The sequence below is a fragment of the Manihot esculenta genome, chromosome 2 (assembly GCF_001659605.2).
Source record: "Manihot esculenta cultivar AM560-2 chromosome 2, M.esculenta_v8, whole genome shotgun sequence".
Taxonomy (NCBI): Eukaryota; Viridiplantae; Streptophyta; class Magnoliopsida; order Malpighiales; family Euphorbiaceae; genus Manihot; species Manihot esculenta.
This window is the reverse complement of record NC_035162.2, coordinates 28,641,588-28,708,052: the sequence shown is the minus strand read 5'-3', so window position 1 is coordinate 28,708,052 and position 66,465 is coordinate 28,641,588. Positions and strand designations below refer to the sequence as shown.

The following is a 66,465-nucleotide window of genomic DNA, read 5'->3' as shown; positions in this document are numbered from 1 at the left end:
CGATCTTAAGCTCATTGTATGTTCTAAGTAAGTTTTAAGTTGTTTTATGGGGTAGAATGCATGTTTAGCTGATAGTAAGGTTTTTGATTTAATGATATGATTTGAGCAATGTATGTTGGTTTGTGTTGTTGTTGTGTGTTGTAGTTGGGGTTTAAGTTAGTTTGAGGCCCCTAGGAACCATTGTATGTATTTTTGCATGATTTGGATGAGTTATATGCATGTTGGAAGAGTTAGGAGGCAAATGTGCATAAAGAGAGCCAAGTTTTTGCCCTTTGGCAGAAACCAGGTTCGGCAGCCGAAGGAGCTTTCGGCCGCCGAACGTGGCTGGGGAGGCAGGCCTTTCGGCTGCCGAAGTTGCCCCCGAAAAGAGACTTTCGTCTCTGTCTGGGACTTTTGGCCGCCGAAGGTGCCGCCGAACATGCATGAGTTTCGCCTCTGTCTAGGAGTTTCGGCCGCCGAAGGTGCCGCCGAACCTGCCTGACTTTCGGCCGCCGAAGGTGCCGCCGAAAGTGCCCTGTCCAGCCATTTCTTGCATGTTTTCCTATGATTATTCCATGATGTTTTAGAGGGTTTTTGGGGAGTATATTAGAGTTATGTTTATATATGTTTGGTCCCTCATTGGAGTCCACCTGTGTAGGTTCGGACCCGAGGAACCGAGGACCCCAGCAGTGAGCCAGCTGCTACAGAGTTTGTCAGAGCTAGCCAGAGGTGAGTGGAATAAACCTTAAGTTTGAAAATAAATGAAATATAAATTTTGAGCATGATCCATGCATCATGAATGCCATGAGATATAGTAGGTTGTTTGCATTAGTATTCACGAATATGTTGCATTGCATTTATGATGTTGATGTGGATTGGTCATTGGATGATCCTTTAGTCCTCATATGATATGATGATGTTATGGCATGATATGGTATGGAAGTCCAGGTTGTACCCATTCTACGTCCCTGGCACGATGTAAGAGGAAGTCCAGGTTGTACCCATTCTACGTCCCTGGCACAGTTGGACTATATGATATGTTATGTTAAGAGAAAGACCGGTTGTACCCATTCTACGTCCCGGCACAGTTGGACTATGTAGAGGACTATTGGTGACAATACCATCCGAGATGTGATTTGTTGTGATATGTTGCATTTCATGAAAGCATGAAATTTTATTATATGATTTCACTATTCTGCTCACTGGGCTTTGTAGCTCACCCCTCTCCCCTAACCCCAGCTGTGCAGGTACAGGGTAGACCAGGAGGTTAGCCAGAGTTTTGAAGTATGTCTATGTAATAGTTAGATTGTGGACATGACAATTATACTATGATGTAAAATTAAGAAATTACAGTATGTTATGTAATGAGGTATATTGAGGTTATAGATGTGCTTGACCCTATGAGTATTGTAATCCCTTGTTGGTGCATGATCTTAGATATTTGATGATACAAATGTAAGCCAACTCATCTCATGTTATAGTGCTCATTGGGGCATTGTTGAGATCCCACAGAGGGGTCATGATTATGGTTATATAATGTATGTTCAGGTTGAGTTGGATGTATGAAAGAAAAGTTTAAATTTTTATGCATGTTGTTGATCATGTATGGGATTATACAGGTTAACAGGTTTATGTCAGGCTTGCTACGGGTCCCGGCGGCCTTAAGCCGATCTGGATCCTAGCGCCGGTAGCGGTCCGATTTTCGGGTCGTTACAGAATGGTATCAGAGTCCTAGGTTCATAGGATCGGACCTAGAGTGTCGGGCTCATAGATGTTCTAGAAGGTCAAGCACAATAGGAAGATCATGTCCACTAGGATAGGATGTGGAGTCCTGTCTTGTTGATGATGTGAAATGCCATGATTATATACATGTGCATTGATGCTATGATATGAATGTGATGTATGTGATGAGGGTTCATGTGTGCCCACATGAACCATATGATGCTAATGTTCGTATGATGTGTACTGTTTTCAGAAAACAGGATGAGAGGAACTCATCGATCTGTACGATTGACTGGAGTGCCACCTGAGGATGAGGGCACAAGCGCCCGTCCTCCCACATTGCCTAGGGCAATGTCTTGTAGAGCCAACAGAGAAAGAGTGTCAAGGGACCCTAGAAGGTCTTTTGATGCTAGCAGAAGGGGGACTGATAGAGGAGGAAGTTCTTCAGATGTGAGGGAGGTTATGGAAGAGGAGCAGAGGAGGGATGGGAACCTGGATGTGAGCATGGAGGAAGAGGGGACAGGGGAGTCTCAGGGAGGCGCTCAGGCCTCGGGGTATGGTTTTCCACCCCATTATCCACCCTTCCCACAGGGTTCTGGGTATCCGATGGGAGGTACATCGGATTACTCCAGCTTTAACCCCTACCCTACCTACATGCCCTATCCACCTTTCTATCCACCCTACACACAGTACCCAGCTTATCCACCCTCACCCTTCTATCCAAACCCGGCAAACCCCACCTCGGGGAATGCTGCACCTCCACCTCCACCACCTACAGAACCAACAGTCCCAGTTACTCAACCTCCTAGACCTAGCTCAGCAGATGGGAGCAAGGTAAATATGACAGATTACCTCAAGCTGGATGCTCCCAAATACAAGTCAGGGGATGACCCCTTTGAGTATCTGAGAGTAGTGAAGACAATAACTGATGAGCTAGGGGCAAGTGACAGCAGGGCCATTCAGATGGCAGGGTTCACTTTAAAGTGCAAGAAGGCACGGGAATGGTTCAAGTGTTATGTGGACCCGAGACTAGACGGTATGACATGGGAGGAATTTGCGAATGAGTTCGCTGGATGGGCTTTTCTAGACAGTTCCAGAGAACTGAAGATGATTGAGTTTGAGCAACTGAGGCAGTCAGAGCATATGGGTGTAGAGGAGTTCACGGATAAATTCTTGGAGCTATTGCCTTTTTCAGGGCAAGCTCTAGATACAGATACGAAGAAAGCCAAGAGGTATGTTATGAAGCTGCATTCCAGGTACTCCTCGTTGATTCAGTCAGCTGAGAGAGAAAGTTTCCACACTGTGGTGGATATGGCTCGAAGAATGGAGGCAAGTGCTATAGTTGAGGGGTCAGTGAAGCAGTCAGTGACCCAGTCTTTAGGGGTTAAGACCCCAGGCAGAGGAGGACCAGGGTTCTCTTCTCAGAGCTCAGGTAAGAAGAGGTGGGATAATACCACCAGGAAGCCGAAGAAGAATAAGTTTTGGAACAAGTTGAAATCCGGTCTGGGATTTGGCGGTGGCTCGAGCTCAGGCTCAGATGGTACAGAATGCCAGAGATGTGGAAGACCGCACAGGGGAGTGTGTCGAGCTAGGACTAACACATGTTTCAGATGTGGACAGGAGGGACACATAGCTCGGGAGTGTCCTAGAGCGCCTTTTATGGGCCAGCCCCAGCAGACAGCTTCTGGTAGTGTGGCACAGCCAGCAGCTCCAGCCACAACTCAGGGCAGTGGCAGAGGTAGAGGGAGAGGGGCAGCCTCTTCTTCTGGTTCTCGAGGTGAAGGTCCATCAGCTCCAGCCAGGATCTTCACCATGACACAGCAGGAGGCTAACACATCCAACACCGTGGTGTCAGGTAATCTCGTCATTGGGTGTTCTGATGTGTATGCATTAATGGACCCGAGTGCATCTCATTCATTTATTGCTCCGAGAGCTATTGAGAGGTTGGGTCTGATAGTCTCTTGGTTAGAGTGTCCCCTATGGGTCAGTGGACCCAAGTGTGACCCGTCAGTGGCAGTGTCAGTCTGCCAATACAGTCCAGTTTTTGTTGAGGGAAGATGCCTCTCCGCCGACCTTATGGTTCTAGATTTGACAGACTTTGACGTCATTCTAGGGATGGATTGGCTATCTACCCATGGTGCTACCTTGGACTGCAGGGACAAGGTAGTCAGGTTCAGAGATCAGAACGGGTCAGAGGTCGTCTTCAGAGGAGACAAGAGGGGCACACCTAGAGGTTTGATATCAGCTCTTCAGGCTCGTAGGTTGCTTAGGAAGGGATGTCAGGGGTACTTAGCTCATGTGAGAGAGCTAGACAGTCAGGTCAGGGAGCCGGCCTCGGTGCCAGTTGTCAGAGAGTTTCAGGATGTTTTTCCGGATGAGCTTCCAGGTTTACCACCTGCTAGGGAGATAGAGTTCGAGATAGAGTTGGTGCCTGGAACTAGACCGATCTCTATCCCTCCCTACAGGATGGCCCTAACCGAGTTGAAGGAGTTGAAAGAGCAATTGCAGGAGCTGGTAGAAAGGGGCTTCATCCGACAGAGTACCTCACCTTGGGGTGCTCCGGTCTTGTTTGTGAGGAAGAAGGATGGATCCCTTAGACTTTGTATCGACTACAGGCAGTTGAACAAAGTCACTACCAAGAATAGGTACCCTCTGCCAAGGATCGATGATCTATTCGACCAGCTAGCAGGAGCGGGTTGTTTCTCCAAAATAGATCTAAGATCGGGCTACCATCAGCTAAGGATAAGGGATGAGGATGTGCCGAAGACAGCTTTCAGGACCAGATATGGGCATTTTGAGTTCCTTGTAATGCCGTTCGGGTTAACAAACGCCCCTGCAGCATTCATGGATCTCATGAACAGAGTGTTTAGCCAGTACCTGGATCACTTCGTTATTGTCTTCATAGATGATATCTTGGTGTATTCCAGGAATGCAGAGGAGCATGCCCATCATTTGCGGTTGGTCTTGCAGACTTTGAGGGAACATGGCTTGTATGCCAAGTTCTCTAAATGTGAGTTCTGGCTGAGGAGCATTTCGTTCTTGGGGCATGTAGTGTCAGAGAATGGGATTGAGGTGGACCCCAAGAAGACAGAAACTGTGGCTAACTGGCCTAGACCCACTTCAGTGACAGAGATTAGAAGTTTCTTGGGTTTGGCAGGTTACTACAGGAGGTTCGTTCAGGACTTCTCAAAGATAGCAGCTCCTCTGACCAGACTAACCAGGAAGAATCAGAAGTTTCTGTGGACCGACCAGTGGGAGGAGAGTTTTGAAGAGCTTAAGAAGAGGTTGACTTCAGCACCAGTTTTAGCTTTGCCATCTAGTGATGAGGACTTTACGATCTTTTGTGATGCATGCCGTGTGGGACTGGGTTGTGTACTGATGCAGAAAGAGAGGGTGATCGCTTATGCTTCTAGGCAGCTGAAGAAGCACGAGTTGAATTACCCCACACATGACCTGGAGATGGCAGCAGTAATCTTTGCACTCAAGATGTGGAGGCACTACCTCTATGGGGTAAAATGTGAGATCTTCACAGATCATAAAAGCCTGCAGTACATCTTGAGTCAGAGGGATCTGAATCTGAGGCAGAGGAGATGGGTAGAGCTGCTGAGTGACTATGATTGCAAGATTCAGTACCATCCGGGTAAGGCGAATGTCGTGGCAGACGCCCTAAGCCGGAAGTCACTAGGCAGTTTATCCCACATATCGGCAGAGAGGAGGCCAGTGGTGAAGGAGTTCTACAAGCTTATTGAGGAAGGTCTACAGATGGAGTTATCTGGTACAGGTGCCTTGGTGGCCCAGATGAGAGTGGCACCCGTGTTTCTGGAGCAGGTGGCTCAGAAACAGCATGAGGACCCGGAGTTAATGAAGATTGCCAGGACTGTTCAGTCAGGCAATGATAGTGAGTTCAGATTCGACAGCAAGGGGATCCTCCGCTATGGGAGCAGACTATGTGTACCAGATGACATAGGGCTAAAAGGAGACATTATGACAGAGGCTCATAATGCAAGATACAGCATTCATCCCGGAGCCACCAAGATGTATCAAGATCTAAAGAAGGTTTATTGGTGGCCAGCTATGAAGAAAGAAGTGGCACAGTTTGTGTCCGCCTGCGAAGTATGTCAGAGGGTGAAGCTGGAACATCAGAAGACAGCTGGAATGCTTAACCCGCTACCTATTCCAGAATGGAAATGGGAAAATATAGCTATGGACTTCGTAGTGGGGTTACCGGCGACGTCCAACAGATTGGACTCCATATGGGTGATTGTGGACAGACTCACCAAATCTGCTCACTTCATTCCTGTCAGGAGTGGCTACTCTGTGGACAAGTTGGCGCAGGTATATGTGGACGAGATTGTCAGGCTGCATGGGGTTACTGTTTCGATAGTGTCAGATAGAAGGCCCCAGTTCACCTCCAGATTTTGGCGGAGTCTGCAGAATGCCATGGGTACTAGGTTGGATTTCAGTACTACCTTCCACCCCCAGACTGATGGACAGTCAGAAAGGACCATCCAGACTATCGAAGATATGCTCAGAATGTGTGTGCTGGACTTTGGCGGTTCTTGGAGGCAGCATCTACCTTTGGTGGAGTTTGCCTACAACAACAGTCATCATGCTAGCATCGGGATGGCTCCATATGAAGCTTTGTACGGAAGGAAGTGCAGATCACCTGTTTGCTGGGAGGAAGTTGGAGAAAAGGCCTTGGCAGGGCCTGAGCTAGTAGAGATCACCAGCAGGGTGGTACCCATAATCAGAGAGAGAATCAAGACTGCTGCCAGCAGACAGAAGAGCTATGCAGACGTCCGCAAAAGACAGTTAGAGTTTCAGGAGGGGGATCTGGTATTGCTCAAGGTGTCTCCAATGAAAGGAGTGGTTCGCTTTGGGAAGAAAGGTAAACTAGCCCCACGATACATCGGACCCTTTGAAATCTTGCAAAGGATTGGGAATGTGTCATACAAGCTGGATCTACCTGCTTCAATGGAGAGAATCCATCCGGTTTTCCATGTTTCAATGTTGAGGAAGTTTGTGTCAGATCCGAGCAAGGTTCTTAGTGAGCCTGAAGTGGAGGTCCAAGAGGATCTCACCTATGTTGAACAGCCAGTATGGATCATAGACACCCAGATCAGAAAGTTAAGAAACAAGGAAATCCCGATGGTGAAAGTCCTGTGGAACCACCACAATTTGGAGGAATGCACTTGGGAGACACGGGAGTCTATGCTCCAGCAGTACCCTTATCTCTTTTAAGGTTAGATCTCTATGTGTTTATGTGCTATGTATGTATGTTATGTTTTATGCCATGCTATGTGTGCTAGTTGAGGTACATTCGGGGACGAATGTTCTTAAGGGGGGGAGAATGTAATACCCGGCTAGACTCCGGTATCGGAATTCCTACCGTCCGGTGGAATCTCGGATGTCGGAAGCCTCTAGTAGGGTAGAAACATGTTTTCATAAAATGTTTTATAGTATTTCATGGTTTTAAGTATGAAAATTAAATGAGTTTTTGCATGAAAAGTCTTTGGAGGAAAACCCAGGTTCGGCCGCCGAAAGTCAAGTTCGGCCGCCGAACATGCATGCGTTTTGGAGGCACGTTAGGCCCCCGAAAGCATGAGTGAGGGAAGTCCAGGTTCGGCCGCCGAAAGTCAAGTTCGGCCGCCGAACATGGCATGCATACGGAGGCACTTTCGGCCCCCGAAGTGTGGCCTGGCCAGCCACTATAAAAGGGTCACTTAGCCGAAATGGGCGAGCTTTCTCCCATTTTCGGCCATAGCTAGCTTCCGACCTCCCTCTCCCCAGATCTTGTGTTCTTTCTCCAAATCTCGTCCATTTTTCTTGAGTTTTCACCTCTCATTGCAAGTTTTGAGCATTTAAGACAAGTTTTGGAGCTTTGGGAACTCAGGAGCTCATTTGCTTGGATCTCCGAGTTTAGGTCGTCTCTCTCTCGATCTTCAAGAGGTAAGAGTCGATCTTAAGCTCATTGTATGTTCTAAGTAAGTTTTAAGTTGTTTTATGGGGTAGAATGCATGTTTAGCTCATAGTTAGGTTTTTGAGTTAATGATATGATTTGAGCAATGTATGTTGGTTTGTGTTGTTGTTGTGTGTTGTAGTTGGGGTTTAAGTTAGTTTGAGGCCCCTAGGAACCATTGTATGTATTTTTGCATGATTTGGATGAGTTATATGCATGTTGGAAGAGTTAGGAGGCAAATGTGCATAAAGAGAGCCAAGTTTTTGCCCTTTGGCAGAAACCAGGTTCGGCAGCCGAAGGAGCTTTCGGCCGCCGAACGTGGCTGGGGAGGCAGGCCTTTCGGCTGCCGAAGTTGCCCCCGAAAAGAGACTTTCGTCTCTGTCTGGGACTTTCGGCCGCCGAAGGTGCCTCCGAACATGCATGAGTTTCGCCTCTGTCTGGGAGTTTCGGCCGCCGAAGGTGCCGCCGAACCTGCCTGACTTTCGGCTCTGGAGGGACTTTCGGCCGCCGAAGGTGCCGCCGAAAGTGCCCTGTCCAGCCATTTCTTGCATGTTTTCCTATGATTATTCCATGATGTTTTAGAGGGTTTTTGGGGAGTATATTAGAGTTATGTTTATGTATGTTTGGTCCCTCATTGGAGTCCACCTGTGTAGGTTCGGACCCGAGGACCCCAGCAGTGAGCCAACTGCTACAGAGTTTGTCAGAGCTAGCCAGAGGTGAGTGGAATAAACCTTAAGTTTTAAAATAAATGAAATATAAATTTTGAGCATGATCCATGCATCATGAATGCCATGAGATATAGTAGGTTGTTTGCATTAGTATTCACGAATATGTTGCATTGCATTTATGATGTTGATGTGGATTGGTCATTGGATGATCCTTTAGTCCTCATATGATATGATGATGTTATGGCATGATATGGTATGGAAGTCCAGGTTGTACCCATTCTACGTCCCTGGCACGATGTAAGAGGAAGTCCAGGTTGTACCCATTCTACGTCCCTGGCACAGTTGGACTGTATGATATGTTATGTTAAGAGAAAGACCGGTTGTACCCATTCTACGTCCCGGCACAGTTAGACTATGTAGAGGACTATTGGTGACAATACCATCCGAGATGTGATTTGTTGTGATATGTTGCATTTCATGAAAGCATGAAATTTTATTATATGATTTCACTATTCTGCTCACTGGGCTTTGTAGCTCACCCCTCTCCCCTAACCCCAGCTGTGCAGGTACAGGGTAGACCAGAAGGTTAGCCAGAGTTTTGAAGTATGTCTATGTAATAGTTACATTGTGGACATGACAATTGTACTATGATGTAAAATTAAGAAATTACAGTATGTTATGTAATGAGGTATATTGAGGTTATAGATGTGCCTGACCCTATGAGTATTGTAATCCCTTGTTGATGCATGATCTTAGATATTTGATGATACAGATGTAAGCCAACTCATCTCATGTTATAGTGCTCATTGGGGCATTGTTGAGATCCCACAGAGGGGTCATGATTATGGTTATGTAATGTATGTTCAGGTTGAGTTGGATGTATGAAAGAAAAGTTTAAATTTTTATGCATGTTGTTAATCATGTATGGGATTATACAGGTTTACAGGTTTATGTCAGGCTTGCTACGGGTCCCGGCGGCCTTAAGCCGATCTGGATCCTAGCGCCGGTAGCGGTCCGATTTTCGGGTCGTTACACATTCTACGCCCCTGGCATAGTCGGAATGTTATGTTATGTTATGCTATGGTAAGAGAAAGACCAGTGAGGCCCATTCTACGCCCCTGGCATGATTGGACTATGTTGAGGACTATTGGTGACAAGTCCATCCTTGATGTGATTTGTTTGTGCTGTGTTGCATTTCATGAAAGCATGAAATATAAATTGAATATGTTATTATTTTGCTCACTGGGCTTTATAGCTCACCCCTCTCCCTTAACCCCTAGGTTTGCAGGTACAGGGTAGACTAGGAGGTCAGCAGGAGTAGAGTTATGTTATTATAATAGCTAGATGTAGACATGATTATGATGTAATATAAAAGTATAGTATAGAAATGTAATGTAATGTAATGTAATAATGCTTATGGAAGTTTAGAGATTATGCTTGACAATAGTATGAATGTTAATCCCTTTCTAGTACATGATCTTAAATGTTTAATGATGATTATTGTAAACCAAGCTTAATGTATGTTATAATTTGTGCATGCACAGGTTAAGCTTAGTGAATGAATGAAAGTATGAATGAAGGAATGAATGATTAAATGAGAAAGTTTTAAAATTTTTATGTAATTGTTGATCATGTATGGGATTAAATAGGTATATAAGATGAATGTTTGGCTTGCTACGGGTCCCGGCGGCCTTAAGCCGATCTGGATCCTAGCGCCGGTAGCGGTCCGATTTCTGGGTCGTTACATCTATAGTATCAGACAGGGGACCTAATTTACCTCAAGGTTTTGGCAAAGTCTGCATAATGCTATGGGCATAAGGTTAGATGTTAGCACTGCTTTTCATCAATAGACTGATGGACAATCAGAAAAGAACATCCAAACTATAGAGGACATGTTAAGGATGTGTGTGCTAGACTTTGGAGGTTGTTGGAGGCAACACCTACCACTGGTGGAGTTTGCCTACAATAACAATTACCATGCTAGCATTGGGATGGCCCTTTATGAAGCTTTATATGGGAGGAAGAGCAGGTCGGTTTTCTATTAGGAAGAAGTAGGAGAAAGGGTTTTAGCAGGGCTAGAATTGGTAGAGATCACCAACATGGTGGTCTCCATCACCAAAGAAAGAATCAGAACAGATGTGAGCAGGCAAAAGAGCTATGCAAACATCCGTAGAAAACAATTTGTCTTTTAGCAAGGACATATGGTATTGCTTAAGGTGTCTCCTATAAAAAGGGTTATTCAGTTTGGAAAGAAATGTAAACTAGCTCCAAGGTACATCGGACCCTTTGAATTCTTGCAAAAAATTAGGAATGTATCTTAAAAGTTAGATTCACATGCTTCCATGGAGAGAATCCATCCGATTTTCCATGTTTCTATACTATAAAAATTCATGCCAGATCCGGGCAAGGTTCTTAGTGAGTTTGATGTAGAGATCCTAGGAGATCTCACCTATATTGAGCAACCAGTACAAATCATAGACACGCAGATCCTAAAGCTGAGAAACAAAGAAATCATGAAGGTAGAAGTTTTATAAAATCACCATAATTTGGAAGAGTTTACCTGAGAGACTAGAGAATTGATACTTAGGCAGTACCCTCATCTCTTTTGAAGTAAGTTATAGATAGTTGTCTGTGTTTTCTTGATGCATATGCTATATTTTCTTGTATGGTTGAACATTCGAGGATGAATGTTCTTAAGGGGGTAAGAATGTAATACCCGGCTAAACTCCAGTGTCAGAATTTCAAATTTCCGACGAAATCTCCATTGGATTTTGAAATCTCAAAACTAGAAACTTTAGAAGGGTAAAATGGATTTTTATAAAGTGAATTGGAAACATTTTATGATGTGTTAAAAAAAAGAGTTTTAGAAAAGATTTAAGGTTCGGCCGCCAAACCTTCAAGTTCGGTCCTTGAAGGTGGCTTCTCTAGCCACTTATAAAAGGGGCTTTGCCTGAAAAGGAGAGAACTTTTTCTTCATTTCGAGCATAGGTGAGTCCCCTGCCCTTCTTCTTCACAAATCGAGTTTGATTTTTCAAGTTCTAGCTTTTGGAATCATTTTTCGAGTTCTAGTTTTTATGATCTTCAGAGCTCATCCCTCCTTTCCCAAAATCTCTTCTTTGTTGATGTGTTGGTGTTTCTGATAGAGCATATTTTAGTCCATATTATCATGATCTTATTGATGTTTATTTACACCTTTTCTACCTAATTTTGTGGTTTTAATCATGTTTTGCAGATATTAGGTGTAAAGAGACAATCTGGAGAAAATGCTCTTAAAACTGCCAAAAAGTGCCAAATATGAAAAGTGCCAAAAAAGGAAAGTTTTCAAATATGGAAAGTGCTAAATAAGGAAAGTTTTCTGATAAGGAAAGTGCCAGAAAAGGAAAGCGCAATCAACAGATTCTTTGAAATTCAAATTACAGATTCTTCTTTCCTTATTCAGAAGGTGAAGCCAATTATGGAAAGTATCAAATAAGGAAAGTTTTCAGAAAAGGAAAGTCCTCAAATAAGGGAAGTGCAGAAGCAAAAGCAAATAAGGAAAGCTCAGTCAGAAGATTATTTGAAATTCAAATAGCAGATCTTTCTTTCCTCATTCAAAGATATGCACACACTGCAGCAGTCAAATCTTCCTATTTAGGCAGCAAGATCTCATGAAGACGCACTTGCCTCTTCTGCGTTCAGCATTCAAAATTCAAACAAAGGCTCCACCTAAAAAGGAAAGACTGGACAGATTCACTTTCCCTTCTGCATTCAATGACTGCGCTCCACTTCCTCTTCTGCAATCCGCGAGCATCCTTCCTCTTCTGAAGCCTGATCCGCGCGCCTCCTTCCTTCCGGAGAATTTGCAACGCAGTTCTTTTCTTTTTAGCACTTTGGGCAGCCTCTTCACTAATTAGGAAGCAAGTATGACCTAGGGCAGCACTTTCAACTATAAAAAGACACAGAAGTAGCCTCCACACAACCTTTAAGCCCCCTTGGGAGACACCTACGAAATTCACATCTCTTCTTCTACCTTTCTTCTTTTCTTTTATTTTTGGTTTTGTTTCAGCCATGAAAGGCTGAAATCTTTTATTCTAGTTGAAGATTAGGTGATACTTTAGTTGTTATATGGATTGGGAGACTTGATCAAACATTGTTAAACTTTTGGTTGTTCAATATTCATGCAATTTCATGCTTGATTTCAATATTGCTTTGTTCTTTAGATCTACGTTGATTCTTGATTGCAAAGTAATAATATGTTAGTTTGGATGATTTAAGTCCGTAATTGCTTGAGTTATTCAAACATAAGAATACTTGGTGTAAAAACCAAGGAAATTGTATGATCTAGCAACATCTCATGCGTTTGAGTAGTTAGGATTGGATCTCTCTCTTTCTTCATGCAATTAACAATTGTTAGATGCCTAAGGCCCAAGGACGTTCCTTGGCAATTTGTTCATTAGTAATTAATTAGAGGACATTCCCTAATTGGTTTAATCATAAGGAGAGACATGGTGGTGAGAAGCGTCTTCCATCTCCATAACTAATCTATTGAATCAATTAAAAGAAACTAAGTGTCAATGATCAATCCCAACAACTAAAGTGGATCCAATACTTCAACTAGAGCTTTCTCATTATTGGTTACTCTTTATTTAATTATTTGCTTTCCATTATTGTTCTCATTATTACTTTACTACAATCAATCCCAAACTCCCCCTGTTATTTTATTGACAGTTTTGATCCCAATTTCAGTTTATCTCGTTTTATCCCGCTTCCAGTTTTTATCTCATTTTTAGTTTATTATCGTTTCAGTTTATTTTCTTGGTCATAAAAAGAGAAATAGGTGAGTTCTCAATTCTCTGTGGATTCGATCCTTTCACCACTATCTGCAGTTGCAAATTGTTGATAACCAGAAAGGTTATTTTTGACCGGCTTCGACAACCGCGAGTCAGTTTCCTTAAAGAGGATCGAAATTAGGAGACCGTAGAGGTCAGTAGTAAGACAACTGCTTCAGAGCTAGGCTTGCATCAGACAGAGGTGAGTAGACCTAAACTAAACTATTACTTTAAAGAAATCAAATGTTTTAAGCATGCTCATGCATCATGAATGCCATATATATATGATTAGATTTTTTTTTGCATTAGAATTCACGAATATGATGCATTACACAATTTATTCTTGTTGTGGATGGATGTTGGATGAACCACTATCCCTCGAGCATGTTATGATATGTTATGACGGACACAAAAGTCCAGGTTGAGACCCATTCTATACCCCTGGCACTATGAATATATTATGTTATATTTAAGAGGAAGTCCTGAGGAGCACCCATTATGAGTTGGGCACTACTGGAATTTATAGAGAGTTATTGGCGACAAGTCCATCTTGATGTGAATTGTTTGTGTTGTGACGCATTCATACGATCATATATTTTATTAAACGACTTTTGTTTATGTTTATGCTCACTAAGCTATTGTAGCTTATCCCTTTTCCCTAATGCTAGACTTGCAGGACCAGAGTTAGCTCGGTAGATCAATAGTGTTGTATGGTATAGTTCTATTATAATAGTATAACTGTGGACATGTAATTCATTTCGTGGATTAGAATTGTGCTTTGTCCGAGTTTTCTTTTATAATCCCTTGTTTATGATCTTTTTATGTAAAAGTTTTAAAGTATAAGCTATGTTTGAACCAAGCTTAAGGCATGTAATATTAATCATACTAGAGAATTTGATGAGGGCTCTAGTATGGGTTTTATGTTTTTTAGTTATGATACATGCACATGTTGAGTTTTAGTTAATGAAATGGAAATATTTTATATACTTGTGTGATCATGTATAGGATTATATCAGGTGTAATAGGATTTATAGTAGGCTTACTACGGGCTCCAGCGACCTTAAGTCAATCTGAACCCTAGCGCCGATAACAGTCCGATTTTCGGGTCATTACAATATCGGTTCTCCTTTATTAATACTTCACTTAACAACTTATTAACCTCCTCCTTGATCACTTTTTGTCTCTCCAAAGCAAATTTCTTTTTCTTTTGCTGCATCGATTTTATTGTTTTGTTGATAGACAGCTTATAGGTGATAAGAGTCAGATCCACCCCTGTCATATCTTCTAGAGACCAGGCAAAAGTGGTCACTTTGCACCTTAGTAATTCTATTAAATGATTTTTTATTTCACTAGATAACACAGTTTGAATCGTATCTTTTGATATTTACCTATATGGACCTCTTCTACAGGGTTTGCTGCTTCTGGTTTTATGTGAGAATCAAGCTTCTCTAGCAAGTCAATGGGCATCGTCACTTTCTCGAAGCTTTTTGTAGAGTGTTTGTAACATTCTTGGACCGACTTCTGGTTGCCTCGGACTACCGCTAATCTCCCTGGAGCTGTTAATTTAAGACACATAGCACCCATGTTAATAATTATACCATGGCAGTTTAGAACCGGGCGATTGAGTATCACATTGTATGCAAGTGGGATATCTACCACCGCAAACTCCATATACAGCTTCTACTTATGTTTCTCATCCCCAAGGACAATGGGGAGGTTGATGGTACCTAGCACTACTACAGTTTTATCTCCTAACTCTCTAATAGATAGGAGACTTTAACAAGGTTATTCTTATCCAAGCCCAACTTATTAAAAACATTTAGGGTGAGGAGATTAACAAAACTACCTGTATCCACCAAGAATCGTCCTACCTCATACCTATTTAGGCTGATGTTGACAACCAGTGGGTTATTTTGAAAAAATCCTATTGCCTTGTCTACAGGTTCGAACCTTACTTCCTATTTGGCCCATGGTTTCTGCTCGACTAACAGAATGTCTTCTGCGACACGCTTATTTTTGCCTTATCATTGCTGGGTCCTCCTACAATTACATGTATAACCCCCTACAAGTTCACTGTCAGGGAAAGATTCGGGAGTTATTACCTCAGGTTAGGTCCTCCCCTCTTCTCTATTCTTTCTGGCAAAATTTTAAAGTGTGTCGTCCCTTATTAAACTCTCGGTCTCATCTTTCAACTGCTGGCACCCCTCCGTTGTATGTCTATGGTCCTCGTGAAAGCGGCAGTACTTAGTTCTGTCTCATCTTTTGGCTCCTTCTGGATTGAGCTTAGTAGGTCACCTGACCTCTTTGTCGTTCTTCCTAATCCACATTAAAATATATTTTCGTGAATCATTCAATGGAGTATAATTGTTATACTTACTGTGGTCATCCCTCATTCGGGAGACTGGATAACTTCGAGGGTCTCTTTCGTATCCTTGCCTCTCTAGCTTTTAGTTTTATTTTTGACTCGTCCTTTTGTCCTCTCTCAATGCTTAGTCTTTGTCATCCAGCCTGATGTATTTCTGGGTTTTGTCCATTAGTTACTGATATGTGGTGATCGGGTTTTTGATTAAAGAATCCATAAACTTGATGTTATACGTCCCTTTTTTTAATGCTTCACATGCTAATTTATGATTTAATTCCTCCACCTATATTGCTTTTGCATTAAACCGTGAGATAAAACTCCTTAAAGACTTTTCCTCTCCTTGGCGGATCTTCCACAAGTCAGAGAAGAGCTTTTTAGAAGGAATACAAGTAATAAACATGGACTTAAATAACATATCGAATTGTGTAAAATTCTAAATTAAACCTGGGTTCAATAGTTGGTATCATTTATGAGACAAACCTATGAGTGTTGATGGAAACACTCGGCACAACACGAAGTGGTTGATATCTTGAACTTGTATGGTCGTTCTAAAGATCGGTAGGTAACTCATGGGATCTGTTGTCCTATCATATTTTTCCAAACTTGGGACTTTGAACTTAGTAGAAAATATCTCTGCCAAGATCTCTCTTGAAAGAGGCGAGGCATCATGTAGGCCAAAGTCCTCTTCCTACTTCTTTTGGTACCTTTAGACGGCCCGTACTAGCTTCCGGTCGACATCCTTCGGAGCCTCATCTAATAATTCTTCTCCCTCAAACTCGACCTTCCCTTTGGACCACGCTTGAATCGCCTCTGTCCAAGTCTTTGGGGTATCAATGGAACCTTCCTCCCTTCCTTTAGGAGCCATAAAAAATGCCTCCTCCCAAGTTTTGTATTGCTCGAGAGTAACCTGCAACTTTTTGATGTATTGGAGCATTTGCTCATTGCTCAGATTGTTGACATCTACTTCCTTTACCATAGAGGGTGTATTTTGTCCACTGCCAGGAGTGAAAGAAATAATAATGCTCTCATTGGTAGCAACAACCTTAGTAGCAGCTTATGAATTACCGGCTATTTCAAAAAAAAAAAAAAAAAGAGAGATTTTTTTTAAGGTAAAGGTAATAAGAGATCAGTTCTAATCCAAATGAACAGAGAGAATTTAATGGATTTTCCAACAATGGAACCAAATGATGTGGCCGAAATAGAGCTGCATTGTGATTGATCTCATTGTTCAGATTATTGAGATATGTTTTGTTTACCATGGAGGGTGTATTTTGTCCACTGCCAGGAGTGGAAGAAATAATAATGCCCTCATTGGTAGCAACAACCTTAGCAGCAGCTCGTGAATTGCCGGCCATTCAGCTACTGAACCAAATGATGTGCCCAAAATAGAGTTGTATTATGATTGATCAATCCTGCAAGAAAGAGAATGTGAGTTGGTTAGCGTCCATGACAGCCACTCTGACGCTCAAGTCAGTAAACTGAAGAATAGGGCGAATATAAGGAATTGCTTTAGAACTCAAGAGTAGTTGTGTAAGAATTGCGTACCTTTATCTTTGTGGTTGTTAGTTTTTATACTGTAAAAAGATGTAATTAATTATAATATTTTTTGAAAATCTGACAATAATGTGGTCGGCTTATTGATAAGGAATCTCGCTGACTAATGAGTCGGATATCCCGCCATTACATGCGTAATTGGGATCTACTAGATTATACCTGCTAACAGTAACTTTATGTAAAGATTCGACCTTGCCAAGAGTGCAAGTCTTCATAGAGAACTGAGTGGAACAATGTCCAATTCTTTCTTTCCACGGGTAGAACCACGTATCGGCTTATTAGACTTTTGTCATGTTGCCATGTCTTATAGTTATAACTCATAATTTTGAACGACTGTTTTGTTACATTAATATATTTTCTGTTCACACAAAATTATTTTTCCAAATATGAAATAAATAAAACTTTAAACAAATTAAATAAAAAAATATTAACAAAATCAAAAGAAAGTCACCAAATAATTTTTTGAAAATAAAATACAATGATCACATTTATAGTTGTACGGTTTTAAGTATTAAATTCCATTAAATCCGTAAATTTTTCTTTTGGGAAAAAAGTTCTACATGGAGGACGAAGTAAGTTTACACTAACTTAAGTACATCAAACTAGCATACTATTGTCGCATAAAAATTATATTTCCATGGATTAAATAAATAATATGTTTAAAAAATTAAATTGAAAGATATTAACAAAATCAAAAGAAAGTCACCTAATATTAATTGAAAAAAAGATTAAATTCTTACTTATACGGTTTTAAAAATTAAAATTTGATCAAACCCATAATTGTTCTACATGTTCGGCCAAAAAAAATGTTCTTTATGGATGACGAAGTAAGTTTCCACTAGTTTAAGTACATAAAACCAAAGCATACCATTGAGTTGGGATTTGGAAGTAATAATAATTGCTAACATGGCTAACAATATAATTCTAGTAAATTTAATAGACTTAGACGAGAAGTAGTCCATTGGTAATTTTGCGCAAGTTAAATTCCTAAGAAGTTCGAGAATATGAGTGACGAAAGTATTCTAATATAAACATTATAAAATTGTTCATAATTGAGGATATCTTATTAAGTTTAATATATTCGAGCATATTATCATTTTTTTTTCACATGTTAGTGTGAGATATTAATGGAAGTGAAACAGTGAGTTTCACATTATAGAATATGTGATGACTAGATAGGTACTATATATATTTATGTAATAAATAGATAAAAATACGTAGTGTTTAGATGATTTATACATGAAATTTACTTATTTCAATACGAAGTCATTTATATCATAATTATATATAGGGGTGAGCAGTATTTGGTTCAAATCGAAAAAACCGATCGAACTGAATTAATTTGAAAATTCAGTTCGCTTTTTTATTCATTTTAGTTTGGTTTAGTTTTTAGTTTAAAAAATTTCAGTTCGGTTTTGATAAGAAAAAATCGAATCGAACTGATTAGTGATAATAATATATTATTTTCAATAATATAGAGAGATTAGATCATATTAAAATTAAAATATTCCAATTAAATTTTAAAATACTAAAAATAAAGTGTAAAAAAAATTATTAAAAATTCAAACCGAATTAGAGCGGTTCAGTTCGGTTTGATTTTTTATCAAAATCAATTCGAGTCGATTTTTATAAATACTGAAATTTTAATTTTTAAATTATTTAGTTCAGTTTTAAATTAAACCAACCGAATTCTCACTTCTAATTATATATATAATCGTGTAATCTCATATGATTTAATTATTTAATATATATATAGATGATTTGAGTTTAATACCAATTAAATACTCGTGTATTTATATATAAATATATTAATATGTTACCTGAAATAAATTATATAATAAAATAAATATTCATTTTTATTATTTTTTATAAAGAAAGTTATTGACTAAAACAAGTAAACTTAATCAGAAGTGAGTTTCCAAGGGTAAGTTATAGAATCCAAAGCAATAAGATTTAACATTTACATGATTTTAATTTAGGTCGGGACTTTGTAACAAATAAATTTTAATGCACAAAAATTAATTATTATCATGGTTATAAAAAATGGATTTCCATTATTACTAATCGTATAGTTATGGCATTGTTATATAATCCTCAACTATAACTTTGAGAACCATGAATGGATAGGGCATCCCAAAAAGGGAGTTTCTGTAAATATCCAAAGGAAATGACTTTCTTATTGACAATTAGTACTAAACATAGAAAATCACACAATAAAAATTTGTGATAAAAGGCTAATTATACTCTATCAAAAATTTTAACCAATATCATTTAGTTAAGACGATATAAGAGAAAAAAATAGGTCGAAAAGACGAACAGTTTTATTAAAATTCTTCAAAAATTGAAAAAGTGAGATTCTAATAGTCAATTTATAATAAAAACAAAATCCTAATATACAAAATTATAAAAATATCCACAATATCCAAAAAAATAATTAAATTGCAAAATTGACCCTTAAACGATGAATTTTCATATCAAATTTTATAACAGGCCTCTGATCCTCGTCACACTTTTAAAAGTCATGTGTTTCAAAATTTTCTTTTCAAAAAATTATCGTAGATCTCTATCGGATGTCGAAAGTAAAAATTAGAGTCGATTCAAGTTTACCATAAAATCCAAAACTAAATTTACAAGGTTTCGAAAATAATTAATCTGAAACTAAATTCAAAGTGGGTAGTTAAAAAACTTAATTTATATGTGTGATATAAATTGGTAAGTCTTGAAATAAAGAATTTAGGAAAATTAATGGTATGAATATTAAATTTGGCCATTTAAGTGTTAAATGGAACTATTTAATGTTAGATAAAAAATAAAAAAGGGATAAAACCTAAAAAGGACCTAATGGTATGTTTCCTATATCTTTAAGAAAGGTGGCCATAACCTATTTGAAATTAGTTATAGATGTAAGAGAAATGTGACATTTGAGCTTGGTTCTCAAACTTGAAAAGGTAAGGCTTTGAAAGAAAATTTTTTGAATTAATCGATTTGACCCATTTTTATTGGGCTTGTCTTATACATTGATCCATGGGCTTATGCAAATCGATGGAGGCCCATCTCTTAAGTACATTAATCTCTTATAGTTTGTATAGCTTGAAAGTTATTTAGCTTACTAGGCTTAAAATTAAAGCCATGTCTCCATGAGATGGAGATAAATGGTGAACTCCACTTGATAAATGCTTTCCACATTCATAAAGTGGGAACCTTACCATATTCCACTAACTTTGTGGAAGATGATTTCAGGGTAAAAAATCTCTAAATGTCTTTTTCTTCTCATATAACTTGTCTTCTTCTTCCTTTGTGGAAAAATGTCTTTTTCTTTTCTTCATGATTCCACCATGGCCGAAACTTATGCATGGTAATGGAAGTTGATATTTCATATTTTCCTCTTATTCTGCCTTTTTTATTTATTTATTTCAATAGTTCTAAGTGACATTAGAATTTATCACCCTTAAACTTATACTTAGAAAAATTGATTCCTTAAACTTAATTAACCTAACCCTTTTATTTAGAGAAACTTCACTTTATGTGCATGCATAGCTGAATTGAAGGGAAAGGAAGAGGAATGGAGGAATCGAAGGCAAAAAAGTCTTAGACACTGAGTTCATGTGGACAATCTAGAGGACTCATGCTTAGGAAGCATTCCAAATAAGGAAATGGTTTCTATACTTCACGAGTTAAGCCTAAACCTTTAGTTTAAATTTGTGGTCGAATTGTTAAATTACCAAAATAGAAAATGCTCCAATAAAAATCAAACCTTTCTTGCTTAGAGTTTACTGCTTAGAATAAGAACGAGCCCCCAACATATGTTTCTTATATTATTTCTTAGTATATTAGATAGAAAATTCATTTGAGGAAAGATGCATGCTAATCTTATATGCCCATTTTATCAAACAAGTATCCAATTCATGTGAATCCAGTAAGACTAAATATGTGAGGTTTCTACTTCACTTAAGGTGAGATGTTTACTAAGTTGCCAAATTACATATTCCTATATTAATTTTATGCCATGGTCCAATTTTCACTGAAAAAAAGTGTATGCAAATATATATAGTTTCTAGGTTGATTCGACACATAATAAAAAAAGGTCTCATTGGATTTCTAAACATAAATATAAAGTCCATTTTTTATGGTTAACTTTTCCTAAGGATTTTACTACTTAGACATATTCATCCCAAAGTGAGATACAACCCTTAATCCTGCTATTTATGTTTCTAACATAAATAATTCTTTTTAAGAATTATCAAGTGATTCGCCTAATTTACTAAGCTCATATTTAATGCATATTAAGTTGAGGACAACTTGTAAAGACATCTAAAGAATTAGGTAGGAGAAAATATTTGCAATCCCAATAAGTCCTATAACTAAAAAAAAAAAAAGGAGAAAAAAATTAATTAGAAATATTTAAACTAACTAAAATAACTAAAAGAAAAGGAAATCTTATTGCAAAGCCCAATAGATGAATGCCCTTGTAAAGGGCCTTCAAGATTAGGCTTTCACTACAAGATTTTACAAAATCACCAACGGAAATTTCCGTTGGTGAGCGTTGAAGATCCATTAGTGATCTTTTTCACTAACGGATCTGTGACAGATTAAATCCGTCAGGAAAATCCTCGTTGGTAAATAATTTACTAACGGAAATTTGTACCCGTTAGTGACAGTGACGGATCACCAACGGAATTTTCTGTTGGTGACAGTGACGGATCACCAACGGACATTTCCGTTGGTGACAGTGACGGATGTTTGGTTACTAATCCATTAGTGAATAAAAATGACACAATTGCACACCCCTGTACCCCTACCCCTGTAATTGTACATATACATCCATCTGTACCCTGTACATTCATATACATCCACATCCATCTGTACCCTGTACACTCATATACATCCATCTGTACCATGTACATTCATATACATCCATTTGTATATTCATATAATAATAATACTATAAACGGACAAAACTAAATTACTCATTAAAATATATTAAAAACGTCAAGAATTTGTACTACAATTATATTTTGAAATAAAAATTATCAACTGGTCATAACAAAATATACATATTAAACTAAACTAGCTAGCTCATCATTTGTATCATCATCACTATCTGTATGATGATCACCAATGACAGGGGCATCATCACGCCGCTGCTGTGGAGACGAAGCTGGAGGTACCGTAGGACCAGATGTCTGAGTGGATGTCCCAATACCCTGTTGTGCCATCATCCTATGCATAATCGTCTGTAACTCGTCCAGCCTTGTGGTAATTCGATTATTCTCTGTCTCTAGCCGATCAATTTTATTTTGCATCCTGTTCATTGTTTCAATTGTAGGAGGATCCACTGGGGGTGCAGACGTGTATGATGCAGAACAATGAGATGGCTCATGAAAATATGCTGAGGCCTGGGACCCTAACCCATAAACTCGACTCTTTTTCTGTCCGCCAACCGCTTCGTAGTACAGTTGGGCCTCATTTATGGGCGTCGGCTCATTGCTTCCCTCCTGTTGATGTGTAGCAGCCTCCTTCAGTTGTATGTATTTATCCTGCATTATAAATTTAAAGTAACATATAAGTAAAACAATTTAAGTCAATCAAAATTGTTATTAACTACATTTAAGATTAACTTACATAAATAGCTTTTGATCTCGCATCAACAAACTCCTCCGTCCCCTTTCTCTTATGTGTGGCCTCAAAAAGCTCATGAGGATGTGGTTCTCTGCCTAGTCTTTTCCTCTGTTACCAATTATAAGAATTGTAGCATTTGTCATCGAACCAAAATATTTATAAGAAGATAATTATAAAATAAAAGTTTTAACAAATACCATCCTCCGCTGGTGGGTGTACTGTGAAACAGAACCGCATGCGTGCTCGGAAATGCCAGATCCTGAACTTCCAGCCTCACTGCACCTATTGGCAGAAAACTTCTCACACTTCTCTTTGTATTCAGAAGTGTTCCAAGTTTCCTGCCACTTCCTCAAAACAGAACCAGGGGTTGCAAGATTCTTCGCCTTTCCTTTCCGGATTTCCCACATTAAGCCCCTGTATGGCTCAGCTGCCTTTTTCTGCCAGGCAATTTTTACCAAGCTGTCAATTTCTTAGTCCCATATGAAGTATTTCTGCAAAAAGATTACATTTTATGAGTAGATAGTAATTAAACAGTTCATAAATAGATGACAAACTGCTAAAATAATTATGCTTCACCTTGAATTCCTGCCAATAAAACTCCTTAGTTTCATTGGGCACAGTCTTCCAACAGTGGCCTTCCTTGACCAATCTTTCTTTCACTATCAGAGTTATCCTGCGACTGCACATCTCCGACGGATGCAAACTACATGAACAATGGTGAGTAAGTAAATAGTAACATTTAAAATAATGTAAATTAATAAATAATTAACTATTACTTGTTGTTAATGAGTGAAATAGTCTGTCGGAATGACTGTGTTCCGTCTACAGCAGTGGTCGATGCAGCTGATGCTGGAATAGATGCAGGAGCAGATGATGGAGTAGATGCTGATGCAGATCCTGTCCCTCTAGCGGATGCAGTACCAGAAGGGGATGCAGGATGAGGTGAATGTGTATGTGATACCGCTGGTCGTGGAGCTGCAGTAGGGTGGTGAGGATGTAAACTGTGACGGTGAGGTGGTGGAAGGGGACGGGGAAGCTATGCATCGGCAGAAGGGGGAACTAGTGTATATGATCGATCTCTATAAGATGGCTGTACACTGGATGCAAGTGGTACCCATATCTGAAGTTCCGTATCCCCAAGTCCCGTCGGTGCCCGTGGTAAATGCGCCTCATGCTCTTGTCCGTCATCTGTATTCGCGTCCTCTTGACTTGCACTTGCAGGAAGTTGAACCGGTCCTCTGGGCTTGCTAACCCTTCCACGTCTCCTCATCTGTGAACAAACAAAAAATGTCATTGTCAAAAATAATATAAAGTTCATAAACATTATATTAAATATATACAAATGTATTAAAGTACTCACTGAGTAATAAATGAAATATACAACTCCAAACTTCTTTAGTATATAGATGAATTTAGTCAGATTCATATGAATTGTACTCATTATCACCGTCTGCATCTGCATCAGAATCAGGGTCACTAAGGAATTTGTCTTCCTCTGTCGAAACGTCATCATGAATCTCAGTCATTCCTCCGCTAGGATCATTCAGGCAGTGTTGTTGATTAATATCATCGATATTTACTTCAGCATAATATCTTCTTGAAAATGTTCATATGTCTTTGAAGACATTTGAGATACTTCAACAACGGGTCTACCTTTAACTTTCATCACAGCCCACCAATCATTTTTGTCACGGCGCTTGCTCGGGTATGAAGCATAAACGACTTGTGTTGCCTGAGAGGCCAATACAAATGGCTCGTACTTACTGTATCTACGCTTATTGTTAATATCAATAATTCTATACTGTCTATGCACCTTGGTGCCCGTACTTGGTATTGGATCAAACCAGTCACATTTGAAAAGTACAGTCCGCTTAATTGGTAGCCCTGGATACTCCAATCGCAACACCTCGACCAACTGTCCATAGTAGTCACTTTCTTCAGAACTGTAATTACTCCCTTTTATACATACACCAAAATTCATTGAGTTACTACTTGAACTTCCATTGATTGTGTTGAATTTACATCCATTAACACAATACCCATTAAAAGTGGTGACACTTCTGAGTGGTCCCTTTGCCACATCTTGTATAAGCTGATTTTGTACATTGTTTGGCAATTCATGGGCATACTTGTAAAACCATTTGACAAAGTCTCTCTCTAGTTTTTCATCAACAGCTGCATCTGTGATATTTGGTTGTGTCGACTTTACTCGCTCCACATAAATGCTATACATACAAAGAAACAAGTAATGTTTAACAATAATGTACAATATAAGAGGTATTAGACTATCAGTATAACTACCAATACTTACCCAATATATGTTTTCACCTCTGGACAATTTAATAGAATATATGTTTGAGCTGTAATACCCGGCTAGACTCCGGTATCGGAATTCCTACCGTCCGGTGGAATCTCGGATGTCGGAAGCCTTTAGTAGGGTAGAATCATGTTTTCATAAAATGTTTTAAGGTACTTCATGGTTTTAAGTATGGAAATTTAATGAGTTTTTGCATGAAAAGTCTTTGGAGGAAAACCCAGGTTCGGCCGCCGAAAGTCAAGTTCGGCCGCCGAACATGCATGCGTTTTGGAGGCACGTTAGGCCCCCGAAAGCATGAGTGAGGGAAATTCAGGTTCGGCCGCCGAAAGTCAAGTTCGGCCGCCGAACATGGCATGCATGCGAAAGCACTTTCGGCCCCCGAACGTGGCCTGGCCAGCCACCTATAAAAGGGTCGCTTAGCCGAAATGGGCGAGCTTTCTCCCATTTTCGGCCATAGCTAGCTCCCGACCTCCCTCTCCCCAGATCTTGTGTTCTTTCTTCAAATCTCCTCCATTTTTCTTGAGTTTTCACCTCTCATTGCAAGTTTTGAGCATTTAAGATAAGTTTTGGAGCTTTGGGAACTCAGGAGCTCATTTGCTTGGATCTCCGAGTTTAGGTCGTCTCTCTCTCTATCTTCAAGAGGTAAGAGCCGATCTTAAGCTCATTGTATGTTTTAAGTAAGTTTTAAGTGATTTTATGGGGTAGAATGGCATGTATAGGGTTGTATGAGTTTTTAAGCAAATGTTATGTTTTTGAACAATGTGAGTTGCTTGTGTGTTGTAGTTGGGGTTTTTGTTGGTTTGATGCCCCAAGGAGCTTGTATGTTTGCTTGTGAATGCTTGGGAATGTTGTAGAATAGGTTTATGCATGATTGGTGAGTTTGGAGGCGAAAATGCATAAGGGAGCCAAGTTTCTGCCCTTTGGCAGAAACCAGGTTCGGCAGCCGAAGGAACTTTCGGCCGCCAAACATGGCTGGGGAGGCAGGCCTTTCGGCTGCCGAAGTTGCCCCCGAAAAGAGACTTTCGTCTCTGTCTGGGACTTTCGGCCGCCGAAGGTGCCGCCGAACATGCATGAGTTTCGCCTCTGTCTGGGAGTTTCGGCCGCCGAAGGTGCCGCCGAACCTGCCTGACTTTCGGCTCTGGAGGGACTTTCGGCCGCCGAAGGTGCCGCCGAAAGTGCCCTGTCCAGCCATTTCTTGCATGTTTTTATGTAGTTGTTTTATGATGTTTTAGGGGGGTTTTTGGAGAGTATATTAGAGTTATGTTTATGTATGTTTGGTCCCTCATTGGAGTCCACCTGTGTAGGTTCGGACTCGAGGAACCGAGGACCCCAGCAGTGAGCCAGCTGCTACAGAGTTTGTCAGAGCTAGCCAGAGGTGAGTGGAATAAACCTTAAAGTTTTAAAATAAATGAAGTATGAATTTTGAGCATGATCCATGCATCATGAATGCCATGAGATATAGTAGGTTGTTTGCATTAGTATTCACTGTAATACCCGGCTAGACTCCGGTATCGGAATTCCCACCGTCCGGTGGAATCGCGGATGTCGGAAGCCTCTAGTAGGGTAGAAACATGTTTTCATAAAATGTTTTAAAGTATTCCATGGTTTTAAGTATGAAAATTAAATGAGTTTTTGCATGAAAAGTCTTTGGAGGAAAACCCAGGTTCGGCCGCCGAACATGCATGCGTTTTGGAGGCACGTTAGGCCCCCGAAAGCATGAGTGAGGGAAATTCAGGTTCGGCCGCCGAAAGTCAAGTTCGGCCGCCGAACATGGCATGCATGCGGAAGCACTTTCGGCCCCCGAACGTGGCCTGGCCAGCCACCTATAAAAGGGTCGCTTAGCCGAAATGGGTGAGCTTTCTCCCATTTTCGGCCATAGCTAGCTTCCGACCTCCCTCTCCCCAGATCTTGTGTTCTTTCTCCAAATCTCCTCCATTTTTCTTGAGTTTTCACCTCTCATTGCAAGTTTTGAGCATTTAAGACAAGTTTTGGAGCTTTGGGAACTCAGGAGCTCTTTTGCTTGGATCTCCGAGTTTAGGTCGTCTCTCTCTCGATCTTCAAGAGGTAAGAGCCGATCTTAAGCTCATTGTATGTTTTAAGTAAGTTTTAAGTGATTTTATGGGGTAGAATGGCATGTATAGGGTTGTATGAGTTTTTAAGCAAATGATATGATTTGAGCAATGTATGTTGGTTTGTGTTGTTGTTGTGTGTTGTAGTTGGGGTTTAAGTTAGCTTGAGCCCCCTAGGAACCATTGTATGTATTTTTGCATGATTTGGATGAGTTATATGCATGTTGGAAGAGTTAGGAGGCAAATGTGCATAAAGAGAGCCAAGTTTCTGCCCTTTGGCAGAAACCAGGTTCGGCAGCCGAAGGAGCTTTCGGCCGCCGAACGTGGCTGGGGAGGCAGGCCTTTCGGCTGCCCAAGTTGCCCCCAAAAAGAGACTTTCATCTCTGTCTGGGACTTTCGGCCGCCGAAGGTGCCGCCGAACATGCATGAGTTTCGCCTCTGTCTGGGAGTTTCGGCCGCCGAAGGTGCCGCCGAAAGTGCCCTGTCCAGCCATTTCTTGCATGTTTTTCTATGATTATTCCATGATGTTTTAGGGGGGTTTTGGGGAGTATATTAGAGTTATGTTTATGTATGTTTGGTCCCTCATTGGAGTCCACCTGTGTAGGTTCGGACCCGAGGAACCGAGGACCCCAGCAGTGAGCCAGCTGCTACAGAGTTTGTCAGAGCTAGCCAGAGGTGAGTGGAATAAAATTTAAGTTTTAAAATAAATGAAGTATGAATTTTGAGCATGATCCATGCATCATGAATGCCATGAGATATAGTAGGTTGTTTGCATTAGTATTCACGAATATGTTGCATTGCATTTATGATGTTGATGTGGATTGGTCATTGGATGATCCTTTAGTCCTCATATGATATGATGATGTTATGGCATGATATGGTATGGAAGTCCAGGTTGTACCCATTCTACGTCCCTGGCACAGTTGGACTATATGATATGTTATGTTAAGAGAAAGACCGGTTGTACCCATTCTACGTCCCGGCACAGTTGGACTATGTAGAGGACTATTGGTGACAATACCATCCGAGATGTGATTTGTTGTGATATGTTGCATTTCATGAAAGCATGAAATTTTATTATATGATTTCACTATTCTGCTCACTGGGCTTTGTAGCTCACCCCTCTCCCCTAACCCCAGCTGTGCAGGTACAGGGTAGACCAGGAGGTTAGCCAGAGTTTTGAAGTATGTCTATGTAATAGTTAGATTGTGGACATGACAATTGTACTATGATGTAAAATTAAGAAATTACAGTATGTTATGTAATGAGGTATATTGAGGTTATAGATGTGCTTGACCCTATGAGTATTGTAATCCCTTGTTGGTGCATGATCTTAGATATTTGATGATACAAATGTAAGCCAACTCATCTCATGTTATAGTGCTCATTGGGGCATTGTTGAGATCCCACAGAGGGGTCATGATTATGGTTATGTAATGTATGTTCAGGTTGAGTTGGATGTATGAAAGAAAAGTTTAAATTTTTATGCATGTTGTTGATCATGTATGGGATTATACAGGTTTACAGGTTTATGTCAGGCTTGCTACGGGTCCCGGCGGCCTTAAGCCGATCTGGATCCTAGCGCCGGTAGCGGTCCGATTTTCGGGTCGTTACAGAATGGTATCAGAGTCCTAGGTTCATAGGATCGGACCTAGAGTGTCGGGCTCATAGATGTTCTAGAAGGTCAAGCACAATAGGAAGATCATGTCCACTAGGATAGGATGTGGAGTCCTGTCTTGTTGATGATGTGAAATGCCATGATTATATACATGTGCATTGATGCTATGATATGAATGTGATGTATGTGATGAGGGTTCATGTGTGCCCACATGAACCATATGATGCTAATGTTCGTATGATGTGTACTGTTTTCAGAAAACAGGATGAGAGGAACTCGTCGATCTGTACGATTGACTGGAGTGCCACCTGAGGATGAGGGCACAAGCGCCCGTCCTCCCACATTGCCTAGGGCAATGTCTTGTAGAGCCAACAGAGAAAGAGTGTCAAGGGACCCTAGAAGGTCTTTTGATGCTAGCAGAAGGGGGACTGATAGAGGAGGAAGTTCTTCAGATGTGAGGGAGGTTATGGAAGAGGAGCAGAGGAGGGATGGGAACCTGGATGTGAGCATGGAGGAAGAGGGGACAGGGGAGTCTCAGGGAGGCGCTCAGGCCTCGGGGTATGGTTTTCCACCCCATTATCCACCCTTCCCACAGGGTTCTGGGTATCCGATGGGAGGTACATCGGATTACTCCAGCTTTAACCCCTACCCTACCTACATGCCCTATCCACCTTTCTATCCACCCTACACACAGTACCCAGCTTATCCACCCTCACCCTTCTATCCAAACCCGGCAAACCCCACCTCGGGGAATGCTGCACCTCCACCTCCACCACCTACAGAACCAACAGTCCCAGTTACTCAACCTCCTAGACCTAGCTCAGCAGATGGGAGCAAGGTAAATATGACAGATTACCTCAAGCTGGATGCTCCCAAATACAAGTCAGGGGATGACCCCTTTGAGTATCTGAGAGTAGTGAAGACAATAACTGATGAGCTAGGGGCAAGTGACAGCAGGGCCATTCAGATGGCAGGGTTCACTTTAAAGTGCAAGAAGGCACGGGAATGGTTCAAGTGTTATGTGGACCCGAGACTAGACGGTATGACATGGGAGGAATTTGCGAATGAGTTCGCTGGATGGGCTTTTCTAGACAGTTCCAGAGAACTGAAGATGATTGAGTTTGAGCAACTGAGGCAGTCAGAGCATATGGGTGTAGAGGAGTTCACGGATAAATTCTTGGAGCTATTGCCTTTTTCAGGGCAAGCTCTAGATACAGATACGAAGAAAGCCAAGAGGTATGTTATGAAGCTGCATTCCAGGTACTCCTCGTTGATTCAGTCAGCTGAGAGAGAAAGTTTCCACACTGTGGTGGATATGGCTCGAAGAATGGAGGCAAGTGCTATAGTTGAGGGGTCAGTGAAGCAGTCAGTGACCCAGTCTTTAGGGGTTAAGACCCCAGGCAGAGGAGGACCAGGGTTCTCTTCTCAGAGCTCAGGTAAGAAGAGGTGGGATAATACCACCAGGAAGCCGAAGAAGAATAAGTTTTGGAACAAGTTGAAATCCGGTCTGGGATTTGGCGGTGGCTCGAGCTCAGGCTCAGATGGTACAGAATGCCAGAGATGTGGAAGACCGCACAGGGGAGTGTGTCGAGCTAGGACTAACACATGTTTCAGATGTGGACAGGAGGGACACATAGCTCGGGAGTGTCCTAGAGCGCCTTTTATGGGCCAGCCCCAGCAGACAGCTTCTGGTAGTGTGGCACAGCCAGCAGCTCCAGCCACAACTCAGGGCAGTGGCAGAGGTAGAGGGAGAGGGGCAGCCTCTTCTTCTGGTTCTCGAGGTGAAGGTCCATCAGCTCCAGCCAGGATCTTCACCATGACACAGCAGGAGGCTAACACATCCAACACCGTGGTGTCAGGTAATCTCGTCATTGGGTGTTCTGATGTGTATGCATTAATGGACCCGGGTGCATCTCATTCATTTATTGCTCCGAGAGCCATTGAGAGGTTGGGTCTGATAGTCTCTGGGTTAGAGTGTCCCCTATGGGTCAGTGGACCCAAGTGTGACCCGTCAGTGGCAGTGTCAGTCTGCCAATACAGTCCAGTTTTTGTTGAGGGAAGATGCCTCTCCGCCGACCTTATGGTTCTAGATTTGACAGACTTTGACGTCATTCTAGGGATGGATTGGCTATCTACCCATGGTGCTACCTTGGACTGCAGGGACAAGGTAGTCAGGTTCAGAGATCAGAACGGGTCAGAGGTCATCTTCAGAGGAGACAAGAGGGGCACACCTAGAGGTCTGATATCAGCTCTTCAGGCTCGTAGGTTGCTTAGGAAGGGATGTCAGGGGTACTTAGCTCATGTGAGAGAGCTAGACAGTCAGGTCAGGGAGCCGGCCTCGGTGCCAGTTGTCAGAGAGTTTCAGGATGTTTTTCCGGATGAGCTTCCAGGTTTACCACCTGCTAGGGAGATAGAGTTCGAGATAGAGTTGGTGCCTGGAACTAGACCGATCTCTATCCCTCCCTACAGGATGGCCCTAACCGAGTTGAAGGAGTTGAAAGAGCAATTGCAGGAGCTGGTAGAAAGGGGCTTCATCCGACAGAGTACCTCACCTTGGGGTGCTCCGGTCTTGTTTGTGAGGAAGAAGGATGGATCCCTTAGACTTTGTATCGACTACAGGCAGTTGAACAAAGTCACTACCAAGAATAGGTACCCTCTGCCAAGGATCGATGATCTATTCGACCAGCTAGCAGGAGCGGGTTGTTTCTCCAAAATAGATCTAAGATCGGGCTACCATCAGCTAAGGATAAGGGATGAGGATGTGCCGAAGACAGCTTTCAGGACCAGATATGGGCATTTTGAGTTCCTTGTAATGCCGTTCGGGTTAACAAACGCCCCTGCAGCATTCATGGATCTCATGAATAGAGTGTTTAGCCAGTACCTGGATCACTTCGTTATTGTCTTCATAGATGATATCTTGGTGTATTCCAGGAATGCAGAGGAGCATGCCCATCATTTGCGGTTGGTCTTGCAGACTTTGAGGGAACATGGCTTGTATGCCAAGTTCTCTAAATGTGAGTTCTGGCTGAGGAGCATTTCGTTCTTGGGGCATGTAGTGTCAGAGAATGGGATTGAGGTGGACCCCAAGAAGACAGAAACTGTGGCTAACTGGCCTAGACCCACTTCAGTGACAGAGATTAGAAGTTTCTTGGGTTTGGCAGGTTACTACAGGAGGTTCGTTCAGGACTTCTCAAAGATAGCAGCTCCTCTGACCAGACTAACCAGGAAGAATCAGAAGTTTCTGTGGACCGACCAGTGCGAGGAGAGTTTTGAAGAGCTTAAGAAGAGGTTGACTTCAGCACCAGTTTTAGCTTTGCCATCTAGTGATGAGGACTTTACGGTCTTTTGTGATGCATCCCGTGTGGGACTGGGTTGTGTACTGATGCAGAAAGAGAGGGTGATCGCTTATGCTTCTAGGCAGCTGAAGAAGCACGAGTTGAATTACCCCACACATGACCTGGAGATGGCAGCAGTAATCTTTGCACTCAAGATGTGGAGGCACTACCTCTATGGGGTAAAATGTGAGATCTTCACAGATCATAAAAGCCTGCAGTACATCTTGAGTCAGAGGGATCTGAATCTGAGGCAGAGGAGATGGGTAGAGCTGCTGAGTGACTATGATTGCAAGATTCAGTACCATCCGGGTAAGGCGAATGTCGTGGCAGACGCCCTAAGCCGGAAGTCACTAGGCAGTTTATCCCACATATCGGCAGAGAGGAGGCCAGTGGTGAAGGAGTTCTACAAGCTTATTGAGGAAGGTCTACAGATGGAGTTATCTGGTACAGGTGCCTTGGTGGCCCAGATGAGAGTGGCACCCGTGTTTCTGGAGCAGGTGGCTCAGAAACAGCATGAGGACCCGGAGTTAGTGAAGATTGCCAGGACTGTTCAGTCAGGCAATGATAGTGAGTTCAGATTCGACAGCAAGGGGATCCTCCGCTATGGGAGCAGACTATGTGTACCAGATGACATAGGGCTAAAAGGAGACATTATGACAGAGGCTCATAATGCAAGATACAGCATTCACCCCGGAGCCACCAAGATGTATCAAGATCTAAAGAAGGTTTATTGGTGGCCAGCTATGAAGAAAGAAGTGGCACAGTTTGTGTCCGCCTGCGAAGTATGTCAGAGGGTGAAGCTGGAACATCAGAAGACAGCTGGAATGCTTAACCCGCTACCTATTCCAGAATGGAAATGGGAAAATATAGCTATGGACTTCGTAGTGGGGTTACCGGCGACGTCCAACAGATTGGACTCCATATGGGTGATTGTGGACAGACTCACCAAATCTGCTCACTTCATTCCTGTCAGGAGTGGCTACTCTGTGGACAAGTTGGCGCAGGTATATGTGGACGAGATTGTCAGGCTGCATGGGGTTACTGTTTCGATAGTGTCAGATAGAAGGCCCCAGTTCACCTCCAGATTTTGGCGGAGTCTGCAGAATGCCATGGGTACTAGGTTGGATTTCAGTACTACCTTCCACCCCCAGACTGATGGACAGTCAGAAAGGACCATCCAGACTATCGAAGATATGCTCAGAATGTGTGTGCTGGACTTTGGCGGTTCTTGGAGGCAGCATCTACCTTTGGTGGAGTTTGCCTACAACAACAGTCATCATGCTAGCATCGGGATGGCTCCATATGAAGCTTTGTACGGAAGGAAGTGCAGATCACCTGTTTGCTGGGAGGAAGTTGGAGAAAAGGCCTTGGCAGGGCCTGAGCTAGTAGAGATCACCAGCAGGGTGGTACCCATAATCAGAGAAAGAATCAAGACTGCTGCAAGCAGACAGAAGAGCTATGCAGACGTCCGCAGAAGACAGTTAGAGTTTCAGGAGGGGGATCTGGTATTGCTCAAGGTGTCTTTAATGAAGGGAGTGGTTCGCTTCGGGAAGAAAGGTAAACTAGCCCCACGATACATCGGACCCTTTGAAATCTTTTAAAAGATTGGGAATATGTCGTACAAGCTGGATTTACCTGCTTCAATGGAAAGAATCCATCCGGTTTTCCATGTTTCAATGTTGAGGAAATTTGTGTCAGATCCGAGCAAGGTTCTTAGTGAGCCTGATGTGGAGATCCAAGAGGATCTCACCTATGTTGAACAGCCAGTTCGGATCATAGACACCCAGATCAGAAAGTTAAGAAACAAGGAAATCCCGATGGTGAAAGTCCTGTGGAACCACCACAATTTGGAGGAATGCACTTGGGAGACACGGGAGTCTATGCTCCAGCAGTACCCTCATCTCTTTTAAGGTTAGATCTCTTTGTGTTTATGTGCTATGTAAGTATGTTATGTTTTATGCCATGCTATGTGTGCTAGTTGAGGTACATTCGGGGACGAATGTTCTTAAAGGGGGGAGAATGTAATACCCGGCTAGACTCCGGTATCGGAATTCCTACCGTCCGGTGGAATCGCGGATGTCGGAAGCCTCTAGTAGGGTAGAAACATGTTTTCATAAAATGTTTTAAAGTATTCCATGGTTTTAAGTATGAAAATTAAATGAGTTTTTGCATGAAAAGTCTTTGGAGGAAAACCCAGGTTCGGCCGCCGAAAGTCAAGTTCGGCCGCCGAACGTGCATGCGTTTTGGAGGCACGTTAGGCCCCCGAAAGCATGAGTGAGGGCAGTCCAGGTTCGGCCGCCGAACATGGCATGCATGCGGAAGCACTTTCGACCCCCGAACGTGGCCTGGCCAGCCACCTATAAAAGGGTCACTTAGCCGAAATGGGCGAGCTTTCTCCCATTTTCGGCCATAGCTAGCTTCCGACCTCCCTCTCCCCAGATCTTGTGTTCTTTCTCCAAATCTCCTCCATTTTTCTTGAGTTTTCACCTCTCATTGCAAGTTTTGAGCATTTAAGATAAGTTTTGGAGCTTTGGGAACTCAGGAGCTCTTTTGCTTGGATCTCCGAGTTTAGGTTGTCTCTCTCTCGATCTTCAAGAGGTAAGAGCCGATCTTAAGCTCATTGTATGTTTTAAGTAAGTTTTAAGTGATTTTATGGGGTAGAATGGCATGTATATGGTTGTATGAGTTTTTAAGCAAATGATATGATTTGAGCAATGTATGTTGGTTTGTGTTGTTGTTGTGTGTTGTAGTTGGGGTTTAAGTTAGCTTGAGGCCCCTAGCAACCATTGTATGTATTTTTGCATGATTTGGATGAGTTATATGCATGTTGGAAGAGTTAGGAGGCAAATGTGCATAAAGAGAGCCAAGTTTCTGGCCTTTGGCAGAAACCAGGTTCGGCAGCCGAAGGAGCTTTCGGCCGCCGAACGTGGCTGGGGAGGCAGGCCTTTCAGCTGCCGAAGTTGCCCCCGAAAAGAGACTTTCGTCTCTGTCTGGGACTTTCGGCCGCCGAAGGTGCCGCCGAACATGCATGAGTTTCGCCTCTAACTGGGAGTTTCGGCCGCCGAAGGTGCCGCCGAACCTGCCTGACTTTCGGCTCTGGAGGGACTTTCGGCCGCCGAAGGTGCCGCCGAAAGTGCCCTGTCCAGCCATTTCTTGCATGTTTTTCTATGATTATTCCATGATGTTTTAGGGGGTTTTTGGGGAGTATATTAGAGTTATGTTTATGTATGTTTGGTCCCTCATTGGAGTCCACCTGTGTAGGTTCAGACCCGAGGAACCGAGGACCCCAGCAGTGAGCCAGCTGCTATAGAGTTTGTCAGAGCTAGCCAGAGGTGAGTGGAATAAACTTTAAGTTTTAAAATAAATGAAGTATGAATTTTGAGCATGATCCATGCATCATGAATGCCATGAGATATAGTAGGTTGTTTGCATTAGTATTCACGAATATGTTGCATTGCATTTACGATGTTGATGTGGATTGGTCATTGGATGATCCTTTAGTCCTCATATGATATGATGATGTTATGGCATGATATGGTATGGAAGTCCAGGTTGTACCCATTCTACGTCCCTGGCACGATGTAAGAGAAAGTCCAGGTTGTACCCATTCTACGTCCCTGGCACATTGGTATGTTATGATATGTTATGATAAGAGAAAGACCGGTTGTACCCATTCTACGTCCCGGCACAGTTGGACTATGTAAAGGACTATTGGTGACAATACAATCCGAGATGTGATTTGTTGTGATGTGTTGCATTACATAATGGCATGAGATTTTTAAATATATGATTTCACTATTCTGCTCACTGGGCTTTGTAGCTCACCCCTCTCCCCTAACCCCAGCTGTGCAGGTACAGGGTAGACCAGGAGGTTAGCCAGAGTTTTGAAGTATGTTTATGTAATAGTTAGATTGTGGACATGACAATTGTACTATGATGTAATGTAAGAGATTACGGTATGTTATGTAATGAGGTATATTGAGGTTATAGATGTGCTTGACCCTATGAGTATTGTAATACCTTGTTGATGCATGATCTTAGATATTTGATGATACAGATGTTAGCCAACTCAACGCATGTATATCGCCCATTGGGGCATTGATGAGATCCCACAGAGGGGTCAAGTTTATGATTATGTTTTAGTGCATGCACAGGTTGAGTTTGGTGTATGAGAAATGAATGAAAGAAAAGTTTAAATTTTTATGCATGTTGTTGATCATGTATGGGATTATACAGGTTTACAGGTTATATGTCAGGCTTGCTACGGGTCCCGGCGGCCTTAAGTCGACCCGGATCCTAGCGCCGGTAGCAGTTCGATTTTCGGGTCGTTACATTCACGAATATGTTGCATTGCATTTATGATGTTGATGTGGATTGGTCATTGGATGATCCTTTAGTCCTCATATGATATGATGATGTTATGGCATGATATGGTATGGAAGTCCAGGTTGTACCCATTCTACGTCCCTAGCACGATGTAAGAGGAAGTCCAGGTTGTACCCATTCTACGTCCCTGGCACAGTTGGACTGTATGATATGTTATGTTAAGAGAAAGACCGGTTGTACCCATTCTACGTCCCGGCACAGTTGGACTATGTAGAGGACTATTGGTGACAATACCATCCGAGATGTGATTTGTTGTGATATGTTGCATTTCATGAAAGCATGAAATTTTATTATATGATTTCACTATTCTGCTCACTGGGCTTTGTAGCTCACCCCTCTCCCCTAACCCCAGCTGTGCAGGTACAGGGTAGACCAGGAGGTTAGCCAGAGTTTTGAAGTATGTCTATGTAATCGTTAGATTGTGGACATGACAATTGTACTATGATGTAATGTAAGAAATTACAGTATGTTATGTAATGAGGTATATTGAGGTTATAGATGTGCTTGACCCTATGAGTATTGTAATCCCTTGTTGATGCATGATCTTAGATATTTGATGATACAGATGTAAGCCAACTCATCTCATGTTATAGTGCTCATTGGGGCATTGTTGAGATCCCACAGAGGGGTCATGATTATGGTTATGTAATGTATGTTCAGGTTGAGTTGGATGTATGAAAGAAAAGTTTAAATTTTTATGCATGTTGTTGATCATGTATGGGATTATACAGGTTTACAGGTTTATGTCAGGCTTGCTACGGGTCCCGGCGGCCTTAAGCCGATCTGGATCTTAGCGCCGGTAGCGGTCCGATTTTCGGGTCGTTACAGAATGGTATCAGAGCCCTAGATTCATAGGATCGGACCTAGAGTGTCGGGCTCATAGATGTTCTAGAAGGTCAAGCACAATAGGAAGGTCATGTCCACTAGGATAGGATGTGGAGTCCTGTCTTGTTTGATGATGTGAATTGCCATGACTTTGTGCATGTGCACTAATGATATGCTATGCTATGTGATGTATGTGATGAGGGTTCATATGTGCCCACATGAACCATATGATGCTAATGTTTGTATGATGTGTACTGTTTTCAGAAAACAGGATGAGACGAACTCGTCGATCTGCACGATTGACTAGAGTGCCACCTGAGGATGAGGGCACGAGCGCCCGTCCTCCTACATTGCCTAGGGCAATGTCTTGTAGAGCCAATAGAGAAAGAGTGTCAGGGACCCTAGAAGGTCTTTTGATGCTAGCAGAAGAGGGACAGATAGAGGAGGAAGTTCTTCAGACGTGAGGGAGGTTACAGAAGAGGATCAGAGGAGGGATGGGAACTTGGATGTGAGCATAGAGGAAGAAGGGACAGGGGAATCTCAGGGAGGCGTTCAGGCCTCGGGGTATGGTTTTCCACCCCATTATCCACCCTTCTCACAGGGTTCAGGGTATCCGATGGGAGGTACATCAGATTACTCCAGCTTTAACCCCTACCCTACCTACATGCCTTATCCACCTTTCTATCCACCTTACACACAGTACCCAGCTTATCCACCCTCACCCTTCTATCCAAACCCGGCAAACCCCACCTCGGGGAATGCTGCACCTCCACCTCCACCACCTACAGAACCAACAGCCCCAGTTACTCAACCTCCTAGACCTAGCTCAGTAGATGGGAGCAAGGTAAAGATGACAGATTACCTCAAGCTGGATGCTCCCAAATACAAGTCAGGGGATGACCCCTTTGAGTATCTGAGAGTAGTGAAGACAATAATTGATGAGCTAGGGGCAAGTGACAGCAGAGCCATTCAGATGGCAGGGTTCACTTTAAAGTGCAAGAAGGCACGGGAATGGTTCAAGTGTTATGTGGACCCGAGACTAGACGGTATGACATGGGAGGAATTTGCGGATGAGTTCGCTGGATGGGCTTTTCCAGACAGTTCCAGATAACTGAAGATGATTGAGTTTGAGCAACTGAGGCAGTCAGAGCATATGGGTGTAGAGGAGTTCACGGATAAATTCTTGGAGCTATTGCCTTTTTCAGGGCAAGCTCTAGATACAGATACGAAGAAAGCCAAGAGGTATGTTATGAAGCTGCATTCCAGGTACTCCTCGTTGATTCAGTCAGCTGAGAGAGAAAGTTTCCACACTGTGGTGGATATGGCTCGAAGAATGGAGGCAAGTGCTATAGTTGAGGGGTCAGTGAAGCAGTTAGTGACCCAGTCTTCAGGGGTTAAGACCCCAGGCAGAGGAGGACCAGGGTTCTCTTCTCAGAGCTCAGGTAAGAAGAGGTGGGATAACACCACCAGGAAGCCGAAGAAGAATAAGTTTTGGAACAAGTTGAAATCCGGTCTGGGATTTGGCGGTGGCTCGAGCTCAGGCTCAGATGGTATAGAATGCCAGAGATGTGGAAGACCGCACAGGGGAGTGTGTCGAGCTGGGACTAATACATGTTTCAGATGTGGACAGGAGGGACACATAGCTCGGGAGTGTCCTAGAGCGCCTTTTATGGGCCAGCCCCAGCAGACAGCTTCTGGTAGTGTGGCACAGCCAGCAGTTCCAGCCACAACTCAGGGCAGTGGCAGAGGTAGAGGGAGAGGGGCAGCCTCTTCTTCTGGTTCCCGAGGTGAAGGTCCATCAGCTCCAGCCAGGATCTTCACCATGACTCAGCAGGAGGCTAACACATCCAACACCGTGGTGTCAGGTAATCTCGTCATTGGGTGTTCTGATGTGTATGCATTAATGGACCCGGGTGCATCTCATTCATTTATTGCTCCGAGAGCCGTTGAGAGGTTGGGTCTGATAGTCTCTGGGTTAGAGTGTCCCCTATGGGTCAGTGGACCCAAGTGTGACCCGTCAGTGGCAGTGTCAGTCTGCCAGTACAGTCCAGTTTTTGTTGAGGGAAGATGCCTCTCCGCCGACCTTGTGGTTCTAGATTTGACAGACTTTGACGTCATTCTAGGGATGGATTGGCTATCTACCCATGGTGCTACCTTGGACTGCAGGGACAAGGTAGTCAGGTTCAGAGATCAGAACGGGTCAGAGGTCGTCTTCAGAGGAGACAAGAGGGGCACACCTAGAGGTCTGATATCAGCCCTTCAGGCTCGTAGGTTGCTTAGGAAGGGATGTCAGGGGTACTTAGCTCATGTGAGAGAGCTAGACAGGCAGGTCAGGGAGCCAGCCTCGGTGCCAGTTGTCAGAGAGTTTCAGGATGTCTTTCCTGATGAGCTTCCAGGTTTACCACCTGCTAGGGAGATAGAGTTCGAGATAGAGTTGGTGCCTGGAGCTAGACCGATCTCTATCCCTCCCTACAGGATGGCCCCAGCAGAGTTGAAGGAGTTGAAAGAACAGTTGCAAGAGTTGGTAGAAAAGGGCTTCATCCGACCGAGCACTTCACCTTGGGGTGCACCAGTTCTATTCGTGAGAAAGAAGGATGGATCCCTTAGACTTTGTATCGACTACAGACAGTTGAACAAAGTCACTACCAAGAATATGTACCCATTGCCAAGGATCGATGATCTATTCGACCAGCTAGCCGGAGCAGGTTGTTTCTCCAAAATAGATCTGAGATCGGGGTACCATCAGTTAAGGATAAGGGAGGAGGATGTGCCGAAGACAGCCTTCAGGACCAGATATGGGCATTTTGAGTTCCTTGTAATGCCGTTCGGGTTAACCAACGCCCCTGCAGCATTCATGGATCTCATGAACAGGGTGTTTAGCCAATACCTGGATCACTTCGTTATTGTATTCATAGATGATATCTTAGTGTATTCCAGGAATGCAGAGGAGCATGCCCATCATCTGCGGTTGGTCTTGCAGACTTTGAGGGAACATGGCTTGTATGCCAAGTTCTCTAAATGTGAGTTCTGGCTGAGGAGCATTTCGTTCTTGGGGCATGTAGTGTCAGAGAATGGGATTGAGGTGGACCCCAAGAAGACAGAAACTGTGGCTAACTGGCCTAGACCCACTTCAGTGACAGAGATTAGAAGTTTCTTGGGTTTGGCAGGTTACTACAGGAGGTTCGTTCAGGACTTCTCTAAGATTGCAGCTCCTCTGACCAGACTAACCAGGAAGAATCAGAAGTTTATGTGGACCGACCAGTGCGAAGAGAGTTTTGAAGAGCTTAAGAAGAGGTTGAATTCAGCACCAGTTTTAGCTCTGCCATCTAGTGATGAGGACTTTACAGTCTTTTGTGATGCGTCCCGTGTGGGACTGAGTTGTGTACTGATGTAGAATGAGAAGGTGCTTGCTTATGCTTCTAGGCAGCTGAAGAAGCATGAGTTGAATTACCCCACACATGACCTTGAGATGGCAGCAGTAATCTTTGCACTCAAGATGTGGAGGCATTACCTCTATGGGGTGAAATGTGAGATCTTCACAGATCATAAAAACCTGCAGTACATCTTGAGTCAGAGGCATCTGAATCTGAGGCAGAGGAGATGGGTAGAGCTGCTGAGTGACTATGATTGCAAGATTCAGTATCATCCGGGTAAGGTGAATGTCGTGGCAGACGCCCTAAGCCGGAAGTCACTAGGCAGTCTATCCCACATCACGGCAGAGAGGAGACCAGTGGTGAAGGAGTTCTACAAGCTCATTGAGGAAGGTCTACAGTTGGAGTTGTCTGGTACAGGTGCCTTGGTGGCCCAGATGAGAGTAGCACCCGTGTTTCTGGAGCAGGTGGCTCAGAAACAGCATGAGGACCCGGAGTTAGTAAAGATTGCCAGGACTGTTCAGTCAGGCAACGACAGTGAATTCAGATTTGACAGCAAGGGGATCCTCCGCTATGGGAGCAGACTATGTGTACCAGATGACATAGGGCTAAAAGGAGACATTATGAGAGAGGCTCATAATGCAAGATACAGCATTCACCCCGGAGCCACCAAGATGTATCAAGATTTGAAGAAAGTTTATTGGTGGCCAGCGATGAAGAAAGAAGTGGCACAGTTTGTGTCAGCCTGCGAAGTGTGTCAAAGGGTGAAGTTGGAACATTAGAAGCCGGCTGGAATGCTTAACCAGCTACCTATTCCAGAATGGAAATGGGAAAATATAGCTATGGACTTCGTAGTGGGGTTACCGGCGGCGTCCAATAGAGTGGACTCCATATGGGTGATTGTGGACAGACTCACCAAATCTGCTCACTTCATTCCTGTCAGGAGTGGCTACTCTGTGGACAAGTTGGCGCAGGTATATGTGGATGAGATCGTCAGGCTGCATGGGGTTTCTGTTTCGATAGTGTCTGATAGAGGGCCCCAGTTCACCTCCAGGTTTTGGCGGAGTCTGCAGAATGCCATGGGTACTAGGTTGGATTTCAGTACTGCCTTCCACCCCCAGACTGACGGACAGTCAGAAAGGACCATCCAGACTATCGAGGATATGCTCAGAATGTGTGTGCTGGACTTTGGCGGTTCTTGGAGGCAGCATCTACCTTTGGTGGAGTTTGCCTACAATAACAGCCATCATGCTAGCATCGGGATGGCTCCATATGAAGCTTTGTACGGAAGGAAGTGCAGATCACCTGTTTGCTGGGAGGAAGTTGGAGAAAAGGCCTTGGCAGGGCCTGAGCTAGTAGAGATCACCAGCAGGGTGGTACCCATAATCAGAGAAAGAATCAAGACTGCTGCAAGCAGACAGAAGAGCTATGCAGACGTCCGCAGAAGACAGTTAGAGTTTCAGGAGGGGGATCTGGTATTGCTTAAGGTGTCTCCAATGAAAGGAGTGGTTCGCTTTGGGAAGAAAGGTAAACTAGCCCCACGATACATCGGACCCTTTGAAATCTTGCAAAAGATTGGGAATGTGTCGTACAAGCTGGATTTACCTGCTTCAATAGGAAGAATCCATCCGGTTTTCCATGTTTCAATGTTGAGGAAGTTTGTGTCAGATCCGAGCAAGGTTCTTAGTGAGCCTGATGTGGAGGTCCAAGAGGATCTCACTTATGTTGAACAGCCAGTACGGATCCTAGACACCCAGATCAGAAAGTTAAGAAACAAGGAAATCCCGATGGTGAAAGTCCTGTGGAACCACCACAACTTGGAAGAATGCACTTGGGAGACATGGGAGTCTATGCTCCAGCAGTACCCTCATCTCTTTAAGGTTAGATCTCTTTGTGTTTATGTGCTGCGTATGTATGTTATGTTTTATGCCATGCTTTGTGCTAGTTGAGGTACATTCGGGGACGAATGTTCTTAAGGGGGGGAGAATGTAATACCCGGCTAGACTCCAGTATCGGAATTCCTACCGTCCGGTGGAATCTCGGATGTCGGAAGCCTCTAGTAGGGTAGAATCATGTTTTCATAAAATGTTTTAAGGTACTTCATGGTTTTAAGTATGGAAATTTAATGAGTTTTTGCATGAAAAGTCTTTGGAGGAAAACCCAGGTTCGACCGCCGAAAGTCAAGTTCGGCCGCCGAACATGCATGCGTTTTAGAGGCACGTTAGGCCCCCGAAAGCATGAGTGAGGGAAATTCAGGTTCGGCCGCCGAACATGGCATGCATGCGGAAGCACTTTCGGCCCCCGAACGTGGCCTGGCCAGCCACCTATAAAAGGGTCGCTTAGCCGAAATGGGCGAGCTTTCTCCCATTTTCGGCCATAGCTAGCTTCCGACCTCCCTCTCCCCAGATCTTGTGTTCTTTCTTCAAATCTCCTCCATTTTTCTTGAGTTTTCACCTCTCATTGCAAGTTTTGGAGCTTTGGGAACTCAGGAGCTCATTTGCTTGGATCTCCGAGTTTAGGTCGTCTCTCTCTCTATCTTCAAGAGGTAAGAGCCGATCTTAAGCTCATTGTATGTTTTAAGTAAGTTTTAAGTGATTTTATGGGGTAGAATGGCATGTATAGGGTTGTATGAGTTTTTAAGCAAATGTTATGTTTTTGAACAATGTGAGTTGCTTGTGTGTTGTAGTTGGGGTTTTTGTTGGTTTGATGCCCCAAGGAGCTTGTATGTTTGCTTGTGAATGCTTGGGAATGTTGTAGAATAGGTTTATGCATGATTGGTGAGTTTGGAGGCGAAAATGCATAAGGGAGCCAAGTTTCTGCCCTTTGGCAGAAACCAGGTTCGGCAGCCGAAGGAACTTTCGGCCGCCGAAGGAACTTTCGGCCGCCGAACATGGCTGGGGAGGCAGGCCTTTCGGCTGCCGAAGTTGCCCCCGAAAAGAGACTTTCGTCTCTGTCTAGGACTTTCGGCCGTCGAAGGTGCCGCCGAACATGCATGAGTTTCGCCTCTGTCTGGGAGTTTCGGCCGCCGAAGGTGCCGCCGAACCTGCCTGACTTTCGGCTCTGGAGGGACTTTCGGCCGCCGAACCTGCCGCCGAAAGTGCCCTGTCCAGCCATTTCTTGCATGTTTTTATGTAGTTGTTTTATGATGTTTTAGGGGGGTTTTTGGAGAGTATATTAGAGTTATGTTTATGTATGTTTGGTCCCTCATTGGAGTCCACCTGTGTAGGTTCGGACTCGAGGAACCGAGGACCCCAGCAGTGAGCCAGCTGCTACAGAGTTTGTCAGAGCTAGCCAGAGGTGAGTGGAATAAACCTTAAAGTTTTAAAATAAATGAAGTATGAATTTTGAGCATGATCCATGCATCATGAATGCCATGAGATATAGTAGGTTGTTTGCATTAGTATTCACGAATATGTTGCATTGCATTTATGATGTTGATGTGGATTGGTCATTGGATGATCCTTTAGTCCTCATATGATATGATGATGTTATGGCATGATATGGTATGGAAGTCCAGGTTGTACCCATTCTACGTCCCTGGCACGATGTAAGAGGAAGTCCAGGTTGTACCCATTCTACGTCCCTGGCACAGTTGGACTGTATGATATGTTATGTTAAGAGAAAGACCGGTTGTACCCATTCTACGTCCCGGCACAGTTGGACTATATAGAGGACTATTGGTGACAATACCATCCGAGATGTGATTTGTTGTGATATGTTGCATTTCATGAAAGCATGAAATTTTATTATATGATTTCACTATTCTGCTCACTGGGCTTTGTAGCTCACCCCTCTCCCCTAACCCCAGCTGTGCAGGTACAGGGTAGACCAGGAGGTTAGCCAGAGTTTTGAAGTATGTCTATGTAATAGTTAGATTGTGGACATGACAATTGTACTATGATGTAATGTAAGAAATTACAGTATGTTATGTAATGAGGTATATTGAGGTTATAGATGTGCTTGACCCTATGAGTATTGTAATCCCTTGTTGATGCATGATCTTAGATATTTGATGATACAGATGTAAGCCAACTCATCTCATGTTATAGTGCTCATTGGGGCATTGTTGAGATCCCACAGAGGGGTCATGATTATGGTTATGTAATGTATGTTCAGGTTGAGTTGGATGTATGAAAGAAAAGTTTAAATTTTTATGCATGTTGTTGATCATGTATGGGATTATACAGGTTTACAGGTTTATGTCAGGCTTGCTACGGGTCCCGGCGGCCTTAAGCCGATCTGGATCCTAGCACCGGTAGCGGTCTGATTTTTGGGTCGTTACATGAGCAGCTTGGATTTCATCTTCAGTCATATATCTGGATTTTCCTTTTCCGATAGTTCTACCTGTGCATTTGAATATTCTTAATTTACCTGGTATGTCATCATCAGAGACAAATTCATGCAAGTTGCGTGGAACCTTTCGATGTCTGGTCATTACATGTGCTTCAAAGTAATGAGCAGAAAATGCACTTGCTTCTTCTACCAAGTAAGCATTGCATATTGAACCTTCAACCCTTACTTTATTTTTAACATTGTTCTTTAACTTTCTCAAGTACCTAGTGTGTGGAAACAAAAATTATATATGTATACTAAGTAATTCATCATGCTAAGGAGTGCAAGTAAATAATTAGTACGTGTACCTCTCAAATGGGTACATCTACCGATATTGTACTGGTCCTGCAATTAATGCCTCATATGCAAGGTGTACTGGTAAATATTCCATTGAATCAAACAGACTTGGAGGAAAAACTCGTTCAAGCTTACAAAGGATCACAGGAATTTGTTCATTTAACCATTGCATGTCCCCATTAGTAAGTGTAGTTGAGGTGAGTTCTCTAAAGAAATTGCTAAGCTCTGTTATTGGTTGCCAAACATTATTTGGTAAGAACTCTCTGAGAGCTATAGGAAGAATTCGTTGCATGAAAACATGACAGTCGTGGCTTTTCATACCAAAAAGTCTAAGCTTTCGACTATCAACACATCTCCCTAGATTGGAAACAAATCCGTCAGGGAATTTGAGTGTTTTAAGCCAATCACATAGTATCATCTTCGATTGGTTATCCAAACAATAACATGCTTTTGGATATTTCCCGCTAATTGGATCTTTCTTCAATTCTGGTCTCCTGCATATTTCATTTAAATCTTCCCTTGATTTTATATTGTCTTTTGTCTTCCCCTCCACATTCATAACTGTATTAAAAATATTTTCAAATACATTCTTTTCAATGTGCATTACATCAAGATTGTGGCGAATCATATTTGAAGACCAATATGGCAAATCCCATAATATGCTCCGCTTACACCAACCAGTTCTCTTTGAAAGCCGACAATTTATTTCATGACTGTCAATGTCTATAACCCGCCTCAACCCAATTTTCTCAATTTCTTTTAGCAAGTATTCCCCAGTTCTAATTGGCGGCGGTGACTTCGATACACATTTGTTTTTAATAAAAGATGTCTTGTTTCGACGGAAAGGGTGGTCGTCAGGCAAGAACTTCCGATGACTATCAAACCATGTTTGTTTACCCCCTCTTCGTAATGTAAATGCATCTGTGTTTTCCATACAGTAGGGACATGCAGTGCGTCCTGCTATGCTCCACCCTGAGAGCATTGAATAAGCAGGGAAGTCACTTATAGTCCAAATTAATGCAGCACGCATAGTAAAATTGTTCTGCTGGAAAGCATCGTAAGTATTCACACCAATTGCCCAAAGTTCTTTCAATTCTTGCACTAATGGCTGCATGTACACATCAAGCTTCTCTTTCGGATTCTTGGGACCAGGTATTATTATTGTCAGGAACATGTACTCATCTTTCATACACATACCTGGTGGCAAATTGTATGGAGTTAGTATTACTGGCCATGAAGAATACTGTTGCCCAGATTGACCGAATGGTTGAAATCCATCAGTGCAAAGGCCAAGTCTGACATTTCGGGCCTCCAGTGCGAAGGTTGGATGAGTTTGGTTGAAATGCTTCCAAGCAGGAGCATCTGAACAGTGGCGCATCACCCCATCCTCAGTTGCATGGTCATTGTGCCAAGTCATATACTAATTAGCTGTAACACACGACGCATAAAGTCTTTGCAAACGTGGTGTAATGGGGAAGTAATACATCTTTTTGTATGGTATTTGACTCTTCCCTTTCCCCAAGGTGTGCTTCAGGCGTTTGAACCTTTCATGGTCACAAAATTTGCATCGTGTAAGTTCTTTATCATTTTCCCAATAAATCATACAACCATTCACACAACAGTGTATCTTTTTTACAGGAAGCCCCAATCCTCGGACTAGTCTCTTTGTTGAGTAAAAGCTGTCCGTCATGACATTGTCACTCGGTAACATCTCCTTCATGAGTTCACAAATCTGATCAAAACACCGTTCTGAGAAATGATGTTCCACCTTCAGATTTAGTAAACGTGAAACAGCTGATAACTGGGAGTGAGTTTCACATCCAAGCCATAGTTCTTGCTTAGATGCATTTAACATATCATACAGTTTCTGTGCAGCCGAGTTTGGCATCTCATATGTATCATTATGCATTACATGACAGCTTGTTGCATCCATGACCATGTCCTCAAAACGATTGAAATTTGGGTGATTAACACTGTCAGAACCATAAGACATGTCTAAATCTGTATCACCATATCCGTCATGCACTTCAGTTTCACTGTGCAAATACCAAACAAGGTAATTTTGCACAAAACCATGCTTCATTAAATGATATTTAACTGTATTTTCATCTTGAAAGCTACGGTTTTGGCACTTAAATCGATTACAAGGACAGCGAATCTGATCGCCATTTAAATATTCTGTGCAGGTCTTAGCCTTCTCTATAAATTCATTGATACCCACTAAATATCTGGGATTCAGTAAACCATCTCTGAGACGGGCATACATCCAACTTCTTTCAGCATTCATATTAACTACAATAAATATGCTGATATGAAAACATAAAACTTATAAACCCTATCTTCGAACAGAGCCTGAAAACCAACAATTAAATTGTGCATTATATCTAAATGATAATCTGATAACTACATTCATTTTGGAACAAAATATTAACATAAATTTGAACTTGCCTGATATCAATGGCAGTATCTTCTACTGGAGGAGGAGGTGGCGGGGCAGTATAACCAGGTTGGTTAGGCTGTTAATGAGAAATTATAGCAATCAATATATGTATTCAGCCATCATCCATATCAAAAGTGCATCATGTTTGGAATATCTACCTATCCAACCACACTTAGTGTAAATTCAAACACATGCACCAAAAAAATTTCACAATGCAATTAGTTTTCAATTCTATAGTAACTTTGAAAACTTAAAAATGGGACATTCCATGTGAATATTGAACATCAATTCAAATCCAATAAATATCAAGAAAATTTTCTCTTTTTTTACACGACTTTGAGGCCGAATTTATTTATAAATTTGCTGGAAATTGCACCTGCTAGTGCACTTGGCAAGTGCACCAGCAGGTGCAATTTGAAGTGCACCAGCAGGTGCAATTTCCAGTGCACCTACTGGTGCACTTGCCAGTGCACAGTGCACCAGCAGGTGCAATTTGAAGTGCACCTACTGGTGCACTTTGAAGTACACCTGCTAGTGCACTTGCCAAGTGCACCAGCAGGTGCAATGCCAAGTGCACCTGCTGGTGCACCAACCAGTGCACCTACTGGTGCACTTGCCAAGTGCACCAGCAGGTGCAATTTGAAGTGCACCAGGTGCACTTTGAAGTGCACCTGCTGGTGCACGTGCCAAGTGCACCAGGTGCACTTTGAAGTGCACCTGCTGGTGCACTTGGCCAAGTGCACCAGCAGGTTCAATTTGAAGTGCACCTGCTGGTGCACTTGCCAAGTGCACCAGCAGGTGCAATGCCAAGTGCACCAACCAGTGCACTTGCTAGTACACTTCAAATTGCACCTGCTAGTGCACTTGCAAGTGCATGACCAAGCATTCTCCTGACTACAAGGTGTTAATGTTGGGATGTGTATTAGGAGGCATTGCCACTTCTCTACTCTTCTCAGCGTTTGAGTCTTGGCTTGTTGCAGAGCACTTTAAGGTGTGTCATGAGTTGAGATGGTTTACTTTTATTGATTGTAGGGTCTAATGCCTTACATCTTAAATTTAATTCTTTCCTCCTAATTGTTTAAATGTTTTGGGTTACAGATTTGAGTGAAATTGTGTAAATTATAGCCTAATGCTTCTATGCTGCTATTTTACATTGACATGGAGCTTATCACTTCAAGGGTTTTGGTGCTTCTTCTATACTTGATTTGTTTCTATGATTAAGGTCATGTTAGAAAACTATTTCACTGTAGGAATTTTATTTACCATATCAGGTGCATTATCTAGCTTAGTGCTCCCTTTCAATTTGCAGAGGGGTTTTGACCAACAATGGTTGTCAATGACATTATCAAAAGCAATATTTCTTGGCAATGGTTTGGTTGCGATTGCCTCTGGTGAATAAGGACTTACTTGCCCAATTTAAAGTTGCTGCTGTTGCGATTGCCTCTGGTGAATCTCTAACATTATATTTCTTACTATAGCTTAGTGAAAATTAATGTCAATGGGAAATTTATATCATCAATTGCCATTCTGCACAGTTGGTTATGACAAAATAAGAATCAAAACATTAGATATACATGTCCCCTTTCGTTGACTGTTGGCACCTTGTTTTTCATGTGTGTGAAAATAGGTTTCAGTGGGCTAAGTGGAAAAAAAAGATAACCTGATCTTATTATCACATTCTATAATGGCTTTTCTGTGCACTCCTTTAAAGCTAAGATATCTTCAAATGCTGTAAAAGAAACTCTGCTTTGAAGATACTCTTTAATTTTAGACTTTTTTAGTTCCATCCTCAGTGTTACTTGGGGCAATTTTAGGTGACATCATTTAGGTGATTGCTTGGAATTTTCTCCATTTAGTTCCTTCTAATTTGTACTTATTTTAATGGAAAACAGGGAACAAAATACAAATCTTATGACCTTTATTTCATTTGTACATTATGTATCTTAATAGTCTCTCACTCCCTTTCATGTTTGTAATGGAATCAGATGAGAAAATTGCACTGTTGGGTGCAATTTCAAGTGCACCTGCTGGTGCACTTGCCAAGTGCACCTGCTGGTGCACTTGCCAAGTGCACCAGCAGGTGCAATTTCAAGTGCACCAGCAGGTGCAATTTCCAGTGACACAAGATTTTTAAATGTCCATTGGCTCAAGTGGCTAGCTTACCAAAAGTATAGGAATCTGGGTTTCGAGCTCAGACTTGAAACTTGGCTGATCAAAGTAGCCTAGCAACCACAATGCTCAGACCTGAATTATAGGATACGCACAACATATCAGTTTCATCCAAATGCTATAAATTCAAATAGGTAGCAATATAGCTTTAAAAAAAAAAAATAATACCCATCTTGATGCTTTACAATATTTCCAACAACCTGGGCATGCATTTTTTATTTTTTAGCAAAAATCCACAATCAATCTATTTTTCCATGAGCTTTTCTTTTTTCTTGGAAAAAAAAAGTTTTCCTTGAGCTGGTGCAGGTTCAGATTTCTCGAGGAAATAGATAAAGAAATCGAAGCAAATAGTTTTCCAATAAAGAACAAGTTTTCTCGAGGAAATTTGAAATCGTGGAGTGGGAAATTTGAAATAGATGGCGGCGAACCTTTGATGGCGGCGGATGTTGGATGCCTACGGCAGTGAATGACCGTTCCGTTGGACGCAAGTTCATATTTCAGTGAGCACGTGGACAGTGATGCCGAGAAAGGGCGCACTTGTCGACGGTGGATGGCGGCGAACCATTGATGGCGGCGGACGATGGATGCCGATGATAGTGAACGACCGAGAAGTTGGAGGCAAGTTCAGATTTCAGAGTGATTTTGATTTTGATTTTACAAGCAAAGGATTTAGGGATTTCATTTAGGTCTTTGTATTTGGCTCCACAAATTCACTTACGGATTTCTAACGGGAAAAGTGTCCGTTAATATTTCACTAACGGATTTCTAATGGATGGTTCCATCCGTTGGTACACAATACGATTAAAATTTTCCGTTAGAATTAACCGTCAGTATCACTAACGGAATGAAATCCGTTGGTGAATCCGTTAGTATCACTAACGGACTTCAATCCGTTGGTGAAGTCCGTTAGTGATCCGTTGGATTCTTGTAGTGTTTATAGGCCTCTATGGGAATTGGGCTCCTAGGAAAGCTTATTGACTCTCCAAAAGTGGCACATCTATATACAAAGGGGTTGGTAGTTTTGGCAAAAAAGTGATAAATTTAGGTATATCATTATGCCTTTGAATTACACATAATTATATTTTAATTTTTTAAATTTTGATGAAATCCATAACATGTCAAATGACACTTTCAGGTTTTTCATTCGAATCTTCTCTCTCTGTCTAGACTACCCTTTAAGGGTTTTTAACCTAGCAGACTTCTTTATTTATTTTCTTATTTTATCGTCCTAAATTTTGTCTAGCATACCCTTTGCAAGTTTTTAGCCCAACCGATTATCTCCTAAGTAAGGTACTTTCAGTTTGTCAAATTAATCAATCTTTTGAATCCATCACTGTCCTCGTTCCCTTTTTTGGTACTTTCCTTAGGCAAGGTTTGTTACATTCTATGAGGCCTTGCTCAAATATGCTTGAATCTAATCTTGATTGAAAATGACAAACTAAGTCCATTCTAACATCATGTCATAACTCATCACCATCAACCATGGTGACAACACTAAGTAAATACCCGTTAGGAGATTGTCCTTTAACCATATTAGGCCTAATTGTCATATTCCACCTTATTGTTGGCAATGGAAACCTTTATATCATGACCATATGTTCCCCATTAGGAGTGGACTAACTATATTCAGATGAATTAGTCTTTCTTTTTTCCTTATTGTCTTTCAACTTTTTCATTTTCTTTTTTTTTTTTTTTGACAATTATGTTTTTTGGGCTTTCATATCTCTTTTAAACTGGGCTTCACTTTCTTTACTTAACAACCCTCATTCTTTAATCTGCATGCTTTTTATGAAGGACAATGACTCCGTCCATCTTCAACATATATGTCTTATAGAACTAGGAGAATGCTTTAAGTGTCTTATTATATTTCAATGTTTCAAATTCTTATATTTCTTTTCAAGATAAGCATACAATCAAGTCTGTGTTAGAAATATGTGCCCTAGAGTCATACTATAGTATTGATTTGATATAATCTTACATCCTTTGGTATAAACAGTAGATAAATTAACTAATTAAATATTATTTAAATAATTAAATGTGATCTATTGCCCATTAGCTTTTGATAGTTGTTCCATTCTCAAAGAATTGTGAATATAATAACAGGATGTACTTGTACCAAATACTATAAAAATGTTCATAGTCATAGGATGTCTCATTGGAAATAATTCAGATTAGACTATCACTTCTATCTACCTCTGCTGATTAGTATAAAGATACTGATGATAGCAGAGTGGTGAGTCTCATATCATAAGATATGCGATGTCTAGGTAGATATATGGGCGCTTATATATAATGATGAGTAGACTAAACAAGTGGTGCTTAGATAAAGAACACATGGAGTTTACTCTTGCCAATATTTGCTCATCTAGATCATTATAGTGCATATAATCCTTAGACTTGAGATGATACTTATCTCATGTGCAGGTGGTTTAGGTTTGATACTGCTTCATACTTGTACTATTTATGGGTATATGACGAGTTGTTGGCTCATATTAGTTGTACATGGTGGTAAAGGGTAGTCGAGATGGGATCCTTTACTCTAGGTAAATGAGTAGAAACCTACGACTGTATTAATTGTTCTTTATACTATATCCTTGGCTAATAAAGCTTGACTTAGTTAGAAAAGGAGTTTTCTAATATAAGCCTTGTTAATGAATATTTAGAATTAAGCAAAATCATATGATCTAGATTATTGGAGTTTGACATGTACCGTGACCCTAACTTGGATCAGTATTATATAACAAAAGGATTTTAGTACATAATAATTTATTGTGATGGTTCGGATTGAATAGACTAATGCATTTATTGTTAATTGGGTAGCCATAGCGTGTTATATTAGAAACTAACCATAGTTTATGGAAATCAATAATACATGGAATGTCATTCGAGGTAATAGAAAGATTATTTTCATTCCTATTGTCAATTGACTATGAGTCTAAAAAGTCACACACATAAGGGCCAATCTTGAAAAGATAGATTAATTAATTAACTAATTAATTAATTAAATGTGTTTGATTAATTATATTAGTTAATAAATTTGGTTAGCAACGTAAGTTGCAAGTCCCTAGTATGTCTTGAACTAAATTTAACCGTGATGAGTTAAAATCAAATTTAATGGAGATAATTAATTCATGTGATGAATTCTATCCATGTAGGATATAAATTTTAAAGAATAAAAGAATTTATGTGATGAATTCTATCCATATAAAACATGAAGTTTAAATAAGAAAAAAAAATAAATTTATGTGATGAATTCTATTCAATTCATTTAATGAATTGAAATTATGGAGGACATGCGCTTGAAAGAAGGTAAAAATATTTTCCTAGACTATAATGGGCTTAAGGCTAAATATTAGTCTAGCCCAAATTCATCTAATGTGATTAATCGATAAGATAATAATTAATTTAATTGATTTAAATTTAATAATAAACATGCGAATGGCACATGTAAAAATTATTTTGAAGACCATTAAAATTAATATACAGACTAAACTCTGATTTCATGTGGACTTAAATCACTTAATAATAAAATCTCATATTGGGTACAAAGAAAAAATTGTGATCAAGTGCAATAATTCATTAATAATTATTAGTAGATATTGTTAATTAAATTAATACAAATTAATTTAATTAATTATAATTATGAGATTAATTAATTAAATTAATAAAAATTAATTTCATTAATTATGATTAAGTGATTATTGATTTAATAGGGATTAATTTAATTTAAAGAAATATTACGTATATAATGTATGAAAAATTCATTCTAACTTAAAATAATATTACATGTGGTGTAGGGGTTATTTGGAGAGAGTTTAATAATTAGGAGAGAGTTGAGGGGATGGGAGCCATGTTTCATTATAGTTCCACCATAAAAATTAAGAGCTCTCCGAGCAGTATTCGGTTCAAATCGAAAAAACCGACCGAACCGAATTAATTTAAAAATTTGATTCGGTTTTTTATACATTTCGGTTCGATTTAGTTTTTAATTTCAAAAATTTCGGTTATTTCGGTTTGGTTCAGTTTTGATCAGAAAAAACCGAAAAAACCAAACCGAACCGATTAGTGATAATAATATATTTTTTCAATAATATAGAGAAATTAAATCATATTAAGATTAAAATATTTTAATTAAATTTTAAAATATTAAAAATAAAGTGTAAAAAATAAAAAAATTATTAAAAATCAAAACCGATCAAACCGAACCGAATCGAACCGAATCAGACCGGTTCGGTTCGATTCGGTTTCTGACCAAAATCGGTTCGGTTCGATTTTCATAAACACTAGAATTTCGATTTTCGGTTTATTCAGTTTGATTCGATTTTGAACCGAACCGACCGAATGCTCACCCCTAATCTTATCTTCTTCCACTTTCATTTTTATTTTTTTTAATTGAGATAAAATAATTTTATCTCCAAGTTAATTGTTGCCTAACATGTGTGACAAAAACCTCAATCTCCTATTTTCAAGAATTTAAGAGAAATTTAAAAATAAAGTATTTCGATCGTGAATGTGAATGGTGAAAATTGGTTCATGTGGACAACTGAGTGTGAAGTTTGGCTCAAAAAGTCTAGCTACAAGAATTATTGCTTTTAGCGATCAAATTATAATGATAAAATTAAAAATCTATCGTTAGTAAAAAATAATTAATGACCAGCAGTATATTTTATCGTTATTATATATTTATAACAACCGTTATAAAATTTCATCGTTAAAAATTAGAATAATGATAGTTAAATATATATATATGTATTTTATATATTTTAAAATTTTAATATTTATTTTACTTATAAAAAATTATTTCTCTTAGAAAATTTTTTACTATGGCGAGAAATTTCGGTGATACAAAAATCACTCTCTTAATCATCTCTCACTTAAGGTTTCCTATTCAATATTTGTCTCGTTTTTTAAAATCACAGGTAACCCTACAAAGGAAATAAAGAACTAACGTAAGAACCAATCAATATTTCTTCCATTCTTGAAAATTATAGCCAAGCAAACAAAGAAACGAATAACTAATTGACCTGCTTGATCGGATTACCATTAATGTTGTCTTTGTCGACTTGATTAGAATTCAAATCAATTGCTGCGTGATTTCAACCATTGCTGCTTTAATTGTCGGTATGCTGTCTTCGTTGACGTAAACTAAAGCTTATTGTATGTGATTAATCCTTTCCTGTTGTTGTCGATCTGATCAAAATTCCTTATTGTTATTGACAGATTTGAACGCCCGTACATTTATTGTTGTGATTGAAAGTTAACCTCTTGCTACTGAGATTAACAGTGCCGAGAATTCAACCTTAATTGATGCCTTGAACAGGAAATTGAACCAGATTTATTGTGATTAGGCACCCTTATTACTGCTCATACTAAAATTAACAATTAAATATGAGATTGAAGCCCTAATTGCAATCTATATTTTGCCATAAACACAAATATGGTGATGGAAATTGCAGTAGGGGATCAATATTATCTTGTTCAATAATTCAATTTAAATAAAAAAATTTTTGGATTTCCCTAGTTTAAGGTTAGTTAATTTCTTATCAGACCTAAAAGAGAGTTTATTGTTGTTCTTATTGCTACAAACCTTTATCTTGAACAACGAATGAGTCTATTGCCAACATTATTCGGTAAACTTAATATTCAAGTTTGCTCTTTTCTAAAACCAGTAGTAGATATTCCATGAACCCATAGTTGAGGCCATCGAGACTTGGCTTCAATGCAATAATATAACTTACAGAAGCAACTTTGCACCATAGCAGGACTGTGGTGCATTTACGCACCACAACAGTTTCTGTGGTGCATAATTGCACCACAACAGCTCTTTGGTGTAAAGTTGAACCACAACAGGTTGCTAGCAGCTGCTGTGGTGCACAATTACCCTATGGTGCAAACTCTATGGTGCAATTATACACCACAGTAGGACTGTGGTGCAACTTTGCACCACAACAGCTCTGTGGCATAATTGCACCACAACAGTTCTATGGTGCAAAATTGTACCACAGGACAGCCCTTTGCACCACAGCAGATTGTTGTGGTGCCACTTTGCACCACATCAGCTCTTTGGTGAAAAGTTGCACCGCAACAGGTTGGTGTACAATTGCACCACAGAACAACATAGCAACATAATTGCACCACGGAATAGCCTTATGGTGCAATTTTGCACCACAACTGGTTGCTTTGGTGTATAATTGCTCCACAGTCCTGCTCTATGGTGCAAAATCCACGACAGCAGGACTGTGGTGCAAAATTGCACCACAGAGCACCACATCGGCTAGAAAAAAAATCCCATGATTTGCTGACTATGTGGAAGGAGGAAGGAAAGAGAGAGAGAAAAAGTGTAGGCATTTCCTAAGAAGACAATAACTGCAAAAGACACCTACGATTAGCATTATCTTGCAAGTTTGTTAACAATCATACTATCTAAAACATAACTATGCACTAACCATTGATCATTGCTTCACTTGGTTTAATTTAATCAATTTACTGCTAGATATTATTATTTTCCATTGTTGTCTTCCACTTAATATCGTACTTTGCATTTTGATAAGAGATCCCTTTTAATTAATTGCTGGGAATGTATTTTGTAGGCTCATTAGCGTTATTATTCCAATTGCTGTTGCAACTCATTGCTACCCATAATTGAAGTTTCTCAATTGCTTTTGTTACTGAGTAGACTTTTTGGTCTAGTTCCTGTCAACTATTGGTTTTAAGAAGTTGTTTTGCATCCATTGATGCATTGCAAGTAAATAGGAACTCGAACTTTTAATTTAATAATTCATGATTTAACATATCACTCTTTTTTTGTGTTTACTACAATACTTCACCTTTGGTCTAAGGACTGAGAGAGTATGATTACCCAAGTAAAAGCACTTAGATTGCTTGGTAAGTAAGTAGATATGGAGTCGTGATATAATTTTAAAACAACTAATTTATGCTTATAATTATATATGGAGGTGAGAACCAGCTGCCTTAGTATACACCATGACATGGTTTTCAATGCTTCTATTTTTGTTTTAAATTTTGCTTATCTATTTGATTATATTATTTAGGATTTGGTTTTAATTATATATCTATTTGTGCATTAAGAATTACTATAACTAAATTCAAAACTAAACCTTTTCTTTTATCTAATGAATTTACTTATTTTTATAGGTTATATTCGTTTTTATAAATTTATTAAAAAATGATTCCTAATAAAGGATGGATGGATCTATTGGTGATCGCCTTAATGATATATACTTATAAGGGGTTGAAGAATTTTTAGATTACACTTTTAAGAAGACTGAAAAGTATGGGGAAATACATTTTCCATGTGTTAGGTGTGTTAACACATTCTAGTACACACGAGGTAGTAAGGGCACACTTAAAATTGATAGGTAAAATATGTATATTTGAATTGAACAATATGATAATGAGAAATATGTAATTAGATTGTATGATCATGAGTACTTTGTAGTCTTGTTTTGTACAGGTTGTGAGATTGATTTATTTGTTTGAAATTTTGAAATTATCCAATATGTAGACAAAACTCTGCTAAATTTTTTATTGAAGAATTGTACTTAAAATTAATAGATCAAATATATGTACTTGAATTAAATAATGTAATAATGAAAAATATGTAATGAGTGCTTTGAAGTTTTATTTTGTGCAAGATGTGAGATTGATTTATTTATTTGAAATTTTAGAATTCTCCAATATATAAACAAAAGTCTACTAGAATTTTTTTTAACATTTGATGTGGCCGAAAGAAAGTTGTGCTGCAATTGGCCAATTTACAAGAAAGAGAAAGTGAGGTGGTTAGCACTTATGACAGCCACTCAGGTGCTCAAGTTAGTAAATTGAAGACAAGAGCGAATGCAAGGAATTGCTTAGAATTCAAGAGAATTTATGTAAGAATTCCGTTCCTTAGTCTCCGCAATTATTAGCTTTTATACTGTAAGAAAATGAAGTTAATTATTGCATTTCTTGAAAAATTCAATTGGTACCAGCTAATTGATAGGGGATCCCATGATCATAGGTATAGTGGAAATCTGCTGGATTGCATTCTCTAATGGTAACTTCCTGTGGAGTCTTGCCCCGTAGTTGAGAGGACGAGTCTTGACAAAGAGCTAAGATCGAAAGTGCCTGGGTCTTCTTTTTCCTCAGTAAGACCGAGTATCCTCTAATAAGACCCTTGCCACATGGCCCTATCTTCGAGTGCCAACACATGGCCTAATTAGGCGATTACTATGCTATATCAGATGTCCCCCCGCTGGTCTTCGATTCTTTAGATTTGAAGGTGACAGTTGTCTTCATGATCTAGGACACGTGACCTATTTTAGATTGACCTTCCATGCTTGTGTCGCTTTGCCTACTCCTGCCCATAAATGAAGATTGCCCTGTGAGGCTTAGCTAATACCCTCCTTGTGATGCTTTTTGGTAAAAACTTGCCTTTCTCTTTTAGGACTCTCGGCCAAAGACTCGCCTAGTGGTTACTCGCCTTGTGTTGATTTTTAGTAGAAACTTGCCTTTTCTTTTTGGGACTAACGCCCAAAGACTCGCTTAGCGATTACCCACCATGTGATTCTTTTCAGCAGAAAACTTGCCTTTGTCATTTGGAACTAACGCCCGAAGACTCACCTAGTAGTTATCCTCCTTATGGCGCTTGTCGGCAGAAACTTGTCTTTGTCTTTTGGGACTAACACTTAAAGACTCACCTAGCAATCACCCGCTTTGTAATGCTTTTTGGTAGAAACTTGCCTTAGTTAACGGGGCTAATCACCCGGTCATGTGGCCTGGTAGATATCCACCTTGTGGCCTGGCATAGAATGCCTTGGTTAGCGAGACTAACACCTAGATTATGTGGCCTGGCGGATACCTGCCTTGTGGCTGTGGCATAGAATGCCTTATTTAACAGGACTAACACCCAAATTATGGCTTGGCAGAACCCGCTTTCAGGCCTTGGCATAAAATGTCTTGGTTAGTGGCACTAACACTCGGATTATGACCTGGTGGAACCCGCCTTGTGGCCTTGGCATAGAATGACTTGTTTAGCAGGATTAACACTCAGATTATGGCCAAGCGGATACACGCCTTGTGGCCTGGCCTAAAATGCCTTAGTTAGCGGGACTAACACCCAATCATGTGGTCTAATGGATACTCACCTTGTGGCCTAGCATAAGATGTCTTGTTTAGCGGGACTAACACTCGAATTAAGTGGCCTGGAGGATACCCACCTTGTGCCCTAGCATAAGATGCCTTGTTTAGTGGGACTAACACTCGAATTAGGTGGCCTAGTGGATACCCACCTTATGGCTTGGTATAAAATGCATTGTTTAGCGGAACTAACACCCGGATTAGGTGGCTTGGCAAATACCCGCCTTGTGGCCTGGCATAAGATGCCTTGTTTACTGGTACTAACACTCGGATTAGGTGGCCTAGCAAATACCCACCTTGTGGCCAGGCATAAGATGCCTTATTTAGCGAGACTAACATCTGAATTAGGTGGCCTAGCAAATACCCACTTTGTGGCCTGGCATAAAATGTCTTATTTAGTGGGACTAACACCCCAATTATGGCCTAGCGAAACCCGCCTTATGGCTAGGCATAAAATGCCTTAATTAGAGGTACTAACACTCAGATTATGACCTAGCAGAACCCATCTTGTGGCCTTGGCATAGAATGCCTTGTTTAGTGGGAGTAACACTTGGATTATGCCTTGGTAGAATCCACCTTGTGGCCTTGGCATAGAATGCCATGTTTAGCAGAACTAACACCCGAATTATGGCCTGGCAGAACTCGGCTTGTGGCCTTGGCATAGAATGCCTTGTTTAGTGGGACTAACACCTGGATTATGGCCTAGTGAAATTTGCCTTGTGGCCTTTTGTTGTCTCCTTCCTATCCTCGCCTCTTTGGCATTTCATTTTGCTTTTAACTCATCCTTTTGTCATCTCTCAACGCTCGGACTTCATCATCTAGCCTTATGCACTTCTGGGCTTTACCCATTAACTGTTGGTACGTAGCGGCTAAGGCCTTGATTAGAGAACCCATGAACTTGATATTGCGTATTCTTTTTTTCAATGCTTCTAATAGAGCATATTTTAGTTCATTTTATCATCATGTTCTTGATGTTTATTTACATCTTTTCTGCTTAATTTTTTGGTTTTAATAATGTTTTGCAGATATTAGGTGTAAAGAGACAATTTGGAGAAAATGCTCTTAAAATTGCCAAAAAGTGTCAAGTATGGAAAGTGCCAAAAAAGGAAAGTTTTCAAATAAGGAAAGTTTTCAGAAAAGGAAAGTCTTCAAATAAGGAAAGTGTAGAAGCAAAAGCGAATAAGGAAAGCTCAGTCAGAAGATTATTTAAAATTCAAAATGCAGATCTTTCTTTCCTTATTCAAAGATGAGCACACACTGCAGCAGTCATATCTTCCTATTTAGGTAGCAAGATTTCATGAAGACGCACTTGCCTCTTCTGCATTTCAGCATTTCAGCATTAAAAATTCAAACGAAGGCTCCACCTAAAAAGGAAAGACTTGACAGATATCTTTCCACTTCTGCACAATCAATGATCCGCGCTCCACTGCCTTTTCTGAAAGCATGCGCACGCCACCTGCCTTTTGAAGACCAAGGCGCGTCTCTTTCCTCTTCTGAATCCCTTGGTACGTGCCTATTTCCTTCTAAGCTCAAGCCACGCCTCTCCTTCCTCTTCTGAATCCAAGCCGCGCGCACACCTTCCTTCTTCAGTGCAAGCTGCGCGTCTCCTTCCTTCTAGAGAGTTTGCAATGCGATTCTTTCCTTTTCAGCACCTTGGGCAGCCTCTTCAGTAATGAGGAAGCAAGTATGACCTAGGGCAACACTTTTCAACTATAAAAAGACACATAAGGAGCCTCCCCATACTTTTTACACTCCCCCTTGGAGACACCTACGGGATTGCAAGTGGCCACATCTCTTCTTCTACCTTTCTTCTTTGCTTTATTTTTTGATTTTTGTTTCAGCCATGAGAGGCTGAAACCCTTTATTCTAGTTGAAGATTAGGTGATACTTTAATTGTTATATGGATTGAGAGACTTGATCAAACATTGTTTAACTTTTGGTTGTTCAATATTTGTGCAATTCCATGCTTGATTTCAATATTGCTTTGTTGTTTAGATCTACGTTGATTCTTGATTGCAAAGTAATAATATGTTAGTTTGGATGATTTAAGTTCATAATTACTTAGATTATTCAAACATAAGAACACTTGGTGTAAAAACTAAGGAAATTGTATGATCTAATGACATCTCATGCGTTTGAGTAGTTAGGATTGGATCTCTCTATCTCTTCATGCAATTAACAATTGTTTTGATGCCTAAGGCCCAAGGACGTTCCTTGGCAATTTGTTAATTAGTAATTAATTAGAGGACGTTCCCTAATTGGTTTAATCATAAGGAGAGACATGATGGTGAGAAGCATCTTCCATCTCCATAACTAATCTATTGAATCAATCAAAAGAAACTAAGTGTCAATGATCAATCCCAACAACTGAAGTGGATCCAATTCTTCAACTAGAGCTTTCTTATTATTTATTTCTCTTTTATTTTATTATTCGCTTATTTTATTACTTTCAGTAGTTGTTTAATTGAATCAATCTCAAAACCCCCCATTTTACTTTCAATTTTATCTCGTTTCAGTTTTATCTAGTTTCAGTTTTATCTCGTTTCGGTTTATCTCGTTTTCAGTTTTCTTCTTTTTCAGTTTATTTTTGTTTCAGTTTATTTTATTGGTCTTGATAAGGAAAATAGGTAAGTTTTCAATTCCCTGTGGATTCGATCCTTTCACCACTATCTGCATTTGTAAATTGTTGATAACCAGAAAGGTTATTTTTTATCGGCTTCGACAATCGCGAGTCAGCTTCACATGCTATCTCATGATTTAATTCTTCCATCTGTAGTGCTTCTGTAATATCCGACTAGATCAGACATCAGAATTCTACTGTCCGGTGGAATTCAAGGATGTCAGAGGTTTCTAGAAGGGTAAGAGAAAGGTTTTCTAAAATATTTTCAAGTGTTTTAAAGGTTTAGAATGGAATAGGACTGAGTTTTGAAGAGAAAAGACCAAGGGAACAAAGTACGGGTTCGGCCGTTGAAAGTAATGTTCGGCCGCTGAAAGTGCCCTAGATTCGGCCCCCGAAAGTTCAAGTTCGGCCGCCGAATGTTGCATGGTTTTACATGCAGGTTTGGCCACCGAAGCTGAGCCGGTCAGTCGCCTAAAAGGAACCCTCAGTCGGTGAAATGGATCAGATTAGCTTCCTTTTCACTTCCAGAGGTGAGTTCATGTTCCCTTTGGATGGTTTTCATGGTTTTTCATCAAATCTTTCAAAGTTAGTAAGTTTTATGGTGGTTTTTGAAGGTTTTGTACTTTGAGCAAAGTTTTGGAAAGTTTGGAGCTTAGATCCTCCATAGCTCTACGTTTGGATCACACCAGCTTTTGTTCTTCAAGAGGTAAGTGTTGATTCATGGTTTTTATGATGTTTTACATGAGTTTGATGAAGGGAAAAGGGAGTTATGCATGAGTTTGCATGAGTTGTGCATATTAGGGTTTATGGACCCTTTATGCTTTATGTTTGTTTGATGAGTTTGTTTGTTGGAGTTTAAGTTGTCTTAAGCTCCTATATGCTTGTGGTAGGAGTTATGCATGTTTTAGAAAGGATTGGTTGCATGTGTTGAGAGTTTGGAAGGACTGGAAGGCGTCCTTGTGCACGAAGCTGAGTTCTGGATGAACCCAGGTTCGGCAGCCGAAGGAGGATTCGGCCGCCGAACATGCCCGACTTTCGTCTCTGGAGGAGACATTCGGCCGCCGAAGGTGCTGCCGAAGGTGCCCTGTCCAGCCTTCCTTTGCTTGTTTTGCATGCATGTTTTGAGGTGTTTTTAGGAGTTTTTGGGGAGATGTTTAGAGTTATGTTAGAGTATGTTTGGTACCTCACTTGCGTCCTTCATTGTAGGATTGGACCCGAGGAACCGAGGTGTTTAGCAGTAGTAGCTGCTTCAGTGTTAGAGGTAGCCCAGAGTTAGCCAAGCAGTAGCTATAGGTGGGTGGAACTAAACTTAATTTTTTTAATTGAGAAATGGAATGTTTTTAGCATATTTCATGTATCATGATTATGCAATAGGTTGATTGCCTTAGAATCCACGAATATGTTGCATTGCATAGTTAATTGTTGGTGTGGGTGAATGCTGAATGATCCAAAAGTCTCTGAGTTAAGTCCAGGAGCCTTTGACTACGCCCTGGCAGGTATAGTAAAGTCCATGAGCCTTTGACTACGCCCTGGCAGGTATAGTAAAGTCCAGGAGCCTTTGACTACGCCCTGGCAAATGGTAAGTACAGGTGTTATATACACATATAGATATATGACAGGAAGACCAGGTGCTCGATTCTACGCCCTGGCACGGAAGAGATACTGGGACTATTTGGTGACAGGTTTACCCTTGATGTGGATTGTCTGTGATATGATACATTCCATAAGATCATGTTTTAATGACATGTTTTACTGTTCTACTCATTGGGCTATAGAGCTCATCCCACTCCCTGAACCCCAGTTTTGCAGGTCCCGAGATAGCTATGGGAAGTCAGAGTCAGCAAGAGTATAGAGGAAAGATATGCTTGAATGTATGTTTATAATAGAATAGTGGACATGATGTAATTAAAGTATTAGTTTGTAATGTCATATGTAGAGATGTATTATCAGATCATGGATAGAAATGTGCTTTACCCTAGTGTCTTTGCCTTAGTATGGTGTATGATTCATCCCTTTGTACATGGATCCTGTTTTATGTTTCTTGATGAGAAATGTGTGAATCAGGCTTAATGTATGGCTTTGAGGAGATACCAGTGGATTGTGTTACAGATTAAAAAGGATTTCAATCCCTTGACCCACAGCAGTTAGTAGTCACTGGTATAGGCCCTGAGGGCCGTTTCAGATTGGCATATCTAAGTAGCAGTAGTTAAGCCTGGTAGTTTTACAGGATTGTTGAGTATTTTGTTTCATCATGTATGGGATTTATCAGGTACACAGAGAGTATAGTTGGTTTGCTACGGGTCCTGGCGGCCTTAAGCCGATCTGGATCCTAGTGCCAGTGATGGTTCGGACCGTTACAAAGGGGTACCAGTTTCCGGGTCGTTACAGATTGGTATCAGAGCATAGGGCCTCAAGAGTATGATGTGTTGAGCAAAGATGCTCACGGATTAGAGATATCCCACATCGAAAAGAGGTGTTGTCTTGTATAGGAGGGTAAGCACAATAAGTAAAATCATGTCCACTAGGATAGGATGTGGAGTCCTGTCTTGCATGCTGATGTGGAATGCCATGATGAGATGCATGTGCATTAGTGATATGTTCTATATGTGTTGTGGATTCATGTGTTCTCACATGGATCATTTGATGTTTTGTGTGATGTTGAGCTTGTCAGAAACAGGATGAGAGGGACTCGTCGATCTGTTAGATTGACTGGAGCTCCGCTAGAGAATGAGGGCATAGATACCCATCTCCCTGTTTTGCAAAGGGCAACATCAGATAGATTAAGCAGAGAAGGTACATCAAGGGACCCTAGAAGGTCTTTGGATGAGAGTCGAAGGGGAGTAGCTCAAGGTGGTATGTCAGGGGATATGAGGGAAATAGAGGAGGATGAACAGAAAAGAGATGGTAGTTTGGGAATGAGTATGTTAGGAGCAGATATGGGTGAGTCCCAAGGAGGCACTCAGGCCTCGAGATTTGTTCCACCTCAGTATCTGCCCTACCCGTGGGGGTCAGGGTATCCGATGGGTGGTACAGCGGGTTTCCCTAGTCATAACCCATATTCCACCTTTATGCCCTATCCTCCCTTTTACCCACCATATCCACAGTATACCATGGTTCCACCCTTCTTTGGTTACCCAGGTTCAGCAAACCCTACCCCAGGAAATGTTACACCTCCTCCACCACCAGTAGAAACAATAGCCCAAGTTATCCAAACACCTAAGCCTAGTTCGTCTGCAGGAAGTAAGGTAAAGATGACAGATTATTTGAAGTTGGATGTTCCTAAGTTTGAAACGGGTGATGACCCTTTTGAGTATTTTAGAAGCGTAAAGATGATAACTGATGAGTTGGGAGCCAGTGAGAGTAGAGCCATTCAGATGGCAGGGTTCACATTGAAATGTGAGAAGGCAAGGGAATGGTTCAACCAGTATGTGGACCCGAGGGTAGAAAGCTTATCCTGGGAGCAGTTTGCTACCGAGTTTGCAGGATGGGCATTTTCAGATAGGCCAAGGGAGCGTAAGGCGAGTGAATTGAAGCAAATAAGACAGACAGAAAACATGAGTATAGACAGTTACCCAGAGAATATGGATAGTTTTCCTTTGGGTGAGGCTGCCGCAAAGAGTAAAAAGAAAGGCAGAGGCCTTAGAAGGTCAAAGAAGAGCGGGTTTTGGTATAGGTTCAAGTTTGGTCTGGGAGTCGGTGAGGGATCAAGTTCTGGTTTGAACAACTCTAGATGTCCGAGGTGCGGTAGGTCGCACAAGAGAGTCTGTCTAGTAGGGACAACGGCATGTTTCAGGTGCGGACAGGAGGGACACAGAGCACGTGAGTGTTCCACCGCGACTTTGATAACACAGTCCCATCAAGACAGCCTCAGACAGAGTGGTTCAGCCAGGAGCTCTAGCCATGGCGTAGGGCAGAGGCAGAGGGAGCGGGATCACTCCTTCTTCCACAAGTTCCCCAGATGAAGGTCCATCAGTACCAGCACGGATCTTCGCTTTGACGCAGCAGGAGGCTATCACATCGGACATGGCGGTGACAAGTACTTTTCACTTCCATATGTTTTGATGTGTCTACTGTTAGAAACTCTGATGTTTCGCTTTCCTTAGGGCCTTGAGAGCCACAAAGAGTAGGGGTTTGATAGCTTCTGGGATTAGAGTGTCCTCTTTAGGTCAGTAGACCTAAGTGTGATCCGTCAGCAGCAGAGTCAGTCTGCTAGTTGAGTTCAGTGCTAGTTGTGAGTAGGTGCCTTCCAGCTGACCTAGTGGTTCTAGAGTGACTGTTTGATGACATTCTATGGGTGGATGGGCTAGCTACTCATAGTACTGCCTTAGATAGCAGAGGCAGAGTAGTCAGGCTTAGAGATCAGGATGGATCACAAGTAGTCTGTTGAGGGGACAGTGTAGAGATGCCTAGAAGTTTGATATCAGCCCTATAGGCTCTTAGGCTGTTCAGGAAAGGTGGTTAGAGGTGTCTTGCTCATGTCAGAGAGTAAGCAGTGAGTTAGATCAGGAGGGGAACCAGTTTTAGTGCCCGCAGCCAGAGAAAAGTTTTAGATGTTGTCCCAGACAAGTTGCCAGGTTTACCACCTGCTAAGAGAATAGAGTGGGAAATAGGAGTGGTGTCTGGACTCAGAACCATTCCTAGTCTTCTCTGCAGGATGGTACCAGTAAAGTGAGAGAGATAGTAAGAGCCAGATAAGTAGTTGCTAGAGTTGGTAGACAAGGATTGTATCCGACTTAGTACCTCACCCTGGAACGTTCCAGAGTTGTGATGGGAAACGAAGGATGAATCCGTGAGACTTTGTTTCGGTTGTAAGTCGTTGGACAAAGTCACTACCAGCACGTATCTGTTACCTTGGATCGACGATCTACGTGAGACCA

At 41.2% G+C, this 66,465-nt stretch overlaps 2 protein-coding genes across 2 annotated transcripts; both read right to left on the bottom strand.

The window, feature by feature from the left end:
* Positions 1–22,109: 22,109 nt before the first annotated feature.
* LOC122723085 lies at positions 22,110–23,965 on the bottom strand. Its single transcript, XM_043953840.1, has 6 exons — positions 23,786–23,965; positions 23,448–23,707; positions 23,248–23,374; positions 22,869–23,108; positions 22,675–22,779; positions 22,110–22,589 (listed from the first exon to the last, which is right to left on the bottom strand). Exons 1-6 carry the CDS (start codon positions 23,963–23,965, stop codon positions 22,110–22,112), a joined length of 1,392 nt encoding a protein of 463 aa, XP_043809775.1.
* Positions 23,966–24,083: 118 nt separating this feature from the next.
* On the bottom strand, positions 24,084–46,638 carry LOC122723084. Its single transcript, XM_043953839.1, has 5 exons — positions 45,254–46,638; positions 44,964–45,148; positions 24,983–25,001; positions 24,252–24,896; positions 24,084–24,204 (listed from the first exon to the last, which is right to left on the bottom strand). The coding sequence occupies exons 1-5, from the start codon at positions 46,636–46,638 to the stop codon at positions 24,084–24,086; spliced, it is 2,355 nt and encodes a 784-aa protein (XP_043809774.1).
* Between the last annotated feature and the right edge of the window lie 19,827 nt (positions 46,639–66,465).

What these genes read in the sequence shown, in the direction of transcription:
- LOC122723085 (XM_043953840.1), bottom strand. Translation starts at nt 23,965, where the DNA reads ATGACATTTTTTGTTTGTTCACAGATGAGGAGACGTGGAAGGGTTAGC. An exon ending in ACACCCACCAGCGGAGGATG is followed by an intron (nt 22,780 to 22,868) that starts GTATTTGTTAAA and finishes AATTGGTAACAG; the next exon opens with AGGAAAAGACTAGGCAGAGA. An exon ending in CGAGATCAAAAGCTATTTAT is followed by an intron (nt 22,590 to 22,674) that starts GTAAGTTAATCT and finishes TTTATAATGCAG; the next exon opens with GATAAATACATACAACTGAA.
- LOC122723084 (XM_043953839.1), bottom strand. Translation starts at nt 46,638, where the DNA reads ATGACTTGGCACAATGACCATGCAACTGAGGATGGGGTGATGCGCCAC. An exon ending in GCAGGACCAGTACAATATCG is followed by an intron (nt 45,149 to 45,253) that starts GTAGATGTACCC and finishes TCCACACACTAG; the next exon opens with GTACTTGAGAAAGTTAAAGA. An exon ending in CAAGAAGATATTATGCTGAA is followed by an intron (nt 24,205 to 24,251) that starts GTAAATATCGAT and finishes GAATGATCCTAG; the next exon opens with CGGAGGAATGACTGAGATTC.